General features: G+C 42.7%; 1 protein-coding gene across 4 annotated transcripts; it reads right to left on the bottom strand.

The window, feature by feature from the left end:
- Positions 1-41,206: 41,206 nt before the first annotated feature.
- On the bottom strand, positions 41,207-48,667 carry TBXT (T-box transcription factor T). 4 transcript variants are annotated; one of them, XM_075707903.1, is made up of 8 exons: positions 48,462-48,667; positions 48,016-48,280; positions 47,247-47,381; positions 46,437-46,498; positions 46,282-46,343; positions 45,152-45,328; positions 43,395-43,527; positions 41,207-41,474 (listed from the first exon to the last, which is right to left on the bottom strand). In XM_075707903.1, the coding sequence occupies exons 1-8, from the start codon at positions 48,665-48,667 to the stop codon at positions 41,207-41,209; spliced, it is 1,308 nt and encodes a 435-aa protein (XP_075564018.1). The 4 variants fall into 4 exon arrangements, with proteins under 4 accessions (XP_075564018.1, XP_075564019.1, XP_075564020.1 ...); XM_075707904.1 differs by having other exon boundaries at positions 43,395-43,524; XM_075707905.1 differs by having other exon boundaries at positions 43,395-43,524; positions 45,152-45,325.
- Between the last annotated feature and the right edge of the window lie 23,422 nt (positions 48,668-72,089).

The following is a 72,089-nucleotide window of genomic DNA, read 5'->3' as shown; positions in this document are numbered from 1 at the left end:
AATCAAAATGACTACAGTCCAAATGCCTCACTTGTTTAACTATAAATGCACTGCTAGTCAGAAAAATCCACACCAGGAGGGATCTAGATAATCTGCATATACTTTAAACTGATTAAATAGGGAAAGTCCAAAAAAAAGATGAGAATAACATTTATAAATTTATGGTTTCAACAACAACAACAAAAACTTTTAAAGGGTGGAATCCAGCAGAGCTGTAAAAATTCTGTGTCTACAGGCACTGATGTCTTTCCTAAATGAACTAACAAATTTGCCTTTCTTAGTGTGCATTGGGATTTATTTTTTTCCCCCCCCCCCAGACTAATGCAACCTCTTTAGAAGCCTATTTTCCCCTGCGTCCTCGTGTATTTTCCTGCTTGTGTAAACTACTGGAAGGAAATTAAAACAGGATAGATGAAGTGGGTCAGGTTTTACACGCCTGTGTGTTTATAGTAATATACAAACATACATAGCTGAGGATGACTCCCGTTTATTTGAAATTTTAGAAAGCTAAATATCTCCCCTGCAGATGAAATGAGCCCTCAAAGCCTAAAATACTGCTTAGATCCCCTTCCAAGTTCTAAAAGAGGACTCAACAGCTACATAAAAATGATGGTGCCAATGCCTGCTGCTAACCTGTTGGCTGGGGGAGAGCAGGGGAGCTCCCCTCCTAACACCTACTGAGAGCCTGGAATCATTATAGAAAAATGCAGCACAATTTCTTGACTAAATGGAAAGGGAATGGGAGAAATTAAGAAGGTAACCTTCCAATACCAACATTAGCTCAGCTGAGCTGTAAATCCTGTGTATCGGGCGGCATAGCCAGAAATATGTTGAGCTGTACTTCTGAAGAGGAAATAACAGGATCAAAGAACAGCAGGTGAGCACATTGTCAACGCCACGCTGACGTTGCTGTTGGAGCCACTGCGTTACAGTTCCCAAGACCACCAGATTTTTACAGTAAGACGTTCAAGGAGTATCAAAGCAAAAAATCTGAAGGTATTTGTTTTGCGAAGACTGTCTTGTTAGGCCTTGGCTAATGAATTTGCAACCAGATGTTCATTTTAAGATCTGATCCAAAGTGCACTGAAGTCAATGGAAAGTCAATTGGAAGTTCCAGATCACTGGAAAAAAAGCTACTGGGGAGCCAGTATTTTTAAAAAAAAAATAAACAGGACGTAGCCATTGGTCATTCAGCTTGGCACCGATTCTAGGCAAAACTGGGGAAGAGCAAAGGAGCAGACACAGGGTCATCAATTATGTGCCACCAAAGTCATTGTAGTTGTCACGTGAATGGGTAGGGACTACAACGAATGGAAAATAACTGGATTTGTCTTACCTCATTCTCATTGCTGGCCAACCTAGCCAGTATTCCTTCTCATTTGCCATTGATTAAGAGCATGTACACGTAGTTACTATAGCTCAACTGGCACAACTGTAATGTTTTAGGATGTGGTAACTATGTAAAATGAAGGAGAGTAACATGATCGATGCCAGTTACCATAGCTTTTTAGAAGCAGCCTAGCAGGCCTCATAAGCAATACTTGATTTTTTCTGTTTTGTTTTCTTTCAGTTTATGAGTGCATATGTTAAAAGAGAAACATCTTGAGGTAACGGGCTTCTGTAAGTCTTTCGGATTCATTTCCATATGACACTGATTAAAAAAATTAACCATAAACAATAAGCAGTATAACACATATTAAAGAGTCAGACTAGGATCCAGTGTCTGAAAAATGAAGCTAAACAAAATCTTCTGTGTTTTAGAGTAACTAATTAACCGTTGCAACCACTTCCCCCAGGACACAATTCACTCTGTCTGGAGTCTTTAACTCAAGACTGGTTGGATAGCTTTCTAGAGATTATAATCTTGCTGCAGAAGTTTCTAGTTGAGATTCTCTAGGCCCCCCTATTCAGGAAGTCAGATGGTTATCCTAATGGTCCTTCTAACTCTGAACATATGGCACCTTGAGAATTGGTGAACAGTGAGCATAGATTAGCCTACTCTTATACCTCTTAGGTAAGGTTTCCTTTGAACAAAGTTCAGTTTCTTCTTTTGCATACATTTGCATCTATATGATTTGCACACAGATCTTAAAACATAACAAATCATGCAGTGTCTTTGTATCACAAGGAGGCTGTAGGTTGTTGGACAAACGATCAAATTTACAGGAGAAGAGAGAGAAAACAACATAAATTCCAGGGGAGCTTAACCTTGGTTTAGTGCAGTCCTCCCTCACATCTACTGGATTAGGAGAATGATAGAATTAAACCAAAAAAATACCCATACAAAATCTGGTGAGAACTGCAGTGGAGTGGAGACATCTAGCTGCCTTCTGTCTACCAACAGCATTTGTGAGTTAGGAAATCCTGGCTCTGGAGGGTGTCTATAGATACCAACTTCTTTAGGAGAAAGCAAACAAGCCCTTCCTTGCCGAGAGGGAACATAAAAACTGGGATGGAGAGGAGATTTTATGCACTGTTTACATTTCCTCTTGTTCTCTCTGGAGCCTTCCCAAACAAAAGCTTATTTTCTTTAATTCCTTAAGTTTGGTTTCTCAGGAGACCTTTTAATTCTGGCAGTTTTGGTTGCATGGTCTTAAAAAGCAGCTTTGACTGTGCAAATTACCATGAGAAACAATGCTGAAAATACCTCCTTGATCCAGAACTGAAGAGAACTGAAGCGCGCTGATGGAGACAGTGTGAATAAGCTTGATTGCCATTGTTCAGGCTGCACCCCGTCCCCAATTAGAAAGCCTAAAAAAAGGGGCAGTGTGTCATTACTGCGGTACACTCTCCCTTGCATTACAAGCAGAGCCAGTTCCAACCTGCCTCTACATCTCCAGAGGCCCAGCAAACGCGTAGGCTCCACAGCAAGGTGGGACTGCACGCAGCACGTCACACCTGCAGCCCCACAAGGGGAGGCCGAGCAAGCTGCATGGTGCCCTGCTCTAAGGAGGCATCTTTGGGGTGCCGTCCGTGAAGCAGAGCCTGCTGAATGACTGCATCCATCTGTGCAAACACAGATTTAAGCACACCATCAGCTGAGGGACTGAGGGCTAAGACTTGCTGCATACGTATGTACTTGAGGGCTTTGAAACATCAGGCACGCCCTCCATTTTGTATGGCCCCAGCTCCTGCAGCCAGTTGTCACAGGCTCTAGGACTGCGCCAGTCAGCAGCAGGATATAACAGTAAGGCTACAGCCTTGTTCCTTCAGCTCCTCAGCACGTCTCCTTCCAACTTCAGCCTGCGTCTGCTCTCAGTGCATGTAAACACACGCACGTGCTAGCTCCAGCAGTAAGCAGACTTTCTACACTCACAAATTCTGACTCTACAGATGGGGAACTATCCAAAATTGCAGTTGGAACCCAGCTGTTCCCTACCATCATCTGATAAACAAAGGCCACGCAACTCTGCATATACGCTTCTCCAAGAGAGACAAGAACTGGGAAGCTCTAAACAGGTTTTGCGTAAGAAAGTACAGGGATTATACTAGTTACAACTATCTAATCACAACAAAATAATCCCTGTGACTGTGGAGGTGAGGCCAGTATTCAGATAATGACGTGCATTTAGAATGAAGCAGGAGATTTAGGACATCAGGACAAAGGAAGGATAATAAGAATACTGGCCCAGGCTCAAACACTAATGCATACCAAACATTAATGCACCCTGAACAACAGACACTTGAGGGGATTGTTTTGGATTTTCCTAGGGAAGAGAGATCACCAGCAGAAGGAAATCTGCAGTATTATTTTCTGGTAGATGAGGAGGTAGCTTGTGTCCCAGGGCCTGTACCTATGTCAGAAACAACATCAGGCCCACAGTTCAGACAAAGGAAGGCACCTCTAGCTCCAAACTGGTTGAATTTGCAGTGATCTCTGAGTGTAAGCAGCAAGGCCACAGGCGCAGGAACAAGTATTTCTCCTCTAGAGAGCTCCCTTGAGAACAACGTTTGGGGGTGTCCTTGTGGCATCATATCAAGCAAGGAAGCTTGCACTGCAGCATCCACTGTTTTTTCCTGTCAAAGGAAGACTTCAGCTTCCAGGGGTGTTAATTTAGTTGCTGATCTCCCCTTCTCTTTTTCTCCTTGTGTCAGCCCAAAAGTAACAAGAGAGCCAAATGAGATCTACCAGCTCATTTGGTCTTTCTAAACCAATGCTTGGCCAGGACTTTCTGGCTTGTGCCTTTAGTCCCTGGGATTTTCAAATGTCTCCCCAAGTCCGAGTGGTCTGAAACCGCTTAGCTTCTAAGATCAAGTGTATTTGTTGTAATATCAATGAGGCTTAGCACTTTTAACCAGAGATAAATTTATCAAAAGAAATCACAAAGTGAGCTAACCATGAAGGTCATTATTCTGGAAGGGGAATGTGAACATAAGGACTAAACTTTACCTGGAAAATTTCAGCTGAACATTTCTCCCAATGATTAGGGCAACAAGAAATTGAAGGATATATATTTTCAGGAAAGCTGTGGAAAACACTTTGTAAAGAAACACTTTGCGGAGGATTCTCCCATTCTGTTTACAGGTGCCAATCTAAGCAACTGTGTGGTTTGCCAGTGAGAGAGAGATAAATGAATGAATCTGAGTTCAAGCCTTACTTGTAAGGAGGCCTCATATTGCCATGATTCATTTTGGCAGCCCATCAAACCTGAGAGAAACTCGATGGACCAGCATAATCCCTGATCACTGAAGTTAATTGAGGTTGAGTCACACCTGGAACAACCTTGCCCATTCATTCATTAACAAGGAAGGAGACTAAAAACACTACATAGATTGTTTCTGCTATCTGGGGCAAGGTGTGCTGAGAAAAGACATTTCTGACTTAAAAGCACAAGCCTGCCTTCCATTCTCCCTAGAGGAGAAAAATGCAGTTTTGTAGGAAATTCAGATCTAGGCAGTCAAGTTATCCTGGAGTCTCAAAGTTAGTACACTACCTTACCACATGCAAGTCCATCCAAGTCTGTTGTGCTATGAATGAATCTTCACCACCTGACTGAAGTCACAGTAGCTTTTTCCTGTACCTGCTGTACTGCACTGTGACAATCAAGGGTACTTAACCTTAGTCTGGTGTAACACAGTACTGTAACAGGGACAATGCTCACGGTAGCAACAGGAGGATACTGGAATAATGTTCTACCACTGCCTTGACTTTGCCTCAGTGCTTGTGCCTGCAGGATACTTTGCTTATTGCCTTGAAAATGCCATTGCTAGTGAAGGATTCCACATAAAAGGCTCTTGAAAAATGGAATTAAGGAAGTTTTTTCATGCTGTGTATGAAAACAACATTCAGCCTCATGCATGAAATTCCTTCAAGTATCTTAAGTTTCCAAAGAACAGCTTTATTGTTCTCATGGCAGTAAGCCCCAAAGATGGAGTTACAAATCTACCTCATAATTTGTCCCAACTGTATGTATTAGGCTCATGTTCTTCCCCATCTGGGATACTATTGTAGTTATTCAGTCATCTGAATTAAGAAATTGCTTTATAAACCAGTTCTAAGCCAGCTCCAATTTTGGGAAGTCTGTAATCAACAGTATCTTCCAAGGAGATATCTACCTTGGGTTTTTGGCTGTTGTGGAAAATAGCCACCAGGCTGGGATTTCACATCAGCAATGTTCTTATCACTGATGGAGTATGCTAGTGTCTTTGAAATAACTCATTTTGGTGTTTTACTGAAGCTAGAACACAAAGATAGGAACATTTGTCCCTGTGTTTTACCACTGTTTGGTAAAATAAATAAATAAATAAAAATAATAATAATAAAAATCTGTGTTCCAGAAAGGCTTTTGGAACAGCCAAAATGAAGACCAAGCCTAAATGATCCATCCCAGGTTTTATTCCATACTCAACTGCTTCTGGAACAGGACATTTCGGGTGTTTTGTCAATTCCCTGTAGATATCCGGCCAGGATGTATGTATTGAATAAAAAAATAAAATAAAAAAACCCCAAACAAAAAAACCCAACACTTTCAACTTACTTGCTGCAGCAAAGTACTTCAGTTAGCTCTTTTCCTGAAGTAATAAATTAAAAGCAACCCATTATCTGGGTTGCAATGCAACTCATTCTTCTTTTGAAAGCCTGACATTTACAGTAGAGGAACTCTTAAATATATAAAGATTTCCCACTTTTACTAATACTACTAATCTCCTAATTCACTTGAACCAGAAATGATTTTAAATAGCCAATAGATCTTTAGAAACACTTTTATTTGCACTTCTGGAATAGTCATCTAATGCCCTAATACATCTGCAGTAAGGGAATATGTCCTGAATATAGTTCTAAGAACAATTAATTAAAATGGGAAAATATTTGGAACTCTTCTAGTAAGGTTTAGATATAAAAGCTGTTTCCATGGGCAGGAGTAAGTGCTGTACTCAAGACTTGAAAACCATCTTAAAAGTATTTACAACTAACTGATTAAGATTTTTCAGAAGGAGGATAATGATGACAGAGTCAGGAAAATTATCTGCTACCTGTTTGTTTAAATGAAGACTATTTCCTTCCATAACAGGCTTAGATGTATACCTCATCATGGTGTTAGGAAACACTGTGCATTGCTGAAGCTCTAACTCCTGTAGGATATAGATGGAGGAAAAATAGCAACTATCACATGCTTTCACAGTTGCACAGGAATATCCATGCATATTGGAAGACCAGCACAGTCACTGATAGACATCTCTGTAGTGAGAGCCCACACTTCGCATGTCAAGAATATACAGCAGAGAAAGAGCAGAAGAGTTACTACTAGAGCTGATTAGGAACTAGAATTCCAGTCTTATGGAAAATCCTCATGTGCATTTTTGTCCCATATTACAACAAATAACTGCAATTTCAGGTTTTCTCACAAAACAGTTGTGAAAGCAGTCAGCTAAAAGAGCAAACTAGCACATTCGGTTCCATTTTAATACCCTTGATCAGTTGCTGTGTTTCATGTGAACAGCAGTTTGGGTGCCTTTAACCCTCTTTTCTTCTACAGCCCATGCCCCAGCTACATCCTTCCTCGCGTGCCGTGGCAGCCTGTGCCCGCAACAGAACCAGTGAGACCTGTGCAGGGCGCCTGGAAGAAGTGTGTGTGTGGGCTACCAATTACAATGGAAATCAATTAGCATATAAGATTAATTACAAGCCCAGAAGCCTGCAATGAATACTTAGGTAGACTGCCTGCGCTACCTCTCTATCTACATACTCAACCCTGTATATACCGGTGTCTAACTGTTATTGCCAGATTAGCTCGAACAACAGGGTATTAGGACTGGGTTATGATTATAGCAAAGTGGAGGGAGTGTCAAAAAGTGGAAATATGTCACTTACTGTATTCTTGTCTCAAAACCTTATGGCTTACCGCCCTGAAAGGAGGCAAGGGAACCGGCAGCAAACAAAATCTTCCATTGTGAAGGGACTGACAGGTCCAGTCGTCATTTCTGCTTCAGAAATTTTTAAAATGCAGTATGTGAAAACATGCTGACCCTTGGGAAATAAGAGGGGCTGTTAAAAATAAATAGGTTCCAGCTTTTCAGGAAGAGCAGATTCACTACAGTGACGTAAAAACACCCAGCAGCTTGTCCCAGCCATTTCCCATGAGACACTGCTGATTTAGGAAGAAACAGCAGCTCACACAGCTGCCTGGAAATTTAAATGCCAGGATGTTACTTCTTGAATCTCTCATTTTTTCCACAGCTCACCTTTGACACAGTGACAGTACTTGCACAGTCCCTCCATACCCTCAGAAAGACCCTTTGAAGACAAACAAAGAAAAAAACCTTCACAGAACATCCCAGTACATCTCAAAATACATTACAGGAATTTCCTCTTACTGTTGGGAAAAGTTTTATTTTAGAAATAAAAATATTTCATATTGTTCATTTTAAGGTTTTTAATTTTCTGTTGAAAGGCATCATGCATCTTAAGCACATTTTAGGTGTTGTGTCCATGTCATTGTCAGAAAAGGAACAGTGTTGTGGTATGATGCCTTGGTGCACAGAGATGCAACATGGGGTCAACCTGAGCCAAGGCACAGACAGGTGAAAAAGCAAGTGCTGAAACAGAAGTTTCCCTCTGAATGGAACTACTGATTTACAGCCATTTCTACCAGTTACAGCAGACCATTTCTGTGATACTATAGCTGCAAGCTTGGTAGTGACAAGTAAAAGTTCTTCATTTCAAAGCATACGTGTCCATCTTTAATTCAAAGTGGTTCATTTCAGGCCCATGTAGAGACTGCCAGGGTGAAGTATTAAGCCATTTTAGTTCGGAAGATAGTTCTTCCGGTAAACGTTTCATGATACATCTGTTTTCTCTCGTATTAATTCATCAGGATCTAGTTCCTTTACTGTTTCCTTCTTAGATTTCCACTCAGTTTTCCCCCAAAAAATCCTGTTAAACCCTAACCAATGATTTCCATAAGACAGAATGCATAAATTAGTGTTTGTTTATAAAAGGAGTGTAGGGATTACATGCTGGAACAGATTCTTTATACATAATCACTTCAACATGTATCTTTCCACACCACTTACAGTAAGACTGCAAGTCATGTTGTATTTGGTTTGCATGGCAAGGTTTTGGTAGCACAGGGGGCTACAGGGGTGGCTTCTATGAGAAGCTGCTAGAAGCTTCCCCCATGTCCAATACAGCCAATGCCAACCAGCTCCAAGATGGAGCTGCCGCTGGCCAAGGCTGAGCCCATCAGCAACAGTGGTAGCACCTCTGGGATAACATTTAAGAATGGAAAAAAACCAAAAATACAACCCACCAGGGGTGCAAACTGCAGCTGGAGAGGAGTGAGAATATGTGAGAGGAATGACTCTGCAGACACCAAGGGGCAGTGAAAAAGGAGGGGGAGGAGGTGCTCCAGGCTCCGGAGCAGAGATTCCCTTGCAGCCCATGGTGAAGACCATGGTGAGGCAGCTGTCCCCCTGCAGCCCGTGGAGGTCCATGGTGGAGCAGATATCCACCTGCAGCCTGGGGAGGACCCCACAGTACAGCAGGTGGGTGTGCCCCAAGGAGGCTGTGACCCTGTGGGAAGCCCACGCTGGAGCAGGTTTGCTGGCAGGACCTGTGGCCCCATGGAGACAGAGGAGCCCATGCTGGAGCAGGTTTGCTGGCAGGACTTGTGACCCCACGGAGGACCCACGCTGGAGCAGTCTGCTCCTGAAGGACTGCTCCCTGTGGAAGGGACCCACACTGGAGCAGCTCATGCAGAACTGTAGCCCGTGGGAAGGACCCACATTGGAGTTCATGGAGGACTCTCTTATGGGAGGGACCCCAGGCTGGAGCAGGGGAAGAGTGTGAGGAGTTCTCCCCTGAGGAGGAAGGAGTAGCAGAGATGTGTCATGAACTGTCTGCAGCCCCCATTCCCTGTCCCCCTGTGCGACGCAGGGGGAGGAGGTAGAGAAATTGTGAGTGAAGTTGAGCCCAGGAAGAAGGGAGAGGTGGGGGGAAGGTGTTTTAAGATTTGGTTGTTTCTCATTATCCTACTCAGTTTTGATTGGTAATAAATTAAACTGATTTCCCCAAGTTGAGTCCATTTTGCCCATGACAGTAATTGCTGAGTGATCTCCCTGTCCTTATCTCAACCCACAAGCTTTTCATTATATTTTCTCTCCTCTGTCCAGTTGAGAAGGGGAGTGATAGAGCGACTGTGTGGTGTTTAGCTGCCTGCCAGGTTAAACCAACACATGTGAACATCTCTACAACAAAAAGAAAATTGCTGGTTGGTTTGTTGTACTTCTGCTCTGAGACAATGAAGAAAGTATGTTTGTATATATTAAAAAAAAGAAAGTTTATAGAAAATATAAACTCATATAATATATCTCCAGAAACAGAAGGAAAACAGTATCATCTCAATAGGTTCTCCTTGATGGATAAGGAGTCAGGTAAGTAACATCAGGCAAGATCCATCATCTTGTCATCTTGCCATTTGCCCTGAATAGTATACACCCATTACTAGACCAGCAGTAGAAACCCATTTCACAGACCAGGGCCTTTCACAGAAAATGGTCTCTCTTTAGAGAACTCTGGTGGCAACATCCAGCAGGAATAAGCCATAATCAAAAACTTAAAAGACATACTGAAGTTGCACCCCTTTGAAGAGAAACCTTGTGGCCTATAATTTTTACAGAAGTTACACACTCAAGCAGGTCATCATACACACAGGGAATAGGAGGGAGCAATAACCAAAAAAGATCCTGTCATTTCTACCCAAAAGAGCTTCCTTTGGCCAATTTGTCATCACCTGAAACCTTCCCTTCTCAGACCTCTTCATCAGAAAAGGGAGCCCCTTAAACACAAATCCAGTCATCCCTGTCACAGGAAGGTTGATAAGATCTGCAATGATTTCAAAGGCTTGTGGTCTTAAAGGAATAAGCAAGAAGCCCTCAGGTGAAACCAAACACAATGGGAAGGCCATCAGAGTCTTGCTGTTGGCTTTAGTGTGGCCAATACCTTTTTTTTCCTGCTGTTATTTCGGAGCATAAGAGCTATTTGAACAGTGAAATGAGTGCGGCTCTGCGCATGGCCAGAAGTGGCAAAGCAGGCACAGCAAATGACAGAGCAGTCAAAGAAGTCAGAGGAGCAATGCATCTCCATACCTAGTCTCGCTAAGAAGTTGTTCTGCACGCAGCACAGCTAGGGAAGCCTGGCTTCCTGCTGGCATGCTGCGACCATTACTTCTCAAACACCTTTCCTGGCAACAACCTGGGTTCCCCCAGCATCCACCCAGCACCTGGTAGGGCAAGAAGCAGCCCATGCTGTGTCCACTCACCTTCTAAGCAACCAGCAAGCCAACTGGCCCACTGCCAGACAGGGCCCTGGGCTCTCCCTGCTCTTCTGCCAGAGGGGCAGTAGGAGCAGCTCCTTCCTCAACTTAGTTCCTGGTGTCCCCCAAACCAGTGGGAGTTTAATGATCATTGAAACCTTCTTTTGAAGTTGGTGGAAATTTAGCAGTGGGGCTAAAAGCTATGGGAGGGGAAGGAACGAGAATGGATAAACAGACAGCGAGCTCACATATGTCTTGTTTTCTTAGCAGTTCAGGCTAAAAAGGAACATTTTATATATACATATGTAAAGGGTGGGTAACTGGCAAGATTCTCAGTATCAAAAGAAGCTTGGCCCCATCTCGAGAAACCAACAGCCTATTTGAAGTTAGCTGGTGTGTTTTTTCTCTGGTAATGACTTTAACAGTGTTCTTACTTTTACTAGCCACACTGGGCACTAGTCCATCTTACAGACTGAAGCTCTCAGTTCTCCAAGTAATTCTGCAAACCCAGTAAGATTACCCACTGAATTCAACCAGAGATGTTGCATTCCTTCCTGACATGATCCTGTTGCTGGCGGGGGGCAGGGAGACTAATCTGAATCAGAACAATCTTCCCAGCAAAGACAGAAAATTGCTCACAATATGAAAGTGTCCCTTGTTTCGCCCTGCTTTAGGTGGAGACAGTCCAAATCCACCGGTATGGCCATTAATTGGAGCAATTCTACTGTAAGGGTCTTCGCTGGTGCTAGATGCCAAAGAAAAATGTTTTCCAGGCCTTCAACACAGCTGGTGCATTGAGCTTTGAGAAGTCTGGCTTTGATTCACAAAAGGGTGTAAATGTCACAACATTCACTACTGGGGCCCCTAGCCTTTTTGATAAATTACTGGCTCATCAAATCTCTAACTCAGAGGTATGGGGCAAAAAAGTGTGCCTGGGATTTATTGCTAAAATTGGAATTTTAAAAAAATAGTTGAGAATGGATGTACCATTCTTTTTCTTAATTTTGAGAAGTCTACTTTTCCTGATTGCTTTAGGGTAAATATATTCTTTAAACAAAACAAAACCCCCTCACTTATAACAGAAAATTCTCCAGAATTATTTATCACTTTTTTTGGAGAGAATAGAAGCTATTCATCACATTCAATGTGACTTCATGGCTAATTCTGATTGACCCAATCTGCTAGAGCATGAAAAATTCCCTCTGCCATAACAAAGAGATATGAATGGGGCCAGATCTCCTAAACAAATAAGTACTTGCTCATCCCCAGTAGTTACTTCTTTTGAAGTTATCAGTATTAGGAATAACTGGATGGCCAAGCTGTATAGTTTGTTGTCCACTTCATCACGCAGGCAAAAAAAAAATCAGAGTTTGCCATCTGTTACAACAATTTAGCCTCCCCACACCCCAAATTAAATGAAGGTTCAGAGTTGTAACTGTCAGATTTTCCTGCTTTGGTCCAGAAATTGTGATGCAAGTTGCGCTCCTTGCTCTGTCACTGATGGCACATATGATCTTCATGTAACCTTCATGCCCAGCTTCCATATCTGTAAAACGTGGTGTCACTCATTTTTATAAAGGACCTTGCTCAACACCACTCAGAACCATGCTAGATAAGAGACTATCAAAATTATTTTGTGTCCTTAGCTTTTCATCCAGTTTTAAACTTGCCACTAAGTGTAAAATAGCCCTCAGAAGTTTGTTGTTTTCTATTTACATTTCATAGATGATACGCTGAACCATTTACTTTAGCAAAACAAATTTTAACAGAGTCCTCATTAAAGAAATTGCATACGCAGAGGTTACATAAAGCATAATAGTTTCATTTTAGCTTCCCCATCTCTGGGTGAATTTGAAACTTCCAAGTTGCCTGAAACATTTTACATGAAGGGCACTCAGGAAGTGCAGGATCTGCTCTATTGTGTTGCAATTGCAGTGTTATCCAGCTCAGTTTTCATTCTGTATTATATTGTCAATGAATCTGCCTCAGGAAGAAAGCACCTGCTGTTTCTGCACTAAATTTTAGTATTTGCAAACGGGGACTGAAGCCAAGCTCTGATGCTAAAGTCCTTATAAGCACTCAGGCACCAGCGTGAAAAGCAATGTTGGAATTTTGAGTATTAAATCTAGAGGAGCTTTTATGCTTGTGCAAGGAAGAAAAATATCAAACAAAATATTATATTAGAATATTCTTGATGTAAAGCCCTGCTTTTCTTTGACTCTTCTAGAAGAAGAAAGTGAAATCTGACTGCTTTCTTTTCAGAATAAGTATTACACAAAGTCAGCGGTGTCCATTTGAAACGTGAAGTAAAGACAGTTACATTTACAATCAAGGAATTTACATACACAAGAATTGCTCCCCTACATCAGGCCCATCAGCTTCTGAAGGGAAGCAAGAAATCTTCAATAATCAGTTATGAAGTAACTTCTTAACTGGATTATTTCATTTTGACACCAGCTAGCATTTAGCTCATGTCCTATCCAAATTACTCTTGCAGCTTCCAAATGCTCAGCATTGTAAAACCCAATAGGAGAAAGAAAAAAGTATATTTTAAGTTTCTTTTAAAGTTAAGTTAGGAATGAAAGATTAGCCTATGGCACAGGAAGCAAGCCTGTTAAATCTTACTTCAAGATGCAAAAATTAATGTATTTAGCTCTGTTGTTCTGTTGTTCAGTCCTCATGGGTAACAGAGATGATTGTCATCAGATGCACACGCATGGTAAAGTGAATTACACCATGATACCACAAAGCAATTGACCTAATTTTACAGTCAATACAAGCTGTCATTAACTAAAAAAAAAAAAAGGGTGGAAGAGCAAAATGCAGAAAAATAAAGTCCAAACTGTACTGTGTTTTTATAGGCTATATTCTCACATAAGTAAACGCATAGCTCTTCTGATATTAGTGAATGACCCACAGATCTGACTTTGTACCTTTTACAAGGCAGGTTTGTTTTTATGCCATTTCATACAGTCACCTCTTACAGTTATAGTCACCTTTTAAATCACTGGCACTTTCTTGCCTTCAAAGAGATAGCTGCTTTTGTTCTCCTACCTAACGTCCCAGCCAGATCTGATATCTAGACACACACATTGCTACAGTACTGAGTTTACAAGTCAGCCCTGAAATGCAGCAAGGGTGGGTGTTACAGACCACTTTGAATTAGACATTTTTCATAGATGTAAACAGAGGAGCCTTAAGCTATGCCTAGGCACAACTCTATTATAGAATCATTTAGGTTGGAAAAGACCTTTAAGACCATCCAGTCCAACCATTAACCTTACATTACCAAGTCCACAATAAACTAATTAAGGGTAGACTAAACCATGTCCCACAGTACCACATCTACCCGTTTTTTGAACACTTCCAGGGATGGTGACTCCACCACCTCTCTGGGCATCAATCATCCTTCAAGAATGTCAGCAGTTACAACAGGATCTAAGAATGTTTCTTGGGTGCTTGTTTGTTTTATTTGCAATTAAAGAGAGACCAAAGAGGTACAGAAATACTGGATTCAGCCTACCTACATGCTGAAGGGATTATCATTCTGCTGTCATTAACTGATTTATCATTAATCACTGCACTGCAAGAAAGCAGTGAGGGATAACCCCCTCGTACATCACCCAGCATGATCAAATTCTGCCTGAAAACAGAACTGCTGACCTGATTACAATCTTGCCTGGAAACCTCAGTCCTGGATCAGGTGCCCATCAGCTAGGTAGCCTTTAAACACAGTGCAGAAGGCTGAGAACAGTTTACCGAGGAAGTTTAATCCACAAAAGTCTATACTCCAATGTTAATAATCTATATAAAGAATATATGGCTCCTATTGCTATGACAGATAACCCACCAAAAACCAACTGAAAGTCAATAGCAGGCCAAAACTGCAGCCAGCCAGCTCAGACTGCAGAAGAGTTTAGTGTAGCGAGACCTGCTTCCTTGTGCTTTAGCATGACTGTGGGGTTGCTGGTTGTTGCTATTACAACACAGTCCTAATTATTTCATCTTCAGTGTGCACAGCAGAAACATCAGGCTGAAGTGTGTGTCTGTTCTAATCAAGTGATAAACAGTTGAATGCCATGACAAGATGGCTTACAACCATGATTGCTGGGATAGCAAGTTGAAATTGCAATGCTCAATGCCACATGGGTTGCATTTGCCCCCAGCCAAGAGAGTGAAAGGGAAAGAGGAGCTTTCTCACTGCTATCAAAAGCTTCTGCTGACTCGAGTTACCGAAACCATAGCCTATGATTTCCTGGCCAAAACCTGAAACACTTTCCTACTGTTATCAAAACCTGTACAATCTTTCCAGTGTACCTCAGTGGCACAAAAAACCTGCATATAACCCATTGAAATCAGACTGCTAAAGAGCAAAGTAGCTTGTTTGAATACAATCACAGAAGGCAACACCTCTTGCACAGATGAGGAAGGGGTTGTACGATTGAGGTCCTAGGTGTTGCATAGAATGTAGGGTTTGCCTGTAAGGATTCCTAGGGTAACAAAGATTTTTGGTCTCAGCTGTTGAGAGCAATCCAGCTTAAAACATCTCTGCTAACTTTTTAATCCAATATCTCACTAGAGACAAGAGCACTTAAGCACATCCAGGTATTGTTCTGTGAGGGTACTCTGAAGCAGTATCTCTATACTTTGCTCCTATCCTTATTTCCTAGGCATCAGCTGTGGTTACAGTTAGAAACACAACAGATGTAGGTCTGACTCAGTGTATGTCTATTTTAGTACACCCCTAAAAGTTGCGTGTCTACTTACAGCTGGGTAATTTAATTCAGGGAGTCAACAGACAAACTAGTCTCTGAAGAATGACCCAGAAAGTGCATATGCAGAGTAGTGAGTTGTTGGACCTCTCCATAGTGAATGCCATGGTATACATCTAGATTCTTTCCGGACCTGACAACTGTATTTGACACACATTGTAGGCACTTCCAGCTGTCTGACATCCAAAGCAGCAAGCGCTCTTCTGGGATTCTGCATTCATCTCAGTCTTGGTGTTGTTGAAACATAGCAGTTGAACCTGACTTTAGCACAACAGCCTCATGGTTAAAGCATTTGACTGGGTGTTTCCAGGGCTGAATACATATTTTAAGCTGCAGAAATAACCCTGGAAATTACCACTGACACTAGGCCGCAGAGTTATGTTGCTTTTGCTTGGCCATCATTTGATCTCATTACTTTCTTGCAGCAAAACTAGTCCAGAGTCCAGGTCCAACCTGGACAGTTTCCCAGTTTGTGAATTAGGGATGTTGCTGGAAAGTGGGAGATAGACTGCAGAAATAGCTGAACCCAGAGCTATCACTTCCTAGGGAGGAGTTGCAAGTAGCTGCCAAGTCACTAGACAAGAGGTGAATATTGCTTCCTTCTCTGCCTTTTTGAATGAAAGTAGCACAGGCATCTGGGGTTTTTGTGCTCAGGTATGCTCCGAGCATACTGAGGGGATCCAACCCCTCGGGAGCCTTGAGTCACAAACACTACCTCAACTGTGGGTCATAAAGGCACCCAGATTGTCACAAGAAACCCAGTTCCCTACACTTGGCTACTTGGCTCTGTGTTTGCACATCCAGCTTCATGTGTGCAACTTTAGGGCCAAGCCAAACAGAAAAGAACTTCATTAGTTTTACACATCTCTAGCTAGGCAGCCATTGAGTGTAGACTGTCTAGCTTGCTGTCTTTGATCTAGACAACTAAATAGCACTGGAATCCTACTTTTGGTGTCAAAACAAGCATTCAGGATCTCACGCCAACAATGTTGAATTGATGGGGCTTTTCCATTTCCTGTAAACTGACTCTATCACTAGAGAGGGAGACTTGAAGGCAAGGATATGTTTCTGTTAACCTCAACATATAGTCACTTGGAAATTTGCCAGTAGCTATTCTTATTTACTTCCACTTACTGACATGTTGAAATATCACCAGGAATGGTTATTCAATAGATGAATAAGATGCTAAGTGCTTAGGCCTTATCCTACTTCACAAAAGTTACAAAATTGCTGAGTTGGGATGTAACTTCTAGAGATCATCTAGTCCAACCCCCCTGCTCAAAGCAGGGTCAGCTACAGCTGATTGTTCTGTACTGGTTTTGAGTATTTCTAAAGGTGGAGACTGTACAATCTCTCTAGACAACCTGTTCCACTGCTTGACCACCCTCACCATAAAAAAGATTTTTATTATGTTCAAATGGAATACTTTGTATTTCAGTTTGTGCCCACTGCCTCCTGACTTCTGGATTTTCTTTCAGATAAGTAAATTCAACAAGTCAAAGCTTGTATCTAACAAAAAAAAAAACCCACCTCCTGCCTATTCTTCCTGTGTGCCTCAGCACTGGAGAGGTGAGTATCAGGAGAGCATTGGAAGCTATGCACAACAACACTGCAGAAAATGCATTATCCCTTGAGACATGTGCAACTTCCTGCCCAGGGCACTGCTGCAGAACTGTCAAGACCTGCACACAACAGCTAACTCCAGCCCCACCTCCGAAAGGCTTTTCACATTTCCAAGTGATGGATGTCCATGTGTCAACAGATAAGCCACACTTTCTACAGACCTTCCTTAGTTTAGTGGGTGTGTAGGTGTGCCTCCTTCTGAAGAGGACAAAGCCCTTTACTGCATGACAGTATGGCAGGACTTGACTTTCCCACATACCCAGGATCTGGAGATTCTGCACATAAGTGGGTACCAAAATTGTAAGCCATAATATGCAAAACACTAGTGTTACTTTCAGTTTTCTTTAATGCTGGAGTCTCTTAAGTTACAGTAAGAACTTCCTTAAGTGAGGATCCAGCAGCATGGACATCTTGAATGTCATTTTGTAACTAATGTACATCAACAGAACAGTTTTTCATCAACAAAAACTCCTGCTTACTTATGGAACTTCTACCAGATTTCCTTTGGCGATGCAGTTATAGTCCCTGAGGCATATTCCAACATTTTTGTTATCTGATCAGCCCTGCATAATTTACTTGATAGCAGCTGTGTGCGCTTTCTTCATACTTTTGCCCCTAGTGCATTAATATTTTCTTTTTTTGAAAGCTTTCCAGGGATTATGAAAAATGTCTTTTGTTTCTTCCTTTTCTTACACTCCTCCCACACTGTAACGCCAGCTTATACTTTTGCCTAATGGAAACCATCCAAGATGCACCTTTAAAAGACAAGAAACAATTCTGCAACTTTGTTAAAAATCTGGAAAAAGGAGGATACTTGCTTCTGCTACGAGATACCTGAGCTTAGTTTATGCTCTGCCACAAGCCTCCTGTTTAACCTCAGCTGGACTGGACAAGAACAGGCTAGCCCAATTTTTCTGGACAGGTATTGGGAGAATAAAATACCTGAAAAAACACATTGGGTGCAGCCATGTCATATCACAAACATTCTCCTACTATAACTTAGCACATTTTTGAGAATCAGTTTCCAAGCTTTTTACAAAAAGATACTAGAAGATGGCAATAAAATAGACTTCTCTCAACAAAGCAGATCCAGACTTTAAGTGGCAGCTGAAATTATGCAGATATATATTTTAGTGATGCTCATACTGGGAAAAAAATCAGGGAAGAACAGCAGTGGAAATGAGCACATCACCTGTTGAGTTATGTTCAGTAAGAGTCTTTCTCATAGAGGTTACACAGCTGGTGACTGAGATAAAGCAGAAAGAATATCACAAACAGCATGTGTCTTGCATGGAAGAGTCACCAGATTGTAATATAGGCTATTTCTGCAATTGTTGTACATGACAAATCCAAATCATGCTACAGTTTATTAACCAGGGAGGAAGGAGAACAATGGAAAAATTGTTAATTTGTGACCCACATTCCTTACACTTTTTAAACCACTTTTCCCTTGAACAGAATATCTGAAAGCAATATCCTGGCAGGAGTTTAATCAAATTTAAAGTAACACAAGCTAATCTTCTGAGGCCTGTTATGTCTGTGAAAAGTTATTTCTTTCCTTAAGCCCCGCTTCCCATCTTGAAGTCTGTTAGTCATGAAATAAGCAAGCAGCAGCGTCTGAGGCAGTAAATACAGTGGTCACCCCCCATCCCACCTCCCCTGTCTAACCTCTGCTTGCTGTTTCCCCAAAAATACAACATCAAATGCCACTAATGAAACAGCTCTTTTTTTCCTTCAAGATAGAGGGTAATGAACAAGAGAATGGTTAATAGTGGTGGTAACCATCATAACGGACAGGCATTACAAGGTTTTGGCAGTGATTTTCAGATGCTGGAACCAGAAGTTGAGCATTTAATATGATTTGAGGAGTCCAATTTGAAGCACCATTCTCCCTCTTGTATTTTAAGAAACATTTTCCTTAGCACATGGATCCAGTGCTGATATGAATCTGGATTTCTGGTTGTTAACTGAAGTTTCTGGAAAGTCCCTAAAAACCCTCTTGTGCTTTTTTTTTTGTCTCCTTACTCACAGAGAGGGATCTGGTTTCTCTCTTTATGCTTTTTTCTATCTTAAAACAGTCAGTATCACAAGCAGAACAACTCTTTAGTTTCTTTGCTTTTCCTTCCAGGAAGGAAGGCTGGGTCCCATTAAGCCTCTCCAGCACTGGAGCAACCGGGTGTCCTGTTGGACACTCACTACATTCACATTAAATTGCTCCATGCTCCAAGGCTCAGTAAGACACAGTAGCCAACTGCCAAACACTGCTGGTTTGCATTTTTCAAATTTAAGAAGCAATTTGTAAGTCTAAGACTGCATCCCAGTAATATCAAATTCTCCCCTTTGATTTTAATGTGATTACTGAAGAATGTACCTCAAAACTCAGAAGCAGCTTAATTAAGAGGCATGGAGATGTATTGTGCTGGTTTTGGCTGGGATAGAGTTAATTTTCTTCACAGTAGCTGGTATGGGGCTATGTTTTGGATTTGTGCTGGAAACAGTGTTGATAACACAGGGATGTTTTAGTTCTTGCTGAGCAGTGCTTACACAGAGTCAAGGCCTTGTCTGCTTCTCACCCCACCCCACCAGCGAGCAGGCTGGGGGTGCACAAGGGGTTGGGAGGGGACACAGCTGGGACAGATGACCCTAACTGACCAAAGGGATAGCCCACACCATATGGCACCATGCTCAGCCTATAAAGCTGGGGGAAGCAGGAGGAAGGGGGGGACATTCAGAGTGATGGCGTTTGTCTTCCCCAAGTAACCATTATGTGTGATGGAGCCCTGCTTTCCTGGAGATGGCTGAACACCTGCCTGCTGATGGGAAGTGGTGAATGAATTCCTTGTTTTGCTTTGCTTGCATGCATGACACTTGCTTTACGTATTAAACTGTCTATCTCAAACCGCAAGCTTCCTCACTTTTATTCTTCTGATTCTCTCCCCCATCCCACTGGGGGACAGCAAGTGGCTCTGTGGTGCTTAGTTGCCAGTGGGGGTTAAACTACAACATGTATCTATGTGCACAAAACAAGATATGACTGTGTCTTCTACCATGTTAGTTTAGAGGAGTCTTCATGCCCTACATTAATCCAAGTGAAAAAAAAAGTCAAGGCTGGCATGGGTCTACCACAACCCTGAGGACAATTTAAAACACAAAAATCAAACAAACCTTCTGCAACTTGGACCCATTGTAGATCCAGGCTCAGAGCCATTTTTAGTGCAGACTGCTCCTCACTGCTTTCCATGAGAGATCCCCGCACAGAAGAGATTACAAAAATCACTCCCCTGGGGAAGAGGGAAGGTTGTTTCCAATTCATTCTCTCAAGCTGCTATCAGTGCAACGGAACTTTCTGCATGCATAGTTTTCCCCTCCTCTGAAGTTTCCTTTATTCTTTCAGCTCTGATTTCTGGGCTTTCTGTCCCATTATATTCCCCCCTAGGCATGATACTATTTGAGCTTCTCCTTTTCTCTCCTGTTCCCTTGCATCCTGCTGAGAACATTGCAGGAAGAATTATAGCCAATTCATTTGCCTGCCTGCCAATTAGAAGTATACTATGTCAGAGTCAAGTGAGTAAATACCAATAAACAATATGACAGCTATCCAGCCCATTTGACCCTCTGACAGTTTTCAGTGCTTTCCACTTTATTAAAATGAGGTATTAATAGAACAGATATGTTTCACAAGACACAGCACTGTAGTATTTTGAATCACAGAGCTGATTTTTATAGCCAGAAAAACAGATTCTTTAACACACTTCTTTATGCCAGACACTGTTAAATCACAAAAAGTTTTGAGGGAATTTATTTTAGTATTCCAGTAATAAAATAATCACACTGGTGAGCAGATATCTTCCTAACTTGCTCTATCTTTTTAATATTTGATTATGAACTGATTCCTGTCCAAAGTATTCATATTGTTTGCACAACATCACAAGGTCCCAGGTCTAGATTTGAGTAGCGAGGTCCTCTTGTAAAACACAGTAGTTCAGAAGACACTTTATGTCAACAGATGCCTTAGGCATAAATGGAAGGAACAAGTCTCTCCTCCAAAGAGTCTGCAATTGAAGACCTCAACTCCATATTGTGCATGGTGCCAGGGAAATTTTGCTTGCCCAGAAACACTGTTATTTGAAGACGACTCAACATGGGCACAGAGGGCAACTGCACACTTCTCAGTGAAGTGCTAGAGCATAAATAAACTACAACTTGGAAGAGGCAAGCAATTAGACATATGGTCTCATGAGAAGATATCTCATGCCATGGATATTTTTAATACAAGGCAACATTTTGACATAATTCATGCTAAAGGAAATTAAAACTATTTAGCATGTTCATATTTAATATGTAATACAAGTTGGTAGTTTCAGAAATGATCCACTTGAATGCCACAATTTTCTTTTGCAGGCAAATAACCTTATGCTGCATCCATTTCTTTTCATTGAAAAAACATTTCAACAATTATTTCCAGCTTGCACGCTTTTGAATGTCCACCCTTAAAATACAGAAAGCTGAATTCCTGGAGAAAGGCCAACCACAGCACAAAGCTCTGCAACTGAGCATGAAGAGAGAGGTATCAGCACCCCAAAGCACAAACACTCACACTCAAACAAAAGCTGTATAACAGAAGAGTTTCTTTGCAGCAGTAAAACGAGGCAAGTTTTAATGTGCTGGCATGAGTAAAGAACAAGTGCAAAGCCTAACACAAACCAGGTTCAGTACTAAAGGATGCTTCATGAGTTTGCAGCAAATGACAGACCACTCTTCTGTGAAAATAAAACTACAGCAAGTAACCAAGTCAGGCCACCTTGCTGCTCCTTAGCCATAGCTTTTAGATAAAAGAAAAGAGTTTCTTCTACCCCCATTCTTCTGGTAAGCACGTGCAGCTTCTCCCATTAATATTTCTATTCAAGTAGGTTGCCAATACTGACTCACTACCAAAAAAAAAAAAAAATCAAAGTTTACCTACAGAAACATTGTGCTGTCCTTCTAAGTCTCTCCTTTAAAGACCCTTGACACTCTTTTTCCCAAAAAACTTGTCTTGTGCTGTGGGACACAGAAAACCACACAGTATTTCCATGCCAGCTATTCTTCAACAATTGTGCCAAGAACTTTCTCCCTTACATACACATTGCTGGAGCCATACCTTCAGTTACTTTGAAGCAGCGCATCCTGTAGCCATACACCCCCAGAAAGCAGAGCTCATCATTGCCCAACAGTGAGGTGAAGCATTGCTTTATGCCCCAGTTCAGCCATCCTTTCAAATGAAACCCTAGTGCAAGTAGCAATTCCCTAACAAGGCACACATAATCAGTATTTCCCCACAATTAATAGAGGAAAAAACATGTGGTTAACAGACTTCCCGAATAAAATGGACAGAAAGCTATATTCAATGCTACTAAATAGATTTAACTTACACTTGTGAAAAAGTTCCAAACCACGATTCTCCCTGGAATAGTGATACATGTTGCAAAACTTCTATTTCATCCATACATGTGAAAGAGATTAAAACAAGTCATGCACTAGGTAAGCCATGAGTGCCTCACTGTGGATTAAAGCAATGCTTGCTTCCAGTAGATTGCTATTGCTACCCAAATATTAGCTTTTTCTTCATCCCTCAAAAAATATAATTGACATTTTGTTCAGGTGAACAATCCAAGGTATTTCTGAACATGCTATCACAATATTTGTATTGGCTGACAAATAGCTTGCAATAGGTGAAGCTGAATAATCAGTTGATCTTGGCTGAAGTCACAGCCATGCATCTCAAGCATATCTTGAAGCTTGCATTTCTGCTATATGTGGATTTATTCTCAGATTTTTTTTCAAAACTCTCAATAGCTTTGCAAAAAGCTCTGTTTTAATACTGATTGAATACTGGGCATTACATAACCATTTACTTTCAGATGTGTTTGAAATCTACCTAGCAATTTTATTGCTATAACTGAGTTCACATTTCCTTCCTCTGAATTTTCTTATGAACTTCTCTTCCTGGGAAGCACAGGCTGGTGAGCTCCAGCTTTGAACTTTCTGGAATATTTGCTTAAACAAGTACTAGTTTGCATCTGATCAGATGGACAGTAACAAACCAGATTTTATTTTCACAACAGAATGAAATTCTAGCTCTCAGAGCATGACCCTTGCACATCTTGGGACCCATTACTTACCACATGTAGGTCCTTTGAACCTGGTTCAATTAAAAAAAAAAGTTAAACTGGAGTTGCTATTCCAGAGACTCTTATTTCCAGATCTTTAACCACAGCCTCTGTAGCATCCCAGGCTGCATACAGTAAAATCAATGCTTCTGCAAAGCAAGAACATCATCTTATACAGAGGACAGTGGTGCCTTGTGACATCCTGAAGGCTTTGTATTTTATGTTGAACCTCAGCATTGTAGGTGGGCATTGTTTAGTTACTTTAATGACCTCATACATGACTCCAAAAGAATAATTTACAGAGTAATCTGAATTATGTAGGCTATGGTACTGTAAATACATATCCTTGGCAATTCATGTGTATGGCTTCTGCATGGAGACATCATCTGGTTACTGGATACAATATTTACCCAGCTACATCAACAGCTATAGCTACTGGCTGTCAGAGTAATGTATCTGGTCACTGATAGAGTACCTCTGCTGATATACAGGCCATGTTGCTCAATCAAAAAAAGTTATTTCATCAACTTTTATGATTACAGATATATACAACAGATATCTTATTTCTTCTGCTATTATCACATATTGTTTTCTAGCACTTCCTTCAGACATAGGCCCCACCTGCATTAAACAGCCAGGATTTGTACTCTTTCATTTGGGGAACTGTGCTTGTAAACCTACATTTTTGTCCAGTTTTAGAATTTAGAAGTTCCCTATGGAGGGGAGAATCAAAACCAAGCAAAACTGCTGCAGAAACTATCCATGAAATATTTTAGTCTGAGCATTTCTGTTCAAAATTTAGCAGCTGTATCTAAACCAGGAGCCTTGGAATGGGGCTTGGCTGTGCTGCAGGCAGAAGCTGTGGCACTCCCAGCACAGGAGCACCCACCCGGCAGTTATCCTCAGGGACACCGAGGCACAACCCCCCTCCCAGGGCATTACCTGCCATTCATCTACACCCCTCCGTTTTGACAAAACATCGTTCCTCCCACACGCAGTGAATTCCCTCCCAGCCTCGTTATTGACTCCAGTTTCCATCCCCTCAGCCTGGCCCCCATGAACAACTATTTAGCTGGAGTTTAAAAGCATCACTAACTTTCAAGTTAAATTGCAGTATAGCTTCCAAATGCTCATTAAGAGGTCTTGTCTCACCAAGAAGAAAGTAGTAGATAAACAATGAAAAAGCATTATACATCCATCCAAGGGCTTTTCAACCTCATAATAAGGCACTGAAGGGCCTAGGAAAGGTCACAGACAGAAGCTCCACAGCGATGCAGAAAGCAGGGCAGAGCAGCACTTGGAATATTCCATTAGTGCTTAAGCTGAAGATATTTGTCCAGAAGCAATTTCTCTCCCTCTGGCTCTTTCACAGTGTCTGTTGATTATTATTAATATTATGGAAAGACTCAAAGAGTAGCTTGCATTTTCCTCACATGGGACAAGTCTGAATTTTAATGGTCCCCATGTGAAGTGATGGGATAAATAGTCTCAAGACCTGCAGTAGCCCCCAAAACTCATGGACAAGCTGGTAATCAGCGTTCTCCTCAAGCTGTATAAGATAATTACAGCTTTATTGTGAAAGATTAAGTATCAAGGCAAAATCTTTGTGGAAGAGAAAGAAGTAGGTAACCTCACCTTAGTAACACTCATGCAAGGAAAAAAACCCACCAAATCCAAGTCTTAGCTCTCTGACCTTTGATTTTCCTTCTATTTACTTCAACTTCATTGAAGTCTATACCCTTTTGCCAACAGGTAGAACCACACATTCTTTCTACTTATAATCTCCTTGACCTCAGAAGTGCCCATGTGGGGGTAGAAAGAGGCATTTCGCATAGCACAGGCAACTTGTTCCCTGCACAACAGAACTAAGGTAGCCCAGTTTCAGATGGATTCCCAAGCCCATGCACCTGCACCCCCCCACCACACCAGATGCTCCTGCTTACATGCTCCAGCACACCCTAAGGCACCTGGTCTGCACAGACAGGGTCAAACAGAGCTGTGGCTGTTGCAGGCATGCAGAAGCTGCTTGGTGAGGAGACTTACTCCAGATCTTCTCCCCAGTGAGAACGTTCCTCAAATCTCAGTTGCTTCCTCACCTTTGGGACATCTCTGTCTTCCTGCTCACATGCAAACTGAGCAATAGGTTCAAAAGCTTTTAGGATAATACTGATCAACAGATTGGCAGGCAGCCAGCAAAGCCCCACCAGTGCTTCTTTCCTTAGCAAACAAGAATGAACATTTGGGAAAAGTTGTGCTGGATGGCTGGAACCTCAAAGCTTGATGGGGAAGAGGAGGAGGGAGAAATGTGCTTGAAGTCCGTTTTTTTGTTCTTTGATCTTGCTGCTAAACATACATGTTTCTTGCAGTACCCTTTTACTAATTTTGAATAGTCATCTTTTTTCTAAATTTTATATCCTCTCCATCATATGAAGAACAATAAATTCATAAGCAGCACTGCCAATAGAAAGCCAATTAAAGTTTCTGAAGGCCAAGGTGCTCCATTCCTGAAACAAACTCATGCTTTTCCTGCATATGCAAAGCATCTGTGGCTGAAACGGCTCCTGGAGGGGAGTTTCCTCAGGGGAGGAAACTAAAACATTGTGAGTCAAAGCTGCAGAAGGAGAGGCTATTCTTCACAGAAGGTTACAAAATCTTTTCCTGCCCTTAAAAAAAAAAAGAAAACACACAGGACAAGAACAATACATGCTCACTCACTGTGAATGTAAGTAAATCTCACTCCAGAGACATTTTGCCCTGATGTGCCTTGCTCTGGCATGTGCCTTGGTCTTCCCCCAATGCTGAAGGCAAAGCCTGCCCTGGAAATTATGACAAAAGGATTACCAAATAAGGTGGTTTTCTTTCAAAATTCTAGCTTCATTTTCCAGGGAAAAGGGGTTTAATTGTCCATTTCCATGGACAACTCCCCCCCCAGGACCAGAGGCTAAGAGCTCCCTGTCCAAGGAGCAGCACATGGAGCCTGTACAGAGGGGAAGTGTTGAGAGGACGTGGGTGCAAAGCAGGGATAAGAAAAAGCCATAGTGACAGTTGCACATAGAAGATGGGGGGGGGGGGGGGGGGGGGGGCGGGTGTGAATTAAATAAAACAAATGCATGTCTTTAACAGCTTGTGGAGTGGAACAAGAACACTACAGTTACAAAGTTGTCTACAATAGACTTGATTTTGCTTTTCTCCCCACAGAGGCTGGAAACAGCAGTTCCTTGGGCAGGTGGCCACTGACACAGCCTACTCAATGTGAGATCGGCTGACTCAACCAGGTTGCATCAGAACAAAGCAGTACCTGCACCACATGCCACAGGTGCGCTGTAGTAGCATCACACATTTGCTTTGGCAAGGAGGTTATGCTAAACTTCAGGCTGTTCCACCTTAGAAGGGAAGAGACATTTCATGCACCCCAGCCCAGGGGCAGTGTGGGGTGGGTGTGAGGCTGGGCCAGTGGCACAGTGCTACAGACTGTCCCCTCCTCCCAGAGGAGCACTGAGTACCCCTAAGCAGGCAGGTGCCAGTGTGACCTGTTGCTGGCATCCATCCAGCCACCTAGACAGATGTCAGCAGTTCATCCCCCAATGCCCTTTTCTCCTCCCAGAAGGTCCATGTGACAGTGTGCTAGCAAGAACTTGGTCCCAAGCCTGAGCCCACAGTAGGTCTCGCACAAGCACCTGTTCACCTTCCAACCTCTTCCTATTTAAAACAGTGCTAAGGGTTGAAGATTTGTCCCCAATAAGCTTTGAGGGCTGGCAACAGCCTAATGCCCAGAAAGCTGGAGACGCACCATGAGCATGACAGCAGAAGAACAAACTGCAGTGAAAGCATGAATTAGAAAGCTACGTTGGGTGTGACAATCGTCTGCTTTAGTTTTAAAGGAAGTTTCACAGAAGGAAAGAACAATATTGATACAGATTGTGGGTGCATTCATTACACAGCCACTAACTGCTGCTATATGCATTTACTTCCTATAATCTTTCCTCTATCCTAGGTCACAAAATTATACCCAGAGCAGGTTTTTTTTCCCCAGCAAAAGCAGCTCCCTTCTCTGAAGAGTAAGTAAAAGCCACTGCAAAATTAATATTAGATTACATAATCAAATTCCAGACTTCCCAAAGTATTTGCCCCTTTGCCAAAATGTTCCCTTGGAAAACCTGAGCCAGTTTCAAGAGAAGCAGCTTTTAAACTAACCATGTACTTATCCAAAACAAAGTTATGTAAGTTATTAGACAAGTATTTTAACTAGTGTGTCTCATCATACTTAGCTGATTAGCTATCTGTACTTTTTAAGAAAGTGCTTAGCCTCCATATATATTTTTATACAGCTTTTCCACCAAGGAAATTATTTGTTTCCTGGTGTATTTCCCCCTACCAAAATAGAAATAAAAACTGCATAAATATTCAGTAACTAACACATTCATAAATGTCTTTAATGGCCAAGCCCTGTATGAAGAGAGTATTTGCTAGCAGCAAACATCAGTTCCCCCATTCCCGAATCGCTCACAGGCATCATTGTCAGGGCTAGCAGGAAGCCTCCTATGCTCTCAGAGACAGGTAAGGAGTTAGGAAACTTCACTACAACATGGAAATTGTAGCTGCAACGACTCATCTCTGCCCCCTCGCTTCATGTCTCAGGGTAACATCATTTGGCGAGATGGCACATTTGCCTTTTGCAAGAGAAGGTTTCCTATCTCCTGTAAGGCAACAAGAACCAGCTGGAGCAATGCAAAGAGCTGAGCTGGCTGAGGACCACTCCCTTCTCACCCATCACACTTCCCTCCCCATGCCTACAGGTGTGTTTATTTTTTTATTTATGATTGGGTTTTCTTGGGGGTTGGGGGGGGGGGGGGGGAAGCACTCCCCACCCCCAAGATGCTTCTTCCCAAACTAGAAAAGCCTCTCGTGTAGCACTGAGGAGCCCCAGAGGGAATGCCCTTGCCACTGTCAATGCCAGACCAGAGTCCCAGCCCTAAGGAGCACTTCGTGGTCTCCTCTCCCATGGCTTTTCGCAGTTCAGGAAGGCCAAGAGATACAAAAAGGACACATTTTAAGTGCACTTGATTTAAAGTAAATAATCTAAAGCAGGAAAGCTCATGTTTATTAATAGACTTTAAGATCCAGAAGATGAGACCAAATCTCAACAGTTAGTCAGTGCAAGAGTTGCCATGCTTTGCTGTGTTTATAAAATCCTACTCGGCAAAATGCTATCATCTGTCTTTGGCTCAGCTCTTCTCTTCAAAACTCCAGTCAAAGAGATTTAAATGATTTAAAAGAGGTCTAAACAAACATAGATGTCATTAAAGCAAAATTAGAAAGGACAAGACTTTCAGCAAGGCAATCTTTGAAGTGCTGCCTCAGCAGCAGGATGGCTGTACAGGAAGTAACCAAGGGACAGATTTATTGCAGTTTATCATGTGTAAGGCAGCAAAGGCAGAAAACAGAGTGACTACAATGCAGGCAAATCTGAAGTTACTGCTCTTGCAGCTTTAATATATTCACTTTCTAAACTAAGTTTAGTTTTCCTACTTGTTAAAATGTCCAAAAACTTACACAGAATCAGTAGTATTTTGGTTACTAAAATCCAACATATTAGCAACAGAAAAAAGTAGCAAGTGACAGCCAAGACGTGAAAGGCAGCTTTTAAAAATTTTAGTTCTGCTTTGGCAAAGGCAAATGTGACGATTGGTTTCTCCTGCAGCAGCATTTATTCACGGGGCCAATTAGAGGTTGGTTCACACAACGGAGTTACACCCTAGAAAATGCAAATCCAGCGTGCTTTAATAATTAGTGCACATAACATGCTTGCCTAGCAATTGATTTATTTCAGTTGCGAGCTGTGCCAAGCTACACAATACCGGCTGCAGCCTTACGTGCTCATAGGAAGGAAAGAGAAGTCCGCCCACAAGAGGGAGATGCAGACCAGCAGTATGAAGTCTTTTGCTCCGTTACAGGTGTACGCTAACAGGGCTGGTACAGCCCCGGGCTCGGAGAGCTGGTCCTCCCTCCTCTACACTGCAACCTAGCAAGGATCCTGCGGGGAGGGTGGAAGGGGTTAAAGGGGGAAAGAAGCACTTTAGGGAGTAATGAAGTACCGCATGGACTTGCTTGCTTCAAACTTCTGAAACTGGGCAAAAACTGAGCAGGCAGATAAAAAGTCCTCTCAAAACACCTGGCTATTCATTAGGGTTTTTTGTTGTTGTTCATTTTGGTTGTGTGCGGGGGGGGGGGGGGGGGGGGTGGGTGGGTGGGTGTTTCTTTTTGTGAGTTTTTTGGGGGTTTAGGTGGCTTTTTGTTTTGGTTTTTGTTTTTTCTTTTTCTTCTTCTTTTGAGTATTTGGTCTAGCAAAAGCAATTTTGTTTATGTTGAAGGAAGGCAAAAAGAAGGTGTTTGAGCTGTAGCTGGTGAAATTCATCTGCAGCAGTAGCCCAAAGAGGAGGCTTGATGCTGCAGCAGGACTGTTTATCTGTCAAGAATGTTTGATATCAAGTGAAAGATACTGAAGAATGAGCATTTAATTTTTGACCATTTGCTTATTGGAGTGGCTCCAATGCTCTGTAACAGAGGTCTGAGCACAGAAACTGCCTGTGCTCCATAGGAGAGACCAAGGATGCTTTTATTAGCATTACTTGCTGTCCGATGGGAGGTACTTTGTCACAAGCAACCTGCTTGATCTTGTTCTAGAAATCACACTGACATTTTGGTGATCACTTGAGGACCTCAACACCCCCTGGCAGCCAGCAAAACTCAGGCTTCCATACCTCAGGGAGCACCTGTGCCACATCTGCAGCACAGACCTGAGGAGAGCCAGTGCCAGAGGCTGCATCCTGAGCACCCGCTCAGGTACAACAGCCCCAAGGAGGGGTTCAGCTGCAGTGCTCACTTCCAAGGCCTAATCACACAGATAAGCAGAAACGCCACCACAGCCTCCCTGCAGGCTGGCAGGCCCATTAGCAAATGCTAGTTTGAGCTTTCCCACACCAGCACAGCATTCCCCTGCAGCAGAAGCTAGCTGGCTGCTCCTGCCCAGCTCTGCTATTGCACCTGCACTTATGTGTACATGTCAGAGATTTGCTCCCAGCAATACTTGCAGACCTGTTGGTGCATCCCACACTGGGATTCACTCCCCAGCCCTGGGACACAGCCAGGATCTCTTCCTCCACCTGGGCCAGGTTGTGCTCCCAGAGCAGGAGCCTTCAGCTGAGCCTTAGCTCAGCTCATCACACATGCTAGCATACACATGGAGACCCTGCCACAGCAGGATGAGCACACACTGCACCAGGAGAAAAGAAAAAAAAGATACTTAATGATCAGCCATGTGACTTTTCACTTGGAAGATGTTTCTTGTGTTCCAGGTAGTGCCAGTAGATTGAATGTGTCATGCTCACCTCCAAAATGGAGAGGAATAGGGATAGACACCGCCCAGACAGTGGCATAGGCTACACACATCAGGAAGGTCTCCATCCCTCACAAAGATGTTCTGCAGCTGCCTGAAGCCCAACTGCAGTCATACATGGACATTGACATAATTGGTGCTCCCAGGCAGGAAGATGGGATTTCAGGCTGGGCAGTCCTCATTTAGGGCTAGCTAATGTCAGCTTTGTTATCTCAGGATCAGCTTTTCAGCTGACAGTACTATTTCCACAGTAATTGCCTTATTTTTTCCAACTCTAAATGCTTGCTAAGTGCCATCAGTGGCACCCTGAATCCTACAGAAATTCACTGCAAGGGGAAGAAAAAAAGCAAAGTGTTTCCACAAACATTTCAGGGTGATGCAGTCTGCAGAAGGCGGTCCCTACAAAAAATCTGTTCTCCAAATCCTGATTTCAGTCCAGATCACTTCCCTGTAGCAATGCACCAGAAAGCAGCATGGATGCTGTTGCAGGCAGAGAGAACAGGGTGAGCCTGGCAGCACACACCTGTACACTTAGGAGGACCATCTCAGCAGCACACCATAACCCATCTCAGAGAGACAGAGCAAAAGCTAAAGCAGAGATGAAAGTATCTGTCAGTCTTTGAATTTCTCTTTAAAAAAAGTTGTGTGCAATTGTTTTCTGCACTGATTTGTGCAATTCAAGGTTCAGGGGGAAAATGCACATTTCAGTGATGAATTTCAACCCTTATGACCACCACAACCACATGAATCAGAGTTGAAATAAAACTGGAGATGAGTGATGAGCATTTGATATCAAGTCTGTCAAAGCAAACTAGACTGTACTGGCAGCCTTTCCAAGCGTGGACTTTGTGCATGTCATCAGCCAAGCTACAGTAGTGCAAATTCATACAAGGAATAAGAAAGGTGCACCCCACAACTTGGCTGTCGTTAAAACCAGCTTCTGAAGCTCTCAATGAACTGCAGATGAAGTTTGCTTTGTTTAATTACCTAACAGCAGAAATTCAACAAAAGAGAAATATATTCCTTAAACTGACGAATTAGCAAGTGGAGGGAATGCTGTCATCTACTCACTACCAAAAAAACCCAAGTCAAAATTAAAAGTTTCTTTTGTTTGCTACCACCAGTCAGTTTAAAAACACAAATTTAGTCTTCAGACAGGCAATTTTTCAAGGGCTGTTTAATTGCTACCATTTTTTGGCAGTCAGCATATTTGTAGAATTCCCTGGCATTCCCTGACAACAGCTCTACGGTTTTCAGATGTGAGTGCTTTCAAGATGAGCACCATTCCTCACCTACATAGAAAAATGTGCTTGTAAGTAGGAAAAAAAAAAATGCAAAGGAGAGACTGCTGCATGTCCATCTGCCAAAGCTCATCTCTTTTTACTCATCCTGGTGAGTGACAGGTATCACTAGCCTTATATTCAAGTTAGTGTCTAGTTGCTAGGTATTTTTAGCATGCTAAAAAATAACCCTAGCTTAGGGTAATCCCATTTACTCTAATTAATTTTATGTTAACATCTGCACCATGAAAGCCCCAGTAATACTGTGTCAATGCTCTTTATGCACCATAGAAGAGATCACTACACTCACTACAAATAATCCACTTGGACATATAAGAAAATTTCAGTACATAGAAGAGGTCAAAAAGTTACAGGACTCATTTTCTCAAGTTTCCCGAGTGCTCCCCTTCCACCTACATGTCTCACCCTAAGCCTGGATTTCCCCCTTTTTCTGCACAGATCCCCAAGCTCCAGCCCTGCAAGCATCCTGGCAGCAGCTGCACAGCAGCTGAAGCACCACCAAAAACCTCACAGATTCTCTGGCTGCCAAGGGCAGAAGAAGTGTGAGCATCCAGCCCATGTGGGTTTTTTTGGTTGGGTTTTTTGAGAGTTTGCATATGTCCAGACCAAAGAAACAGGAAGAAGCCAGAAGTTTCCACTCGCCCCAATAGTACAACTGTATTTCATTTTGTAGAGACATAAATTAACTACAGGAAATGCAAAATCCTACTGCCGGGGCGAGTGGAAATTTCTGTCTTTTCCCTCCCACCCACCACAGTCAACACATATCTGGGCAAAGAAGTGGCAGATGATGGAAACTCATATGAACCATCCATATATTAGTAAGAACGGGGCAACCAGAACACATAGCTATCCCAGGTTGCAAGTATTACAATTGCATTTCACACAGACCAGACACCTTTGGGCATAAATTCAGGCAGAGAACACAGCAGGGGATACCACTTCTTGTGTATTGAAACAGAAGTTTTCATGTGGGAAGTTCTCAGAATGATTAAAGTTTCGCAATTACTATTACTAATGTTGCATGAAGGATGACAAAACACATCAAGAATCAGGTTGCACACACTCAGTACAGTGCCCAGAACCCAACTCAACAAGCCAAAACCTTTTGCAAGACAGCACCAATGATTCTGCAGGGTAACTAGTGGCAGCCTCCTTGAATCTAAAATAAGGTGAAATTCATGAAGCCAAGCCAAAGCTAAGACAAGCTACCAGCTAATTTCAGCTTCTCTTAGAGAAACCTCCTCTTCTGGGAGGCATCAGAGTTCTCTGAGACAAGTTTGTCTTTTTGAAGGTGGGCAGAGCCTCCAGGTCCCAATTACGAGCCAGTTCCCTTTCACTCAGCATGCCCCTTCCTCCCCAGCACCAGCAGGTCAAGCAGCAGCCAGCCTCACCACTGCCTCCCTGTTACCAGGAAAGGCAGAAGAATAAGCATTTTCTCCATCCCAGTGGCAAGAGATGCCTGCAGCAAGGCTCATGAAGGCTTTACCTTTCCAGACCACAAGCTTCTTAGCAGAAACAATCATTAGTTAATTACATTAGTGAGTACAAAAGCACAGAGCCACAGGGCAGCCCCCCAGGACCAAGCTGCAGGCTCTCCTGGCCACCCCATTACAGGAGTATAGCCAAGAAGCAGCAGGAGGACATAGTGAAAAAGACCTCACCAGCCCACAGCAACTCATTCCTCCCAGCACTGCCAGTCCCACAGCACAGCCCCAGCCCAGGAGTTCTTCCACACCTACCTGCAAGCTCCAGACTGGCTGTTCCTGAGATAAAGAGTAGGCTTACCATTGCCCCACGCATTCCAAATATATCTGCCGTTCCCTCTTTTCCCCATTAGCAAATCAGCCTCCCACACAATCAGCTGGCTCTGCCTGCTCCAAAAGCCCCACCTGTGCCCACCCAAACTAGCTGCACCTGCCTGCTCTCCCCGCTCCCCACAGGGGCAGGCCAGCCATGAGGTGGGTCACTGCCGCTTGTGTGCCAGCTCCCTGGACCTAATGCAGCCCAGTTTCTGCAGGGCCATAAGGCCTTTTGTAATGGATCACAAGTTGTCCACCTTGGACACCAGTCTCTGCATAAATAGCAAGGGATCCTAGATCACAAATAGGAACAAACAGGCAGATCTTGTTCATGAACTGCTAATGTTCTGGTTTCCTTTCCGAGCATCCTGTTAGGCTTCTCCAGGCTTTTCCCAGTTCAGCGAGTGGGTTTTTCCAGGTTGCCTGTGTAAACCATGTAACTCCCCATACTGACCTACATATCTTGGGCCTTGAGTGACACTCCAAGGAGAAGTCACTTAATATTCAGAGAGCTCAAGTGCTGCAAACCAGACACTGCATCTTGCTTTAGCCTCTGCCAAGGGTAAGGACCAGAGAAGCCCACAGCCCATGTGCACAGAAAGAAGAGGGAGAGAAGCGGGGTTGCTGTGCCATTAGAGCAGGATGGAAAATAAGGATAATAGAGGGTTTCTTTTCACAAGCGCTCATTAGCCTGTTTCTGTTCGCAGTGAGGAGGAGGAGGAGGTATAATGTGGAGGCAAAGGCAGGAAAGCTAATGGGAGCTGAGGCTTGGGAATGGTCACCGCTAAAATGCAAATGAACCTTGAGCAGATGAGTGCACTTGAGCTCAGGGAATAAACACATCATTTCTCTTCCAGAATTTGGGGACTTGAAATCATAACCCAGCAGCAAACATTTATTCCTCAGCTCAGGCCTGGTATTGCACTTTTAGCAAACAGCAGATGTCAGGGGTGTGTTTTATGAGGCGGGAGAAAGAAGCTGCTTGAGCAAGGCCAAGACGCGCAGAGATGCAATTGCACGTGACAGACTTTGGGAGGTTCATCTTCCAGAACAAACAGCTTGGCTACAAATTTTCAAAGAAAGGGTAGTGAAGGAGAGGGATGGAAATGGAAATGGGTATGGCCTGTGGGTTTATTGTTACCTGGCCTCAGTTGAAGGACTAAGATGCCACGGCTCCTCTCCAACTCTCTGAACCTCCTGTGCCATGGACAGGGCCAGGGACAATCTTCAGAGCTTTTGCGGGGGCCTTATAGAAATGCATCTCTCCCTCCGAGCACCATTTCTCCCTGCTAACTCTGGCCCTCACAGGTGACCAGACTGCCAGCGAGGCAGCCACTGTCCCCATCCACAAAGGGCTGAGACCATTCTCTTAAATCACAAATGGAGATTAGCAAGTGAATTATAGACTAGGTAAGGGCATAGCTATTGAGGAAGGGCCAGGTTAGAGAAAGGCTGCTAGCAGAGGACTTGGACCAGTCTTGGTTTAGCGCTTTCATTAATGACTTAGTCCAAAAATGAAGATATCATTGACAAAATCTGCTGGACATCTGAGGTTGAGAGATGTCATTAATGCAGAGCAGAATGGAGATACCTCACAGGTTAAACAAGACAACTGGGGAGCAATGGAAGTGGAATAAAGCTGAATGGTACAAGGGCAAAGTCATAGTCAAGAGACTAATACTAATACTTTCTGCCAAAAGATGGGAGTTCATCAGCAAAAAATAGTTAAAGAAGGACTTGGGTCACCATGACCTGTCAATCACTGATGTAACTCTAGATAATGAAAATGTGGTTTTCAAAGGTATCAAAAGGGCTGGTTTCAGTGCAAATAGGGAAGCAGCAGGCCATTGCATAGGCTCTTCTTCCCATGCATTATAGCATGTATACTCATGCTCCCCCTTTCATCAAGCCATACAGGTACAGAGGGCCAGCAGGAGAGGGAAAGCTACCTGAGAAGAAGAGAGGGGGTTTATAACATATCAAAAGAGAGGCAGAGCGATCACTGCCTAACAATACATATCAGCTTAAACACTACCAAGGGAGAAGAACTATTTAAGCTGGGAAAAGGTTTTGGCTCAAGAGCAGATTGTCATAAGATGATTATAGATAAATTTCAGCTGGCAATTAAAAGGTAGCTCCTAAGAATTGAGAAGCGAGGGCACTGCAACAACCTCCCAACAAAAGAAGCAGCACCACTTGCCACAGGCAGACACAAAAACCTCTCCAAAATCTCACCAACCGGTTTTGAGACAAATGCTACTGCCTTCCTAAAAGGTCTTGGTGAGGGAATTGTCTATAATTAAGGAACCAGATTCAGGAGGCCCCTTCCAACTCTATGCAGTACAAGTCTGGTAATTGCATATCACGGAGGAATTATTGGCATTGATGGACTGACTGAGGTAGTTAATTAGTTTACTAACATCAAGAAACAGTAACCTACTTCTGCAGTGCAGCAAAACTGGGAGAGGAAAGGGAAGGGCAAGAAAAAAGCTGCAAGCTTCTTGCCCAGCAAGTACAGACAGCTGTCTATAGGAGGATATTCACTCCTCTGGTCACATGCGTGGCACCATGCTGGCTGGGGCCTTGGGAAAAAGGGCTCAGAATCACATTGGGAGTGCAGCACCAAAAGTGTATTATAACTGTGCCATCCATAAAAGAGGGGGGGAAAAAAGCCTTGATAGCTGTGTGATCATATGGGCAATATACATAAGCCCAAATGCACTGCTGTTTGCTCCTAACTCAAGGCTGTAGCCAGCCAAGATGCACCTCTGGGGAACTATCGCTGGGAATGGGCTTCAGCACCCACCCTGCTCCTATCGGCAGTGTAGACACACTTGAGACAACATGATAAACATGATAAACATAAGCCAACACTTGAGCTAACAAAGACTCCATCTGTGTATGGATGCTTTGGTGTGATTCCCAGGAAAAAAACTAGCGGTGTGAGCTTGGGAGAGCAAGGGGTGCAGGTGAATACAAAGGACAGAAGGACAAATTTTGTAAGTGGAAAAGCACTGGTCCTCCAGGAAGAGATCCCTGAGAAACCCTGAGGCTCCTGTTTACAAAAGCAGCTGCTCTAGCCAGTCATATAACCTTGAGCTTTAAAGCCCACAACATCCAGATCCTTGATATCACAGTGGTGTGTGCAGTGGGAGAACCTGGGTTTGGGTTTATTCATATCTTCTCAAGGAATTTTTGACGTTGTCAGACATAAAGGCATCTGTAAGGTGCTATTAGACACTATGAGAAATACTGGAACTGCACCATGCACTGCTCTGACTGGCTCCCTCATTTTCTTTAGCTCGATTTCCAAACACACAGAAATCCAGAAGCAGCTAAAGCCAGACTCCCTGAAGAGGAAATTATTTTCTCCACAGCTTTTTCATGGTGCAGATGTTAACATAAAATTAATGAGAGTGTGACTACCCTAAGCTAGGGTTATTTTTAGTGCACTAAAAATACCCAGCAACTGGATACTAACTTGAATATAAAAAAAAATAGGTTTCCTAAGAGTCCTAATCATTTCCTGATGACTTAGTCCCTGAGCATTTGGACCTTTCCTAGCCTCACAGTCATTTCTAGCCCCACTGTTTGTCTGGTGTGCAGCACGGTGACAGGAGCAGCGAAGAGCTGCAGCGGAGCCGGTGCAGGGAAACCACAGCACCCTGCTCACCGGTGGGCCGGCCAAGGCGAGCCATCTCACACCAGCCTTCCTCAGCATTTGGAAATGTCAGGTATGTTTGTGCCTCCGCCTCGCCTCCGCCACCAGCCCCAGGAGCGCACCGGCTGGCGGCCGGGACGGGAGCGCAGCACCACGCTGCTGTTGTGAGCCCACGGGTGAGAAAAGCCTCTCCAGATGAGTCACACAAAGTCCACGTGGTTTTTGTGCTGGCTTGAGTATTTGTAGAGTCATCTGGGTCTGACTGCCCAGCTCCTCCAGCAACTACAACCCCGACAGTATTTGTAAGGTGAGTCTGAGGTGCCTTTGATGACTGCTTGGCCACATGAACCCGGTAAGAGAAAAAGCACACTTCAGGAAGAAGATGGTGGCAGAGCAGGTATGAAAAGATAGAAGTTGAAATGCTCAGTCTGCTTTAAAGTGGTGTGCAACTTGCATTCAATGGCATGAAAGGTTTCAGTTTCTTTAATTTGTAAGTATGAGAGGGGGAAAAAAAAAACCCACACCAAAAACCCAATTAGGTAAGATCCATCTGATAGCAGCATTGAGCTGCCTGGAGATGTAAAATGCTGCATCTATGGTGTGTGCTTATTCTTCAGGCTCAGAAATCTTTTAATGGTAATTCATTTATTTTAATGGTGATCTGCTTTTGGCTTCAGACCTAAAACAAGTATGCAAGTATTGACCAGCAGAGAAGTTACCCATGTGATGTTGCCAAGGTCGCTCACCAGGCAGAACAGTTCTCGCATTAAGAGCTGAAGTCTTTCAGAGTTCAGCTCCCAGGTTAGCAACACACGGTCTTCCAGGCATCAGAAAGTTCCTGCCAGCTTTAAGTGCACATCAAAACAGTGTCAGAGGCATCCAAGGCTGTGCATCAAGCTACGGCAGGAAATGGGGACAGGGCTCGTCCACTTCACAGCCGGAAGGCCCTAGCTGCAGGCAGATTAGTTCAGCAAGCCCCAGCTAAATCAACAGACGGAGAAACTGTTTTTGTCCACATGGGCATGGCAATTGTTTCTTCAGTACAAGCTCTACAAGAACCTGAGAAACCTCTGACCTCTGTGCTGGGCAGCAACCATGGGCTGTCCTCCACCGAGCCTCCCTGGAGCACAGACATACAGCGGGCTGCCTGCCAGGGGCTGTGCAAAGGGACGTCTTGCAGCCCTGGACCTAGCACCTCTCGCACGCTTTACGGGTCCCTTTCCCTTTCGCTGCATGACACATTGATCTTCCTCTTCCCTGATGTGTCTGCTTTGAGGGAATAGCTCTGGGGCAAAGGATAAAGCTGGCTCCCTCCACGACATGAGCTGGGCTCCCCCAGGGACCGTGTCAGCTCTCAGAAGCAGCACACACAGTCACCGTAGTGCTAGATCAGCCTACAACATAGACTCTTTCAGTAGCTGAGTTTATCAGGCAGCAGTTATGCATTTATTACCGGGGAGGGGAGGGGGGCAGTTATTCAGAAACACACTTGAAAAATCTGATTATCAAGGTAGAACAAAGCAGCTGCCAGGCTTGCATCCAGCTCCAGCATTTACCCTACAGCTTGGTTACTGTGGGAAGAAGAGCTTTTACCCAACACCAGTTGCAGCTACCACCCCTGACCACCAGTCAGTCAAGGATTTACCATAAGGAGGGAGAAACAAAGAGGGGAGGGGGAAGGGGGGCGAGAAGCAGATGAGGAGAATGTAGCACCTCAAGAGATCTTTTTAAATTCTTCATGACTAAATAATCTTTAATTTGGTTATGAAGAACTCTCTGACCCTTCACCCACAGCCGGAAGCTGCTGTGCAGCAGGAACTATTTGTGAAACCGCTATGTGGAAGGTCAACAGACTGTGAGTTCAATGTCTGATGTGCATTTGTTTCACCTTTCCCACCACCCCCCACAAACTGAAAATTAAGCATTAAGTTTATTTAAGAATATTTACTCTTTTTTTTTTCAATTTAAATTATGCTTCTGAAATACAAGTAAAAAAAACCCTCAAAATATGTTGCTAATTTCTACAAAATAGTCTAAATAATAATGCACTTACATCATTTACACAATTTACCTTCACAATAAAATAGGAGCGCTTAGATCAGTATTTACATATTGACAGAGAACATGTTCATGCAGCCATCTGCTTCTGGTGCCGTCTCCTGCTGGAGTAGCTCCGGGAGACCGCAGCCTGCAGTTGCATGCAAATCCTTCTGCAGGGACAAAGCCCTGCCAAAGTCTTTCTAGGTGCAGGGACCTGCCCATAGGGCGCCAAAGAGACCAAAATGGTGGCAAATATTTGCTTTTTCATCTTAAAGCTGCCACTGTAGCACATGAGCACACATCAATGAGTTATTTAAGGAATTCCCTGATACAGAATTTTGCTTAGCTGTATTAGGCACTTCATGGTAAGAGTTATTTATTATGGCTTATGCAAAACAATTCACTTTTCTCAGGATATGTACTTGCCAGAGTCAGTGGGAGAAAGAGACATGTCCAAGGGCACACTTTGAGCCAATGTTTTGGGTTAGTCTGCATTAGAAATTTAGATCCTATTACTTAATATCAGTCTTGAAGGAAGTATTTTATCAAGACCTGATCTTTCCAGCAAGTCAAGCAGTCAATGTATTTTAAAGCTTAGCATATCTGCACTTTTCCCCAAAATTATTGGTAACTAGAGCTTTCCTTCTTGCAATAAGTTAACTACTTACATCCATGCTGTTCAATGTGCCATTGGGTGACATATCCCACGTATGATTGTCTTAAGAGTACACCCTGGGTTGAGGGATTATTTACATATCTTAACATGTAGAAAATAAAGTTGCAACTTACCAAATAATAAATATCGATCAGCAGTGTACAATACTGAAATAAATTAAATTAAAATGATTCTGCAGGTGTTGAATTCCCTCCCTTAAGGCCTGAGCCAGAGACCATAAAAAAAGCCAGTGATGTTTTTACAATGGCTTGAAAAGGTTTTGGATAGGGCTCCTTATTAGACATGGGCTGTTTGAAATGAGATGTTTAGCTAAGCTGACAGGTATCTGAAATCTGTATGATCAAACAGCAAAACTTACCTCTAAAAGGAGTCTTTGGGGTAAAACGATTTAGACCAAACATTAATACTGCGTTTATTAGGAAGAATATAGTTCTTGCAGATTGTCTCAACATTAATTCAGCAGCAAGGAAATAAGCATACAGTTAAGAACACAACGTATTTGTGAGGCAAATACGTGTTAGTGCACATGATCTTCCAAAAACTTCACTCCTCAGCTACATTTGTGCATATTTCAGAATGCTTCTAACTAGACGGTTAATAAAAGTTCTCATGACTATAACTAAGTTTGCCATTAAAAAAAAAAATTAACTGAAAAACAGTTAGGAGTAACTTAGTCAAGAATGATGCCAAACTTCAGGTCCAAATATATAAGAACACTGAGAAATTTGGAATCCAAGTAAAAAAATCTTAAAACTTAGGTCTATCAAACTTAAAATTAAAAAAAAAAAAAGAAAAAAGATCAAAAGCAGTGAATCTGCTCTCAGAATTGCACGCTCACCAGATTTGTAAACTCCACATGAAGTCAGTGATGCACTGTTCACTGTAAGAGGTATAATGTAGATGCTCTATGCAAAGCAGTGCAGATGCTTTGTCTGTAATTTACTTCATGTCTCCTTTTTCTCTTCCTTGAGGATTAAGCATTTAAAGTAATTCAGTAGCTAAAACGTCTGTCTTATAGGAAAAGGTCTGGGTTTACATGGAGGGGGGGGTGACAGGCGTCCACGTGGATGCTAGCCTGGCATGTGCTGAGGCATCGTACTGGCTGTCGGGGAGGTCCGTGGGTGCCCCGCCGTCGTACAGGGGGGAGGCGGAGGAGGCAGCAGTGACCGGGTGCGGAAGGGCAGTGTAGTGCGCTGGAGAGCCACGTAAAAACTGAGAGCTCAGGCCGTTGGACATCCCGCTTGACTGAGACACCGGTGTGATGGTGCTGTTACTCACAGACCATAAGTTAGGATACTGACTGAAAGAAGGAAAGCAATAAATAAAATAGGTTATTAGCGATTCTAGTGCCTGCTGGCAGTTGCTCAGGTCACAACACAGCTCCTGAGCTGGGTTCGCTTGCTGGAGACAATGAATTTCTTTAGGAAGCTCCCAGCCACTGCAAGGTAGGAAGGACCCCCAGGCAGGAGGTCATGTTCATGGCACCCTACCAATAAATCCAACCTTCCTGTTTTCCCCACAGCAGGTCCAGCACTGGGTATGGTAGCAAATTTTAAGCCAAGCTGAGGAATGAACAGGCTGGCCTGAAAAATGCAGAGGTTTGTGAGCTGATTCCTGAGCCATTCCATACCCTTTCCTCAGGGGAAAGCCACATGATGGAGGTGGCTCGACATGGCAGCTGTTGGACCCAGACAGGTTTGAATCCCTTGCCATGAGTCCCTCAAAGCCCTAATCCCCTTCAGTGCCTCTTAGGGAGGGACAGATGCCTCCAAACAGCAATTCGGCCCTTCTAGGACCTTGTTCATCATCTCATGTTAGAAGGGGAAGAGCTAGATTGACGGCTGCAGATTACACAGATACTACAGAAAGGGCTGCTTAAAAGGAAAAAAAGCCTTGTCAGGACACTATAGCCTCCACTCGCTCTTTCCTCTGGGTATGTATATACACGCACACATATGTGTAAACACATACATGAATTAAAAGAAACAAGCTCATTCAAGAGAAACACTACAAGAAAAAGTTCAGTCCTGCTGTGTAATACTACACAGTGCTTTCTACCTATCTATCTCAAGCAGTTTAGCAAAAAAAATAAATATTCTTACTCTACAAATAGGGTCTTAGATAAAAGGGATGGCAGAAATGCCTTTCTTGAAGTCCCACAGTTCCAGTTCTACTTGTTTTATTTACTGGACAGTTCTTAGTGCAGCAACTGAAATTCAGTGGACTTTGCAACCTTCCAAATATGTATCCTGGGGGCCAGACATGGAAAGAAGTGCTAGGAGGACCTGTTTACTTCATTAACATAAGTTCAGGACTAAATTTATGTTCAGTAATATGGTTATTTTATACTGGGTAGTAGTACATACTTTGATTAATGGCTAAGTGTCTACGTGCATGGTTCAAATAAAAATGCTTTCTGCAAGCAGAATGGTAGATCTGAATTGCCAAGAAAGATGCCCAAACCTCAGCCCTCTCTGATTAATAGCAGAAATTTTACCACCTTATCTGTATTTCTTTGAATTTGCAAGTTTTGCTCCAAGGGACTGACTGTAAACTAAATCTCTGGTAAAGAATCCAAAAGTTTAATTAAGATAAAAAGTACAAAGAGGAGAAAAGGTACATTTATATGGTCACAAAATGGCAAAGGTTTTCACCAAGTGTATAATCCCATACTATGCTGGCTTCTGTGGCAATGCTCAAGTAAAGAATTACTGCCCTTGCTCCTTCTGCACAGAATGGTTCACTGCCCCTGTTTGTAGCAGAACAAGGGTTTGTGGAGATGGATGGGAAAGCAGTGACTGGCTAAAATGAAACAGATCAAAAAAAAAAAAACTTTTTAAACACCATCTTGCTTACAAGCAGAATGGAGATGAAGCTTAAAAGAGCATCCTCAAATTCAATGGATGATTGAATCTAAGTCTAAGTGATTGAGTCTAAGTGATTTGCAATCGTTCAGCTATCAAATACTGCTGTCACAAGCGTCTACATTTCCAAAACCAAAATATAAGGAAAAAAATAGTTTTTATCTGTTTCTTCAATCTTTTCCTTGTAAATAGTCCTTCTCAGTGCCCCCTCCCCCCCCAACCCTGATGGCCAATGAGCTGCACGTGGCCATAAGGATTTCTAATTTGCTGGTGACTTTTTACCTCCTTTTTCAGCCTTCTCTTCCTAGAGAGCATCAATATAGCAATTTGAGGGCTGCTGAGGGATGGACTCCTACCTGGAGCTGGTAGCTGTGCCAGTGCTGTGACTCATGGGCAGCATCGTTGTGTGTGCAGGAACTCCTAGAGAAGACCAGTTGTCATGGGACTGCAGCATGGAAAGGCAGGCAGAGGAGTTATCGGCATAGGCTGCTGATAAAACAAGCAGGCACTTAAACACTCTAGAATCAGACCAAATAACAATCTTGTATTCAAATGCAATGTATAGCTTTAAACCGCCCTCCCCATTATTGCGTTTCAAAAACCCAAACTTCACACACACATAGAAAACAGAAGTCAGCTACCAGTTGTGTCAAGTTTACACTTCCACTGGCATGCCCCTGCTTGTTGTTTTTGTGGTGTTTTGCTCAACTTACAACTGCAAAGTCTTATTTCTATGAAGGAGCTACAGCCAGAAAGCTGTCTTCAAACCATCTGCTACTTCAGCCCATGCTTCCTTATTTGGCCAGTGGGAAGAGGTGGGCTCCTTACTTACACTATCCCAATCACTCTTCCAGGGCACCTTCTTTATCTCCATCATCTACATTGGCAGTAACAGTCTGGCAGCCCTGGATAACAAGCATATCGCGCATCCCAGTTTGGAGCTAGGCATGCCACCATGGGCTCTAACCTCTCCCTTAGGCACCGTCAGGAGTGATTGGACTGTGGCTTAAACTATTCCGCTTGTGACCAAAACTGGCTGGCCAACACAGCAGAGGCACTAGGAAGCTATAAAGGCAATTGTGTACAGCCATCCACAATGAGAAAGAAGTTGCTGTGGGCAGCTGGCTAAAGGAAAGAGAAGAAGGTCCTTGTTGAGGACCAGGGAACAAGAAGGAACACCAGAGGTGTTTTCTTCTTTTATTCTGTTTCAAGTCACAAAACTTGCATAAAATTTCCAAGATGGAAGAAAAGTCCACAGAAAGCTAGTTTCCCACTTAAAATGAACTACAAAGCTACACACAAGATTGGCCAGGCTGCGTCTAGAAGCCTGTGTATTACTTCACAATCCAAAATATTAAATATTTTTTTAAATGGGAACCTTCAATATCCATACAGGCTGAAGGGCAAAAATTGTTAACAGGCCTTGTCAGAAGAAAGAAAAAAAAAAAAAAAAAATAATAAAAAAAAAAAAAATCGCTGTTAAAAATGCCCTTCTCTCCTCTCCCTTAAGTACCTGTAGCTTAAGCCTTAAGCTATTTGGCTATTTCTGAGTTGGCTGTTTCTGAGCACAGCTTTTAAATAACACTGCAGTTTACTCAGTTCCGTATTGTTCCTGTGTATCCAGTTGTGCCACATTCATTGAGAACAACCTTAACGCACTGATGTTAACTACAGCAACACACAAGTACAACTGACAGAATCAGGCCCTCAATTATTATGTGTTAATAACAAGTCACACTAACAGAACCAGACATACACCTCTTCATTTTGTTGTATTACCTATAACTAATGCTTAAAATCATCACTTTCAAAATTAACTTTAAAAAGAAAAAAAATAATCAATGTAAGTTTAAGCTCACCGATTACAAGAATTCAAGAGCACAAGGCAAAGCCGGCAAAATATAATCTAATCAGTTAGCACGAGACAGTTCTACACACCCTCAGTTTTTCCATCGTAAAGAGACTGGGGACATGTACTCATCATCCCTATTTCTTTGCAACGCTGGCCCCAAGCCCTCTGCGCAAACCGAGCTAGATAACGATCTCGATGCTCAAAGCTCACATCCCTCGGCTCATTTCCCATGTTTTTACAGAGCTGCAACGTCAGACTTACTTGGCGAGTTGTTTCTATGGGTGTAGGGGTTGGGGTAGGGGGCAGGACGGTGGTTCCTCAGCGATGAGTACCTTTCACAGCTGTGAGCAGGGGAGAGCGACAGGGGGGCTCCAAACTGAGGGTGAGGATTGGCAGGTGGGCACAGAGTCCCAGTCCCAGGAATAAGCCAACTACCTACTGTGGGGAAGCAAGAGGTTTGTAAGATGGGTACATGCTGCAGCCAGGCAGGGAAAGAATTACAAAGCAACGAGATAAAGTATCAATCAGCGAGGAAATGCACGCTCGGGAAAGGAAAAAGAGTTTCAACACAGCTGAAAAATCTGGATCTTCACAACTTTCTTAAAACAATCTTGTGAAGGAAAATTAGACAACAGCTTAGAAAAAGCCCCATGTCAAGCCAACATTATTTTTTAAATTACTATTCAATTACGATCACAGTAAGGAAACACTGAAATGGTTAAACCCTCCCTTAAGCAGGTAGTGTGTGCTCAGTAATTGTTCAGTGCAATCTTCAGTTTTAAATTGCTCTTTGGGGGCCTCAATCTATAGCTAAGCTCTGAGGTTTCTCAGACTGCTAAGAACTCCTCTTAAAAATTAAGTATTTTCACTGAAACAAAATAATTCATACTGCAACTCAACTTCCCCCCTTTATAGGCTGCAGACATTTTTTTGGCAACAATCTGTTAAAACAGAAATCATTAACACACTGATGCTTTATTCATCTGAAAAAACTTTTTAAGCAAATGCCCCTAGTTTTCTTAAAGTACTTAAAATGTAAGTACCATTTCAATAATTTTCTGCTGTAATTTGAAAGAATCTTTTTGTCTCCATATCCATATGAATATTGCTGTCCTTGTACACAAGGTGGCTGTCTTTTTGGACATGAAGGTAACTGCAAGAGTCTATTAAAGGATTTTGAATGTAACACAGAAGTCTTAACCACATACACAGAGATTATAATGTTTATACAACCATAAACCTGCATGAACCACAATCATAAGGACTGGTAGTATTATTCTCTCTATGAACTAAGAAGCCAGCCAGCAAACACTGCTCTCAAAGTTTTTCTTAACATATGAGATGGAAGAAATCAAAGTTGCGTTCATGATGTGGAATGAAAGGAAACGTACACTGTGAATACCCAGACTGCTGGTTGTCTCCCACTTCCTCCATCATGTCTTTGTGATCACTTCTACAAAAGAAACCGTGTTGTGTTAGTTAAGAATATGCTTTTACAAATCTGTGTAAAAAACACACACTTTAGAATTCAGTTAAGAGCTCTCACCTTTCTTTTGCATCAAGAAATGCCTTTGCAAACGGATTGTATTTAATTTTTAAAGCTGTGATCTAAAAACAACAACAGATATCTTTATTTGCAAGTAACACCACTCATTATCATACAGCTACTAGGACTTGAATTAGGACTATCCATTGAAATTAGTGAAATCACAGATTTTTGAAGAAATAAGATTAGGCCCATAATACCAACCTATGGACATCAATTACACAGCCCCTAAGGTCTGAAGTATTAGCAGAGGGCTAGGAATTAGTCCCTCTGCCAAATTTTAAGAGAGTGAACTGCCTGGGTTTATTGATCAGCTAAGGAAACAGCTAAGAAAGGTAGTACACTAAAGGGTTATAAAAAGCTTCACATTTCAAGCCAGAGCAGAATGGGCATTAAAAAAAAAAATCTCAAAGAGATTGGCAATTTACAGATTCATTAAGCATAGACATGCATTTTGGCTAACAGAGAAAGGCCAGTTTTGAAAACGGCACATCCAGTTATTTCACTGTATAGCTGAAAATGACAACTGTATTTCTTACCATACTTGTTTGCCCCACAGAATCGTTTAAGAATTATTCTCCCGCAATGAATTTGCGGTACATATTGAGACAAACAGCGATCAGCACTTTGGGCTATTGTACATTCATCGGGCTTTTACATATATTAATTTCAATTTTTCTATTTAGCTTCAAAAAAAGCACAGAAAGAACTGAAAAACGTGAAACGAGATCCATTCTTTTGCTCTGCCACATGCACTTTGCCACTTGAAACCTCCCGGTACTCGCATCCTTTCTTCCCTGCTGTGCATACCTCCTCGTTCTGGTAGGCCGTCACGGCTATAAACTGGGTCTCTGGGAAGGAATGGCTGGTGATCATCCGCTGTGGGCCACCCACTCGCACTATATGAATCCTGGGCTCATACTTGTGCAGAGAGTTCAACATGATCTGTGAGCAAAGGGATAGAGCAGGTGAGCAGTGACAGAGTGGTGGCCGATGCTTGGCAGGAACGGAAGGCACTCGGGTTTTAAAGCATCTAATGATCCGTCTTTCCAGCAGAAGGGAAAGAGGCAACAGGTACCAACAAACCCTAAAACCGAAGCTGTGAGAAAAGCGGAGGAATGCTGCAGCCGGACACCCCACCTTTTTGCCTAGTTATCCTCATCCCTGTTACTTGACAGGGCAGCTTGCACAGTCACAGACGCGTTGGCGATAAATAGCCAGAAAGATGCATCTACTGCACCGTTGGCATTATCAGATACCCAGACCAGAAAGACACTTAAAAAAAGAGAGTCAAAACATCAAGGCACCCATCCTCGGCGGAAAGACCAGCTCGGATGAGAGATGGGGAGGGGGAAAAGGTGGTGGTGGGGGGGTGGCCGACCCCGCGCCAGCACGTTTGATAACAGCAGCGTGACAACGCGCGTTAAGGAGGCCGCGAGCGGTGGCTCGGCCGGACCCCGCCGCCCCGCAGGGCCGGGACGCGGGGGGCGGGAGGGTCCAGCCCCGCAGAGCGGGGCGAGGGCGGCGCGGTGCCGGTGCCGGTGCCGGTGCAGGTCCCGGCGCCGGTGCCGGTGCTTACCTGCCCGCCGCCGTTGAGCTTGTTGGTGAGTTTGACTTTGCTGAAGGAGACGGGCGCCTTCATCCAGTGGGCGCCGAAGTTGGGCGAGTCGGGGTGGATGTAGACGCAGCTGGGCGCCTGCGGCTCCGGCTTCCCGCCCGGCACCCACTCCCCGTTCACGTACTTCCAGCGGTGCCCGTCGGCCGCCACGAAGTCCAGCAGGAAGGAGTACATGGCGTTGGGGTCCAGCCCCGACACGCTCACCTTCAGCACCGGGAACATCCTCCTGCGGGGCGACACGGAGGCGCGAGGCGCGGCGGGGGGCAGCCCCCGGCCCCCCCCGGGCTCAGCCGGCCGCCCCCGCCGCCGCCGGCCGGACCCCCTCGCCCCCCGCCCCCCGCCGCCGCCCCCGCGGGAGGTCTGCGTGGGCCGGGGGCGGGGGGGCGCGGGGCCCGCGGCACCCCTACCTGCCGTTTTTGGTGACGATCATCTCGTTGGTGAGCTCCTTGAAGCGCAGCCACAGGTCGCTGTCCTCCAGCGTGACCCGCAGCTCCCGCTCCGTGGGGTCACCCTTCTCGCTGCCCGCCTGCAGCTCGCTCTCCACGGCGCTCAGCAGGTGGTCCACGCGGTACTGCGGGGGCTTGCCCGCGCCCTCCGCGCCGGGGGAGCTCATCCTGGCCCCCGCCCGCCCGGCGGGGCCGGCGCCCTGGCACGGAGCCCCGAGCGGCGGCGGCGGCGGCGGGACCGGGGCCGGGGCTGACTCCACTTGACCTCCGCGGCCCCAGCGAGCGGGAGCGGGGAAGGGGCCGCTGTTATACCCCGCCATAAACACCCCCCCGGTGACATCACAATGCCGGCGGGGGGGCCCCGCTGATTGGCGGACGGCCGCTTTGATCCCTCCGGCCGGCCTTTCCGATTGGCTGCCCGCGGCCATATCACAACGGTGCCCGGGGAAGCCTGTGATGTTAATTGCAGCCCGCGGGATTAAACGCGGCTATTTTATGTAAATCTGCCCCCAAATGTTTGCACCTCTATCAAAGCCGCCGGGGCCGGGGCTCCGGCAGCCGCGGAGGAAATGGCCCATCTCGGCAACAGCCTCATAACCTGCGTGCGGCTCCCGCCCGCCCCCCGCCCCCCGCCCCCCGCAGCAGGCGTCAACTGCGGGGCCACCGACGCCCGCCGCAGCAAGCCCCCGGGGGCTGCTTTTAGGCAGCCGGCCCCGCACGGCAGACACCCGGGCCGCTGATTCATATTTAGGGGGGAAAAAAAAAAAAAAAAAAAACCAAAAAACCAAAACCGCGGGCAAGTCCCTCTCCCCAGGCCCCCGCAGGCTGCCCGCAGCCCCCCGCGCCCGCCCCGCCGCTTCCCACGCTCCCTTGTCACGCGTCGCGGCGCTTCTGCTGAAGGCAAGGTGGCAGCTGGCAGCGCCAAACCTTGCTGGGAAATGCGACCGAAAGGGTGAAACCACCCTGTAAAGCAGCCGAGCAGCAAGCGGGCGCAGGAAGCGCGCACACACGCACCCCCGCACCCCGCCGCCGTCTCCCCGGCTTTTAGGGATCGCAAGAGCCCACCCGTGAGAAAAGGCGCAGCGTTTGCCTCCCATGGCCGGCACCGGCAGCGCCTTCGCTGACTGACGCAGCCGAGATGCTCGACCACGACGGTTTCGAGCCATCCCACCTAAATTAAAAAAAAAACAAACCAAAAAACCTTCTAAAAGTAGGATCGATGGTTACGAGCCAACCCACCTCAATAACAAACAAACAAACAAACAAACAAGCTTCTAAAAATCAGATCGATAGCTAAAGGCTTCGTTTCCTATAACAAGGAGACACCCCACCACCCACCCCCCCCACCCCCCCGCGAGTTTCTGCGGGCAAGAGTGGAGCCTGAGCCTCGCGGGTGAAACTTTGCCACGGGCTGAATTTCTTTTAGAGTTGTTTGGCGCAAAAGCAAGAGATGGGGCGAGGGAGAGGAGGGCTGCTTGGAATCACTCCCGCCCGCCGGTGTTTTAATAGTTTGCATTCTCCGGGGCTGCGGCGGTCTGTGGTGTGAGGGAAACAGTTTATTACCTTTCCGTGAGAATCCCTGGATAGAGGGCGAGGGGGAGAGAGGTGACAATGAGCAGGAAATAGTTCAATGGGGTCTCTTTAAACAATAACAAGTTCTTGAAACGGGAGCAAAGGAGAGGGGAAAAAGGAGCGGCGCGGTGTAAAAATAAGGGTTGCTTTCCAAATAGGCGTCTCCCCGCTCTCCAAACACCGCGCATCATCGCTGCCGGGGTTTTTAAGGTCTTAGGAGAAAGTGCCCGGGGGATGCGGGCAAGCTGGCTGGGAGCAGAAGGAGCTGGAAGTCAGGGCTATCGGGGAAGAAGTCAGGGCTACCGGGTCCCTTTTGTGGGATGCAGACGGCGGCTCGGGCCGGGCACCGGCTCTTTCTGCGGGCAGGCACCCCCTGCCTGCACCCCTGCCTGCACCCCTGCCGGCACCCCTGCCTGCACCCCTGCCGGCACCCCTGCCGGCACCCCTGCCTGCACCCCCTGCCTGCAGCCCCTGCCTTTCCACGCTCCGCACGCATCGGAGCAGGAGCCCCAGCCTCTCTGCCTTCATCCAACTTCAAATAAACCCGATGCTTCCGATCTTATTTTCGGTTTCTTTTTGGTTTAGGAGCTACGACTTACGGCTGTATTTTCATTACACAGCACCGTCGGGCTCATATATCCTTAACTTACTCAACTCCGCAGAGCTTTTTGGTTTTTCCCCCCCCTTCAACCTGACATGTTAAATTCCGCATGTCAGCTCTCGTTCGACTACTGTCCAGAAACACACGAAAAATTGTTTTCCCTTCAGACTAATTCCTGCGTTAAAGTTTCTTAAAGCTCTGCCTGAGCATCTGCCGCCCGCTTATTGTCCTCTTCAGACGGGCAAAGCAGCATTTGCAAAGAAATTACGGGCGAGGCTTACTGCTACCCAGACGCAACTATAGGTATTTTGAGACGGTCTTTTCACTCTCAGGTATTTGTTTCACTTAAGGTGCTCCGCTCAAAACAAACATCTCCCAGCAAAAGCCGTGAGCGTTCAAACCCCGAAAGAGCACGGCACGCTGTCCCTCGGTTGGGTTGGCAGCACCACCTCACTTTGGGTTTGTGCTTTGAAGGAGACATTTCAAACATCTTAACCCTGGAAAAGCCGAGCACCAGGAGAAGTTAGCCCCGGAGAAGGACTCGCACGGGCAGTCACTCACTCCGTGCAGGTGAAGGGGAGAGAAGGGACTTTTTTCCCCCTTGCAGAAGTCGCGTCCCTGTTAGGGTACGGTCCCCGGGGTGGGAGGGAAGACGAGGGGGGTGGTGGTGATGGGTCCCGTGTAGGGCAAACTCACCTCAGTTCTTCCTCAACCCGACCTCACCTTACAATGAACACGTTTAGGAGCCGAAAGCAGCAGGACCAGCCGGCATTGAAAGCGACGGGGCCATTTCGGTGGAAAATGAACCATTCCAAAAATGAATAAATAAAATAAATAGAGGTGATCTTAATGTGGATTTAGGCGATCCGAGTTTTAAAACCACCATTTAATTCTTCCGAATGGATGCTTCAGGGAAGAGCTAATTCTTAATACACATATATATATGAATACAGAAGGAATGGGAAGCAACCTCGACCTCTTTGGCAGCGGACGTTTATCTATATGGTTACTACTTTTGCATTGATCGCTCTCTCAGGCAAAGGGAGGAGAGTTGAAGTTGAATTTAATTTGATATATTTCACGTTTTACTTAATACTTAGCAAATGACCGCGCCACTCATCCCAGACAAATAATGTATGCACTCAAATTTAGCTGGTCTTTCAAAAAGAAGTCTACCCAGCTTTAAATTTTTAAACGACCATAAAAAAAAGTTTCCAAAAGCTATACATAATCTTTGGAACGGGGGAAAAAAAAAAAACCCGAACCCTGAAGTTTTTCCTCAGCTTGGATTCCTGCCGTCTTTATTTTATTTCCTTCTCCCTCTTTCTGATCTTAATTGCACTTTGGTTCTCAGGAGAGAGGACTCCCCACTTTCATAGCCTTTTCACCGAGAGCTGCAGTGCATGACAGTTTACAGCCAAAAAACTTCCTCCAGCCGAACGGCTATAAAGATTCCCGATTTATAGCAATACTCTCCTTCTCGCATGGGGCGAGTAGTAGCCTCCAGCTGTTACTTCGGGTTCATAAGATCTGTCCATCATTCCCTACCTTGTTCCCCCGGGACAGCGCAAATCCCCAGACACCCTCCCCACGGGAGCTAGCCCGCGTCCGCTCCCGCAACTCCTGGGCACCAGCTGCCCCGTGTGCAGCTTTAATCGCCTGGGGATGCCAAGCGAAAATGAGAGTGTGGTTGGGTATTGGAGACATTTGTTTAATTATCTTTCAACTTGCAGTTCGGGGGGGACACGCACGCAATTAACACTGCCCTCGGTACCAGACCCGCGTCCCTGCAGCCCCCACCTCCCGCTGTCGTCCCGGGGAGCAGCGCCAAGCCGGGCCGGCACCCCTGTAGCCGGGGATGAAACCCACTTTTCAAAGGTCAAAACATCCCACCCCTGTAGGATAAACACTTACTTTCCCTTGACCTCCCTTCCCCCAACCCCCCTTTTTTCCCCCTTAAGAAAAACTAATACATTCTACAGGATATCTATGTAGTAGAGACGTGTATCTCTGTCTCTACATGTCAGCTGCTTTTCCTGGGCACTGGGGAGGAATGTCCTACTGATACCACTGTTGAGGCATTGACTGAGAATGTAAATGCCGTTTTCATAAGAAGCTTCTGGATTTCATTTTAATCTAGCATATCGTTTTCCTTATGCATAAGACTTAAACAAGAAAAAGCCTAAGGATCGTTCTGGGAGAGAACGATCTTTAGAAGAACTCACCATTTTGTAACCCCAACGTACTAACATATACCTACAGAGGAAATGACAACAAGTGAAAACATGCAGTGGTTTTACCCATTTTGCGTTCATACATTGTGAGTGTGAAGCCTCTGGAATTATGTTCCAGGTTTTCTACTTTTAGTATTTAAGAAATAGGACTGATTTTCCTCCAAAAGTTTTAATGGACACACATTTTGAAAAACATTTGCTTTTCAAGTGGTCTGAACAGAGCACAACATGTTGATTTTGATTTGTTTTGCTTTCCCCCTTTAGCATTTGGGAGGGCAAGGCAAAGCCAGAGTGCCATCCTGCATTTTTTGAAGGTGGCAAAACTCCCGTTGACTTAGTCAGATCTTTGCTTGAGTACTGCTAAGTACCCTCTCCATCTCAAATGCTCAGATCCTGAGGTTTCCCTCATGAAAGTCAATGATCAAACTTCCAATGACTTCAGGCCTGCTGCACTAGACAGCACCAGCTGGGGGAAAACAACAAAATAAACTGGAGCTCCCATGGAAGCCCTTAAGGGAGAGTCTGGCTCAAAGATGGATGAAATCAGCAAACTTGAGAGCAGAGTACTTTTGATTCAGACTCCAAATTTTGAGCTAAAATACCCAATATCTTAATGATATTGCTTTGAAGACTAGAGCTATTTAAACCAAGCTGTCATGAGTGAGCTAGTGGGAACAAGTAGATGACACAAAAAAAGAGCTACCCACCACTCTTAGGCCATTTCTTTAAAAACTGCAAAGAGGGACAGGCACAATGGACCACTGGGGCTGCAAAGAGCAGTAGTGGAATAATAGATACTGTTTACTGCTTTATCCTGACCTAAAGGATAATCTTAAAAAAACAACCAAACAAAACCCCCAAAAACAACAAAACAAAAAAACCACCCCCCACACCGAAGACTTACTCTGCTTCAAACAGGGACCATAGGAGTACTGATGACAGAAAGTACTTGCCTCATCATAAACATCCTAGCAGGAGTCCTGTAGAGAGACCCTACCATAAACAACACCTTTTCTTATACTTCAACCCACACAGTTCTCAAAGGGCACTAACGTAAATGTGACTTTCCTTGCTGAGATATGTCAGGGTAAGTTACAAAGTTAATGTTCAAGTCCCAAATACAGGAGTCCTCGGATTTTCTGACATTGTCATTAATGACCAAAACAACATACTTTTACTGGGAATATTCATCTTTGCCCTGAGCATTCTCTCTCTCTCTCTAAAATTCTGCAGTGCTAAGAATCAAACAGACCATATTCCTTTTGCAGTTCTTTTAATATCAACAAAAGATTTAAGGCAGTCAGGAATCCACAGTTTCTCCTTTCCCTCTCCGTTGAACATTTCATGGAGATCACTGTAATGCTTACAACAAACTGGGTGCATCACAGTTGCATAATATTAACATCTCTAGAAAAAATGGTACAAGTCCTAATTCGTAATTGCAGAATTTTTAAAAACAAATCAACTTCTTTCCTTTTTTTTTTTTTTTCCCCCACCTCCTCCTTTACTAGTTTAACACTTTTCTTCCTCCTCCTCACTGCTCCACAGGAAAGGTAAATACACAGTGTTAATGAGTACTATTTTATATTTTATAAATAAGGGTAACATTTTTAGTATTCTCCTGGCAACTTGTGCCTAAAATCTCAATTATCTCATGTTTTGGAATTAGCAATTGCCTTGAATGTGGCCTCAAAGATTACAGCCTCTTCTGAGCCCTCTACTGCCAAGATTATTTCCTGATTTCTTGCTCTAGGTAACTGCCTCATCCATAGGAAATAAAAGCACTTGGACAGCTTTAGCAATGAGGGGTTACCAAAAGCAAATTCTCTGCCTCTCATCAGCAAGGAAATGATCTGATAGAAAACTGTTTTCTTCTTTTCCTCATTTGAGTTAATCTCTACTGACTGCTAGAAACAGCTTTGCCTAACTCTGATGCTGTTTTTCATCATCTTGATGCAGCTGGCTCATAGGAAAGAACTGGAACTTAACTCAATTTAGATCTTATTTGAACTCACAGGTAGAGTACTTTTACATCAACTGAGCCACTTTTTATCCCCCTCCACTGTCTCCTTTCTTACACTGCTCTGAACCCAATTAACTTCTTCCTTCCAAGCTGTATGTGGCCTACCTTTACTCGATATACCCAACCCTTCATCTTACCCGCACTTGCTTCAACAACAAGGACTTCTCCACATCTGATATAAATATTTTCATATCACTACTTTTAAGAAAGTGAAAAACTCCCAAACTGATCAAGTCACCACCATATTTTCATGTAAATCTTTTTTCCATTATGTACACAACGCATGTGTTGTGTGCCATCCTGGACAGGTCTGCTCAGAGGAAAATGCGTGGTAGAAGGACCACACAGAGCAGAAAAACAGGACTGTGATGCCAACAACTTTAAATCTGGACAAGGAATAAATATGCAAGGCAACATTCACTGGGAAGTGGCAACTGCAGAGGAAAGAGAAACTACTGACACAACAGCTCCTTAAAAAAAAGCTCCTGTTTGGCTTCTCAGGGAGACAGTGGGCAAACTAATGCCACCTTCTTCCTGTCACACAGGGCTCAGACCTGGAGAGCAGCTTTTGGGATGTACAGACATGCTTGTGGTCCTCTGTTTCATGACCAAGAGTGTAAAATGTTTTTCAAACTTCAGCCTTTCTGCATTAAATGTACCCATCAAGCCTTGACAAACACAAATGGTTCCTACAGTTTCCTATTTTGAATTCAGCAAAGGTTAATTTGGTCTTGGCTGCTTTTTCCTGCCTTATGCCACCTAACAAGTTTAGCTGTGGGAAGATGGTTGATGTGGTGTACAGCACAAGAGACTGGAAGCCAGGAGAGCTGATTTTGAGCTCTACTGACTCACTGTCTCACTTTGGGCAAGGTCTTCAGGATCTTCATTTTGGTAAGCTGCTCTGCTTTACAGTGAAAATATTACATAGAAATTTTCATTGGTTATATCCCATCCTCATTTTGTCTGGAACCATTTGTAATGAAAGTAAGTATCCAATAAGCTAATAATGTATAATAAAAAGTAATTGCATGTCAAAACAAAAATTCACAATCTTTGTTCTCTGGTAATGCAAATCTGGTCTGATTCTCTAACAAGGGTGCATTTTTCCTGCTCGATGCTTTTTGAACACTTGCATTTTTACCAAACTGCTTGTTTTAGTCCCACTTAGTTTCAGCATGCTGCAGACATTGGTTCTTTTTGTGCTTCCAATTTGTTTTTAAAAGAAAAATCTGCATAGTAAAAAGGGACTATTTAAGCCTTATCTTTTTGTCTAGCAGTCCATGCTGTCACTACCACATGCAGATACCACAGAGGTGATGAATGAGCAGCAAATGATGAATGTGTGGGGACCACATCGTGTAATAACCACCAGTGCACGTGCCACAGGAGGCAGTGCCAGGAATGCCTAGGAGACGCTGTAGACACCAGAGCCTCTCTTTGAAATATCTGCACATTAGACACTTTCCCAGGGCCAGAAAATATTTCTTGCCCTTGCTAAGAAAATGTCAGCTGTGACCTAGGCCTAGTGGTCCATGGAGTTTCATGTCCTGTCTAACAGTGGTTAGTCATTACATAGGAAGACGTGATCCTTCACCCCTGATTATGCAGATTATTTTGTAATGTTTCCAGTCAGAGAGGCATTGCCCTTGTGGTTCTATTGACTCACTTATTCCCCAAAGCATGAAGACTGACAGCTGTATTTTTTATAAGCCAGTTTAACTTTAAATGGTTTCCTTATCCACCTTGCATCTGACCTTTATGCTAATTAAAATTGCTCGTCCCTATGAAACTACTTTTTACATCTAGCTCAGATCAGTAGATGTTCACTGCATTCCTAAGTTATCAAAAATATTCTTGCAGGTTGATAGGAAAAATTACAGCTCCCTTTCCCAGAAAATGTGTGCTATCTTTTCATATCAAACACTGATGGCCTCAATTAGTGGTAACTAGTTCAAAACACTCTATAGAGGCACAATTTTGATAATGTGGTACACTAAGTGTCGTACTTTTGATGCTGATTCCAACAGCCTAACATCAAATTCTCAGATAAGACCAACTAAACAGCAGTGGATCTAACTGGGACAGCTATTCCTTTTTACTCCCTTGGACCTGAGAAAACTTCTTCCCATAGCTTCCTCTCATCAACTCATAAGAGCTCGTACATTCCCCTGTACATATAAGATAATTGAAGAAGGTGAATAATTTAATTTAAAAGTTAATGATAGAACCACAGGGTAATTCACCCAGATCTCTAGAACACAGAATATGAATTGAGGGATACCCAACTTTATTATTACTTGGAATTTAGTTGTACAAAGTCCTTCAATGATAACATCTACTGTCCCCTCCTCAGCAAGTACAAACTTACAATTTGTGATAGCTGGCTAGTCATTGTCGTGCTACGCACTTGCACCAAGATAACTGTCTAGCGTATTCACATCAGTATTCTTGCTGTAGAAAACGCTGAACCTTCAAGCCTTGTCCTGACCTTTTCTTTACAAATCTGTGTGCCTAACTTCTGTGTGGGAACAGAAAAAGAGATCGATCCCAATCATGTCTCTCTGAATTAGTACTTTCGGTAGCTCCTAATTCAAGAGGTATTTTGTCATTTGTCCTTAATGTTGTTCCACACTACGCTATGGAAATTTTCTCCCAGTGAGCACTGGAAGCTTTTGACCCAATTGCAGCAGTATTCCAGGGTATCACAGTCAGTATCCTAGATACCTGAGTGAAAAAACAATAGCCATCATGTAAAAGGTACCAAGCATTTTAAATCTGAATTACATTTCTGTTCTTTCAGAGGTACTCTGATACCTGAGAACTTCTGAAACCTGAAATCTGCTGATGCTGCCAACTATGCTCATTTAAGCTGGCAGGTTACTTTCAATCATGGACTTTTTACTTGCATCCTTGTTAATGTAATACGTTAATAGCCTTGCAGGCACATTGCAAGCATTTGTTGCCGCCTTCAGATTTTTTAAACAAGTTATTAATCTTCAGTTGAATTAAAACAGATCTCAACCATATTATATTTATTGCTGGTTTATATTAGTAAAAAAACCCACAAATACTGCTAATTGAAGCCTTCTCCAATTCTATCCCTTAGACAGCTTGGTATTTGTGTTCAACACCGGCGTTGCAAAAATTTGCTTTAAGAAACCAGAGGGAAAATTTTAGTATTGTCCAAGCCTGTAATTTAAGGTGCATTTCACTCTCAGAATCTTGTGGCGGATGCCATGTATCCCCAGGAATTCAATCCTTATTCTGTCTGTCCAGATGTCAAGGACAGGGACAACATGAGCAGTAGAAAAAGAACTGCTTTACTTTCAAGGCACCCTCCTTGGGTGAAAAACCAAGGGAAAAGGGAAAAAACCCTTCACTTCAAGTCCCAACGCATTGACAGCTTTGATGAAAATAGTATTTAATTGAAGACTTCATCTTCAGTGGATGTATTGTCTCACACATTAAGTTGTGTACACTTACAGTAAATATATTTCTATTCAAATGGCAACTGCTGTGATGCACTGAAAAGTTTTCTCCCCATTTGACTTTTAGAAATACAAGATTACAGTATGCAAACCTGGAACAATATAAAGCTACTAAATCAGCTATACATTTCTGATCAATAAATTAGAAAATCCACAAATTCATTTTATCAATGAACTCTTATGCTAAAAAAATTCTTAAACATCAGCTAGAATCTATAGATTTTACCTGGGAAAAATTTCTGTTGAAAACAGGAAGCTTTTTCATGACTAATCCATACAAGAATAAAACTGAATGAAGGATGAATGCCTCCATAATTCCTACAATTTTTGTTTTCAGAGCAACAACTGGAAGCTGAAAACTTTTGTATTTGCAAGAGTGGATAATGGCTTGTGCCCCTATTTTCTTCTTGTTTATATATTTTTTTAAAATTTCTCAGATTTGCACCCTGATTAATAGTGAAGAAGAGGCGTGACATGATAGAGTGTACGCATTACAAATCTTCCTTCCAGAAAACAAAGGTTTGAAATTAACCCAGTCTCCAAAACTCTTTCTTTGGTCCTGAATTTTCTTTATAAACCCTTGCTTTGCCCCAGGGAGGTCCTGGCAAAGCATTTCGCTTGGGAAGGGGGGAGGCAAAGGAAAAGCAGGGGGAGGAACCTAAAAATCTCCACCTTTTGGCTGTCTCAAGTACTTGTCTGCCTGGAAGCTCAATATGATGCAATTAATGAACAGCAATCCTCCACCTTCAGTGCTTCCTTCCCTTTCTCGAGACAGATGTGCTGACAGCATGGCACCTTCTTTAAAGGAACTCAGTTTTATGGAAGCTGATCTCTCAGCAAGGCACGAGTGGTTACAAGCTTTTGGCTGCCCCATGTATTTTCAAGCAAAATCATCGTGCTTCATGCCAAATATCCAGAGACAATATCAGAGATGAAAACCATTTCTACACAGGGTTCAGCAAATGCATCCTTTCATCCAGATCCCTCTCAAATGTCCATGCATGCTAAAATTTCTTTTGCTTGTCTTGGAAAACCCTCTTATAGACAAATGTATCTCACTTGCAAGCTATCTTTTTTCTCATACGCTGCACACATTTTACTCTGCTTAGCTTTCATCCTGTTCTTCCCAGATATATCTTCATATGCAACCCCAAACCAGTTCTCTCCCTCCATGCTTTTACATTTTATGAGATACACAACGCCACCCTCTCCTCACTTATATCCAAACTCAAGAAAGAAACCAACTCAGAACTCAACCTATCTGGGTGCCTAAAGTTAAGCACCTAAATAAGTTACCTATTAATCCATGGTGCTAAATACCTACAATTCCTACCAAAGTCAAGAACTTTTGAAAAGTAGGATAATTCAGCCCCCACAACCTCCATTTCCCACCTGCCTCCAGACACAGAGAAGTATGCATATTCCCAGCTTTACTCACCAAACTAATCATAGTTGGCTCAATCACACTGAATAAAGCAATCGCAGAAATTAAATTATTGAATTGGATTCACATGCCTAAATTTAGCCACAGAAATTTAACATTAAATTAGTATTAAACATTAAATTAACATTAAATTAGTATTGAACTATGGAAAGTGACATTTCAGCAGTTTTAGACTAACTAATACATCATTTGAACATAAATACTGAACAGTAACTGAATAGTAACAGTAAAGGATAGGAAGGTGCTCTCCATGGATATATTTGAGATGCCTCAGCTGAGAAACTTTGACACTAAGTCCCAAGTATTTATAATTATTTTTACTTCATTGTTTTTTTACTAGGCTTCCAAGTAGAAATCCTGAGGTGGATGCAAAGACACTATCTTCCCTTCCACTTGTAGCTGCAGAGCTTTGCGCATAGCACTGGAGCAATTCCTTCTGTTGCTGAAAGTCATGGTAAGAATCTCCTTCAAGAGGACAAACCCATGGAAACCTCAAGAAGGGAAAGGCAATTAATTGCCCATTTCATAGCTGTTTTGAAATTACTTTCTTCACTCTACATGAATTAAAAGCTCTAAAAGGCTTCATAAGAAAAGGAGATTCTTTTTACAGGTTGCTGGAAGCTGCACTTTTCATGCACAATACGCCGAAAGTCCTGCATAAAAAGGTAGCAGAAATACGCTATGCTGGAAAGGGATGCTGACTCAGCAGTACACTTTAAACTAATCACACTTGATCTAGTGAAAAATTTAACTTTTTCAGTATTTCTTCTGCCTTTTTCAATCCACTGGTCATGAAGAGAGAAAAGAGGGGGGAAAAAATAAAAAGAAAAGATATTGAATTCTATTTTGGGAATGCTTTCACCCTCAAGAAACGTGAGAGTAGATGGCTTAAGTCTTGCCTCAAGAACAGCTACTGTCCTTTAGAAGTATTTCTCTTGTTGAAGGTGTCCAGATTAAAGACTATAGTCTTTGCTATAACTTTTTATATATAATAAAACCAAAGTATTTTTATTTTGATTTTTTGAACTGTCTTTACATAAGACTGAGCTTCAGGTTTATACCACCATCACTTGCAGTGGACTCCCAGTTAAAACTTGGAGACTGAGTCAATTCCCATCAGCATTCACCAGTAGCCAGCCAGCTATATGACTGTAGTACAGTGGAACGAAATGGGGTCTTTGCCTTCTCATGGTTCCCCTGCCTGGCTTTGTGAATACACTGTTAGTCTAAGGAGAGCAGCACATGAATATTAAGGTCTGTTCCTCTGCTTAGACTTCATTTTAACTGGATAAAGAGGTCATATTCTGAACCTCAGCCAAGTAAACCAAGCAAAATCTTAAGACACAACACTGTGATTTTTCAGATTTAAATTAGACTCCCCATAGTTTTCCATCTGACCATAAATTCATGAATAAACTATGATTTTAAATTTTTTAAACTCAAGTTAGCTTTTCGGTAAGTCTTTCTTCTCCTTTAAAACTCACTGTGAATGATTACTATGGTAGTCATAATTTCTAAGTCATTTCACAGGAGCATAATGGAGGTGAATGTAATGAATCTAGATACATCAACATACCATGTCCTGGTTTGCACAGTGGCATTATGTTTCTTGCTCTTCATCCTTGACTTCTAATTGTTGGCTTATAGTTGATAAATATTCATTTTCATACATTTCAGAAGAGTGAAATAATCTGCAAGAAATTTTTAAATAGCCTACCTTATTTTTTTACCTGTTGATTCTTGTGAATCACATATTTTTATTTTCAGTAACACCTTGGACTGAGTCAAATTTTGAATAGCAAGGTTTGCTGCCTGGCAGGGCTTCTTGAAGACAAGGAAGATGATATGTGGAAGCTCTATATATGCTTGCACGAGTTCAGAAATTAGTCTTACGTTTGTAAGGAGAGTAGGGGTTTGGCTTCAATAACATTATTCATGAAATATAACAACTACTACCCTAAAAGCAGTTAGCAACCTGATTTAGAAACCCTTCTGCACAAAACCAAATCATATATATGCCAGATAAGTATTGTGTGTGTGTAAAAAAGAAGTATGAAATTCATGTGTGTATGTAATGATATCTCACATATAGTGAGACATAACTTCTTAGTTAACACAGTTGCTCTGGTTTATGCTAGTTGCAATACAGTAAATCAATCTGTCCTTTTGCAAGTAGACTAGTAATAACTATTTACTCAGATTTTCCCAGTCCTTAAGCATGAAAGCACACAGCAGTATCTCACAAACTATGTTATCAGTCAACATGTTCAACACCTAAACAGTGTAACACACCATCATGAGTAGGTAACACTACAAGTCCTCTCAGGAAGATTCTCAACATGTGGTCACAAATGTAAGTAAGTGGACTGTTGTTATACTTGCCTCTTTAGGGAAGGTCTGTCAAAAAAGGTGAAAAAAGGTAGGTATTCTCCAAAAGTTTAGCTAGCAGAGTATACTGCTGTCCTTTGTTTTTTATAGGTTCTTTTTTTAAACTCTAGCAACAGGCATTAGTAAAGCCTCTCAAGCAGTTGTCTCCAGAAGCTCTGTATGAAATGGTTGCATCCAGAAACAAGGTAAATTGAATACATATATACATATATGTTCAGAAGTAGTGGGACTATAAGGGAACTGTTTGCTGGATGGCTGCAGTAAGGATCCTTTCTGGTCAGCAGCGCTGTGTTAGACAATTAATGTATAAACCGGTCTCACAGAATTTCCAGTTATTTAAACATCTTAGAGGAAGGATGCTAAGATTCAAATACCCAAGGTTTGAAGACTGCAGTGGTAATGACAAAGCAGGGATTGATTTGAGAGAGAGTAGATACAACCTATGAGAGTCATAAGAATTACAGTATTTCAGAAATCACCCCCAAATATGTGTACTTTGCTTTCTTTGTGGTGCTTAACAGAGGTTGGTAATTTCTATGTGTTTTGTTTTGGAACATAATTTGAAACAATGATTTAGGTTTGGCACTTATTGATAGACCAGCAAATAATAAAGTGTTAGAAACATCACAATATTTTAGAAGATGGGATTGATCCTTGAGGGATTTTCTTGGCCTTTACACTACCTGCCTTGTCTTTACATTTTAAATTACCTTTAATTATGTGCAGATAATAAATAAAAATATGCCTTTATTTGATTCAATTGACCTACCATTGACAGTCCAACAAAATCTTTTCACATTTGAGTAATTACTTAGCAGGAAATCAGCCCAGCAATGACTTAAAAGAAAAAACCCTAACCCCTTCTTTAGGTTGTCTTTGCTTTGTGAAGTTCTCTCCGGAGTCCCTCAGCTCCTTCCCAAGTTCCTAATTATGTATTTCTTTTTCAATAGGTTAAGAAAACCCTCCATACTTGGCGCAGCCTAGATCTGAAGAAGGGGGTTCCAGTACCTCCCAGGGAAAAGCTGCCTGGCAGTTCAATTTCTGTCTTATACGTAGGAAGGAAGCCCCTTTTGGGGAGCAGTCCAAACCACCATTCAGCTGGAGTGAGTGATTTTAGGTTGCCCCTATAATAAAAACTCTTAAGCTCCTGTTGCAGGCTAATGGGGCTGCTGGTGTGCATTCACACAGTCCTACTGAAATGCCCTCCTCATTAAATGGGTTATTCAAGAGACCAGAGTCTGCACTGACTCTGGTTTCTGAATAACTTTAGATACAATGTCAGGGTCCAAATGTAGCTCCTGGATAGCTTCAGGATGGCAGAGTAACTGGTGATTACCGGGATTTTTTTTTAATATTATAAGGGCAGGAGAATCAGAAGATGAAGGTCTGGTTATCTAGTCAGGTTTCTTTGCAATGCAAGGTCTCTTCCTGTTACACTGGTGTACTGTAAATTGCTAGGGAATTGCCAGCATGGAAGACAGCATTTTGTCACAGTTGTGATTAAGAGACTGAATCCTTAGGGCCTCTTTAAATTGCCTCTCCTGTTGTCCTAATTCAAGTGGAATTTCATTGGTTTCAATGTGCGGGAGGAGGATTCAAGTGGAAATACTAGCAAATTTCTCTTCTACCCCAGAGAGTTATGCAAAAAAACAGCAGAAGTGAACTTCTAGAGAAATTATTTTACTGCCTATTACTGTCTGCCAGTTTTCATAGGTTCATCAGGACACATGACAATTCCCCTATAATTTATGTGCTGTGCTGCAGAGCAACACTTGACTCTCTTGATCTTTGATATTAGGGATAATGAATCTGTAGGCACCTTCAGCTTCTCAGCTGCATGGCAAATGCAACCTAAGTGGACGACTGGACTGGTCTGACTGCTGCTTGTTCCATTTACTCGGTGGTAAGTAGCCCATTGTGATTATCTCAAGCATAAACTGGGAGCAGCCAGGATTTTTAAAACTGATTAGAAAGCAAAGGTGCTTCATTCGCAATCCTACCTTTCTTAAATAAGGTGAATAGGTAAGAGAGACATCACTTCATAAACGTTTTTTCTTGGTTGTTTAAACTTGTTTTGGCAGTTATTCTCATAATCATAATATGGTGGTGATGAAAGTTGTTTTTTACGGTTTTAATGAGAAATTTGGGATACACCCTTCCAAAGCTGGCAAAATGATAGTTGTGCTTTTTCTCCCTCTTTAAAGACACTGTACTTCTCTTACCCAGACCACCACCACATAAGCAGGTTAATACTATGTACCTGAGGCCTTTCTGTACTCTAGTACCGAATGCTAGTTCCTTGCTAAACGTCCTTACACGGATTTGAAAACGTACTCATTATTTCTACGTGTAAAAGCTTTCCGAAAGCTTTATGAGGCAACTTCAGCCCAAATTGACTGTTTAGCTTAATTTCTCTTCACTTTCCTTCACAGGTATAAATATGCTTCTAAAAATGTTATTAAACATGTTATGAAGGAAAGTCCTTAATTCCATATGAATGACTTAAAGAGAAATCTGTCATAATTGCATGCAGTCTTTCTTGGTACTTGTATATTTCCTTCTGAAGGAAAACACGTCTGTGTTTTATTACAGCGTTTTCTCAAGGCATATGATGGTTCCTTCTTTTCTCTGCTATCTTCTTGTCTGCTGTCAATCGGACTTCAAATGTTCCAGGTTTCCCTCCTGAGAAAAAGAAAAAAGAAAAAAAAAAAAAAAAAAAAAGGGGGGGGGAGCGAGCGAGCTGGGCTCCTGCCGCACATCTCCAGAGCGCTGTGGGAACAAAGAGCCAGGACAGGAGCGCTGGGAGGGAGGGTGGAAAACCAGCGGGAATGGGCAGGAGACAGGCAAGGCGGTGGGGGAAGGGGCCGTGGGGGGAATGGGAGCAGAAAGGAGCCAGATCTGGTAAGCTGAGGAGAAGCCCAGTAGGAGAAACTTCTTTGTTTGGAGGCGAGAACAAAGGGGAAGAGGAAGGAGAGAAGATGGAAGAAGCATAGCTGTCGGGTTAGAAGAAATTCGTTCTCCCTGCCCACTCTCAGTCTGTAGCCACGAAGGGGCAAACCTAAACACACAGAGGGAACTGATTAGCATGTGCAAAGAAACACGCCGGTTTTGCTCTGGTTGTGACAATTAACATTTTCTCCCCCTGCACCCCCCCCCCCCCCCCCCCTTCTTTTGGCAGTTAATTCACTTTGGACAAAACCAAAAACAATTAGATATGAAAATACAAACCAGAAAATCTAATATGGCAAGGCTACAGATACTGACCTCAGTGATCTAAACGTATACATTTCTAGCAGCTCAGAAGTACTGCTTTCTTTTAGACAACACTGACTGCTGCAGAGAAAACTAACCTGACCCACAGTGATTTGAGTTTCCTCTAAATCTAAAACTTAAATTTGTGATGTATCCTCCTCCACTTCTCCTAGGGTATGAAAGATTTACCAGGAAGAAGTTGGCATTAATGACAAAGCTTTTGTACTGTTTGTGTAGGTAACTGCTTTGGTTTAGGTTAAAAACTCCTGGTGGAAACCACTTATTTGTGGAAAGCAGAAAAGCCAGATCTTCATGGGAAATTAATATATATCTTCAGTCATCAGGTAGACCATCTAAAATATCAAAACCAGCAATACTTACCTTTTCTGAGTTAACTAATATCAATTCTTTACTGCAGGACTGAATGTTTTCCTCCTAGCAATATTACAGCAGAGTAGTCAGCATTTCAATGTAATCTGCACTACAATGCCCTATGTTAATGCAGACAGATACTTCAAAAACAGAACAACATGTTAATGGTCCCTCCCATATAACTCTTGGGCCTAACAATTAGTAGCCACTTTTATTAGCAGTTAAGTGCAGAAATATACCATTTAAAAATCTTACAACCTTTGTTCTGGAGTTTAGGTGACTTCAACAAAATGTGTCTTTACTAATCCCTTTTGTAAGCTTGCATGTCTGTTGTAAATAGCATTTTTATCCCCCAGCTTGTTGCATGGAATATAAGGCAAAGAAACAGGACACCTTGTTTTGCTAAAACTGTTGGTTTCTTTTTAAAATGTATTTTTAAGATATGAGTAAAGGTTGGCAAAATTTCTTTACTGGTCATGGATTATTTTGTTCCCAGTTCTTTATCTGCTGTACTTGGAGCTCTGAAATTGGTTGGTGAATTGGCACAAATGGGGTTAAACTCTGAATTTTCAGTTACAAAATTGAATTAAACATCCATTTATTGATCAACCCTGAAAAATGGTTCAAGATAGCACTATCAACTTCAGGAATATTCTTCCTGTGAACGTGAATTGTTTATCAGAATAGCCATGCTCTTGCAAATCAGGCTGGCCAGTCCCATTTTTGCTGTTTTTTAAAGTGTCATCTCTGGCTTCACCTTTCACACATTTACCATTTCAGTTGCTTCTGTTTTAAGACATGTTGGTTGGGTTCTGTACAAGATAGACAAAACCAGCAGCCATTTCTGGAAGTAAGAAATTAACTTCTTATCTAGATTCTTTTTTCTGCATTGAAGTTTACGCTGTCCTTACATATGCATCCCTGGCCCTGCTAGTAACTACAGTGTTTGAGCCTTAAAACCAATCTTTTCTACATGGTTGCGGTGTGATAAATATCCTCCAAAGGCTTGCTTACTTAGCAGTGGCCACTAATACGTGGTCTTGTAATACCTGCTGTAGGGCTTTTCTTCCAACAGCTCAGGGGGGAGTTGCTGGCATTTTGACTTCATCCATGTTTAAACAAACTGGGAGCTGGCTGGTCAGTTCTCAGGGACCAGGAAGGCAGCTTACGTACCTGGCTAAGTTCGCTTTGCAATTTCTAGCTGTGACAGGAAAACCGATTTGCCTGTCCATTTCATGTTCTAAAGAGTGAGGGAACCAATTTTTGCATATATAAAAATTCAGTTTTATCTACACACAGCTTTCCAGGTTTTACCTATTACCTTCTCCATCATAAATTATTTTTTGTTTTGTTGAAACTCCTAGCTCTCAGTGAATATTTCTAGTTTAAAATAGTGACCCATCTACGAGAGGTTTTTTCCTCTCCACTGACCTTTTTTGATTCTTTTACGTGTTCCCATCTCTCCCATTGCAAGAGTTGTGTTCTCTCATACAGCTGAGTGTCTTGCCTCTGCTACATGGATCTGTGGTCTGTTTACTTCTACAAGCAGTTACTGAGAGGGTGTAAGACAGCCCACTCATATGTGAGGTACAACGTCTTTCATAAAATGAAACTGAAACCCATTTTCTTCAACATACCAAGAATATGAACAGACTTCTGAATACACTTATTATACTGTTTCCCGGGAAGCTTAATTTATTGTTTCATATTCAGTTTTGTTCTGTGCACATACTGGTACATGGAGGGTCCTACACTGGAAAACATTTTCTTCCAACTTAGTCGTAGAACAAAATGAAAAAAAAAAAAAAAAAAAATCGCTGGTATTGTGATTTCTAGTACTGTAAGCGTATTAGCTCAAATGGAGAAATTCATGTTTCATGATACCAGTATAAGCTTTCAGCTGCAGTAATACCAACCATTCTGAAAAACTACTTTGCAGATTTGTTACAGAAGCGGAAGATAAAAGAGCGGCAAAAATTCTTATCTTCGTGCAGGGCCAGGATGATCATTAATACCGAGACTTCCAAGTATTTTTATATAGTCTGTACCTGATGTAGCTTTTTCAGAAATTATAAAAAGGCAATTTCTAGCTTTTACATTTTACTCATTCTTTTCCAGTTTAGGAGATTTCTTTATCTGCAAAATTAGTCCAATGAGTAAATCTTAGATTCAGTTTCCTAAAGTTAAAAAAACAAAAAAAAAAGTTCACCATTGTATTGAAGAATTAAGCCATGTACATCAATAGTATCTGTCCTGAACAAGAGATTTATCATCATTGTAGTTATACTAGCTTCTTAAAAAATACTTTAGTACTTTGCTACTTACTTGAGGTCGGAGAAAAATGCAGTATTTGTAGAAATAAGCATTTTCACAGAACATGGATAATTTGAACTGGAAAAATGGATACAAAAAAATAATCTGTTTTTAAATCAAATCTGAGTCCCAATCCTACTGTTTGTTAAACTGGTCTAGATGTTTGGAGCCAAGTACACCACCTGCCACTCTTTGAGCCAGATTCCATGTAAGGATGGTGGCTTATTACCACATGGGCTCCCTTGACTGGACTGCATATCCTATATTTACATCTGATGCAAGGAGGTCTCCCCTCCGGTAACGCTCTGGAGGTTTCATGAGTAAGTGTAGCACAGGAGGCTGGTCTGATGGGGGAGTCTGGGAGAGGTAGTCTGTGCTTCTCTCTTCATGTGAGTTACAGCCCCCGTGAGTCAGAAGGACATAGTAAGAATACAGGTTAACACTGAGCTGACCCAGAGCACTTGGTGTCATTGCAACAAACCAAAATAACACAATCTGAGCCAAGAACATCAGTGTTTTAGCTGAGGGAGTTTGGGTTTTCAAGTCAAAACTCTGCCAGACTGAGTCTTGAGATTTCTTCTTGGGGGCGGGGGGGTGTGTGGTGTGTGCAAAATATTTTACTTTTTTGTTCAGGAAGGAGAAAATGTTTCAAAATTCATGCATTCTCATTTTTCATCAGATCTGATTGTAACTAGATCCTTAAAACCGTTACTTTTAAAGTTCTTAATGCTATCCTTTAGGGAAAAGGCATTATTACCAATAAGTGCATGCCTATACACAGACAGTAGAGTTGGAGTCTCTGTGTGTTGCTGCGTTCAGACTTGAGTGCACAGTCAAACGCAAATCTCTCTTCAATTGATCAGAAATTGGACAAAGCCTCCAAACTTGATACAACAGACTCATGGAACTGAACATGATGATGTTCAGAGCCACCTCTTCAAGAGTCAGAGGCACAGGATTTATTTGTGGTGGGGCTAAAGCGCTGGCACTGGATTTCTGATGCTCTGGACTGCAAGATACATCAAGAAACTCCTCTGAAAAGGCTTACTATAAACAATTAATTTAATAGACCTAATTTAAATGTCTACAGCATAGTGCTATGCTTGCAAAATAATTATATTAGATATAAATTTTCTACTATAATAAAATCACTTCTGTCTCTTCATTTACTTAGAACATCTCTTCTTCAGTAGTACAATATCAAACTTTCTCCACCTCAACCGAAAATAAACTATTAGTAAAAAGTTACTCAAGAACACCTAAACAAATTTATCTTAAAATGAGCTGTGAAAATTGTATTTGCATGCATTTTTGCATTCAAGGAAACTCAAAATCTGTTTCTTTTAAGGGTACCAAAGTTGGCACAAATGGCACAAATCCCTGGAAGGTAAATATGTGCCTTGCTCTGTTTGAAGAAATGTGGCTTCAAAATAACAAAGTTATAGACTTTTGAAAACAGGCATCCTGGTTTGCACAGCAGGTTTTTCTTAACATCAGAAGCAAACACCAGGATGTGATGTTCTGAATATTCACTTTCAGTATATTTGAAAGCTCACACCTACTTGTATTTGAATGTGTGATTACTTTAAGAACTGCATTGTTCTGAATCACAGTTACAAAAGGAAAAAGGCGTTGGAGACCTTATTGTTTATTATAAATCAGGTTTCTGCTTTCAGTCAGAGAATGAGAGAATATAGGCATTTTACTCACAGGAACTACTATTATTCCTGTAGAAACAAGCTTTAGATAGGGCTTCCTGCAAGAATGGCTGTGATCTAGGAAATACGCTGATTCAAATCATTATACGGAGAAAATATACTCACATTTCTGTGACTCCACTATCTTCATTTCTCAATTCATCAAAAACTTTGCATGCTTTGGAAGATCTCTTGCAATGCTGTCCCTGCTGCTCCTTTCTGGCCAAAACTAGAAATGTGTTTTCCTCCATCTCTTTCTCAGTGGCACCTGGTGATTTATGTTCTCTCAGAAATAAGTAATTCACCTTGGGATAGAAGAAACACAAAATTCTTTTGAGTAACGAAAGCAACTCTGCACCCTCACAGCGGAATAGTGCACACAGCTAAAAGGCATCAAATATGGTAACAATCAATAACATGCTCAGAACTGAATGCATCTTTACCTCAAGCTTTGGATAACGTCTGTTAGTTACTAGAACTATCCACCACCTTCAAGTCTCAATAATAGTTTTAGACTGAATTTTGGAATGAATAAGAAAGTATATTTCTGGCAGTTAGCATGGTGGGTGGGATTCATGGCTAACTCAATTCTGAGTTAGCCAGCCCTGATTCCTCATGAGTGACAAAGGGTGGATAGGTGAGATAGGCAGAAGGTTAGATGTTTAAAGTAGGTGCTTAAAAATAAGCAAGATAAATGCTGTCAGAATTAACTACTGTTTTATGTGGGTTTGCTCTACCAGAGTAACACTTATAATTAATACCTCTACACACACAGTATAAAGAAATAATTGGAGGAATCATGCAAGAGAAGCCTGTGAAAGAACAGTGTTTAAAGGTTTTGTTTCTTAAGAAGAGCCATACACCCCTGAAATCATTAAGAATGTCCCACAATCTGAGATTACCATAACCCATTCATGGGGTTTGAGGTTTTAACACTTTTCAGTAAAATATTAGCTGATGAGGAAAATATTTATTTATTTACTACTTTATTGCTTAAAATAATGGTTCTTAGTTTAGCCAAATGTCTGTCATTCATATATCAAAAAATCAGAAATTCATTTCAAACAAAATGGGTCTTTATTCTCAGATTTTCCCTTTAGCTTTCATGTATCTTATTAGTTGTAAATATCCTCCATTCCTTTTTATGGTATACTACAAAAATAAGAGCTTACTCTCAGTCTTACTACAGTTCTGGACTCATACATGCAAACTGGTATTCTGTTAGGAATCTAAGCCTTACTTTTAGTTTACTACTTTTCAAAGGCACACAGTACCGAGAGCTCATTTCCTGCTACCTAGGATCCTGATATCATTTGCTTGAAAGGCTTATCTGTAGATATTAGATATCAGTAGATATTAAAACCCAGTTTTAAAGCCTAGAAGATCTAAAAAAAATTAGTCTGATTTTTTTTTTTTTCTGGTTAATACTTGAGAATACAACATTTCTAACCTGTAGGGTAACAAAATTATGAAATTTACATCCAAGATCTATTTAAAATGTATTACCTTATGCTTGCAGGCAATTTCTTTTAATTTAATTTCTTTTAATTAAAATTCATGCAGAACAGGGAGAGGTTGAAAACAGAAGGTGCAAAATCCTGCCCCTCCAGTCTTCTGGGCAGATTGACCATCAACTCCACCAGAAGTGCAATTTTTCAAAAAACCAAAAATTTTGGTTAGTTTTAGCTCTCACAAGAACAAGAAGTTATAAGTGCTAGAGGGCATTCAGCCTACTGTCCTTGTCTGCCCACAGACTACCACTCAGTATTACCAGATTTCTGCTACCCCGGTCCTGAACGCAACTTTACACCAGTTATACCAAACTGCGTAGCGGTTTCAAAGGTTTCCATGTGCAAACTCCCTGTGTCTGGTACCTACCACCCATCTGTCTACTACAAGCTTTCACTATGAAGCAACTAGTTTTAGTTTAGACCCACACACACACTCTAGAGCAATACTCTAGAAATGTGCTCTAGTCCTTACTTTGCCTTGCAAGGTCTTCATTAAAAAAAAAAAAAAAAAAAAAGCAGAGATAAAAGCTGTGATCATTTGATTACTAACCAGATCATGGATGCTGTATGCATTTTCAACTGCTGCAAGCTGGTTGTTTTGCTCCAGCCTCCTGCTCCAAGTAGCACCAAATAGAGAAACGCATTTGGAGGAAAGCAATAAAGTTCATCAGTCTTTGAACATATAGCAGATATT

Source organism: Pelecanus crispus, chromosome 3 (assembly GCF_030463565.1).
Source record: "Pelecanus crispus isolate bPelCri1 chromosome 3, bPelCri1.pri, whole genome shotgun sequence".
Taxonomy (NCBI): Eukaryota; Metazoa; Chordata; class Aves; order Pelecaniformes; family Pelecanidae; genus Pelecanus; species Pelecanus crispus.
This window is presented reverse-complemented; position numbering and strand designations above follow the sequence as displayed.

Bases quoted from the DNA above. Each gene is read 5' to 3' on its own strand.
- TBXT (XM_075707903.1), bottom strand. From the start codon at position 48,667: ATGAGCTCCCCCGGCGCGGAGGGCGCGGGCAAGCCCCCGCAGTACCGC. The intron at 47,382-48,015 runs GTAAGCACCGGC...CTTTGCTCACAG, and splicing joins AGCTCAACGGCGGCGGGCAG to ATCATGTTGAACTCTCTGCA. The intron at 43,528-45,151 runs GTAAGTCTGACG...TTGTTTTATCAG, and splicing joins CCATAGAAACAACTCGCCAA to CAGCCTATGCCGATAACTCC.